This window comes from Delphinus delphis, chromosome 7 (assembly GCF_949987515.2).
Source record: "Delphinus delphis chromosome 7, mDelDel1.2, whole genome shotgun sequence".
Classification (NCBI taxonomy): Eukaryota; Metazoa; Chordata; class Mammalia; order Artiodactyla; family Delphinidae; genus Delphinus; species Delphinus delphis.
This window is the reverse complement of record NC_082689.1, coordinates 44693451-44765539: the sequence shown is the minus strand read 5'-3', so window position 1 is coordinate 44765539 and position 72089 is coordinate 44693451. Positions and strand designations below refer to the sequence as shown.

General features: G+C 39.0%; 1 protein-coding gene across 1 annotated transcript; it reads right to left on the bottom strand.

The window, feature by feature from the left end:
* Window positions 1-43047: 43047 nt before the first annotated feature.
* On the bottom strand, window positions 43048-68645 carry SLC40A1 (solute carrier family 40 member 1). Its single transcript, XM_060016450.1, has 8 exons — window positions 68240-68645; window positions 67682-67749; window positions 61876-62035; window positions 59527-59642; window positions 53979-54105; window positions 47474-47716; window positions 46010-46663; window positions 43048-44865 (listed from the first exon to the last, which is right to left on the bottom strand). The coding sequence occupies exons 1-8, from the start codon at window positions 68280-68282 to the stop codon at window positions 44552-44554; spliced, it is 1725 nt and encodes a 574-aa protein (XP_059872433.1). The 5' UTR covers window positions 68283-68645; the 3' UTR covers window positions 43048-44551.
* Between the last annotated feature and the right edge of the window lie 3444 nt (window positions 68646-72089).

Sequence of the window (72089 nt, the reverse complement as noted above, 5' to 3'; positions counted from 1 at the left end):
ATTCATAGTCCATGCTCTTAACCACCCTACTGTTCACCCTTTATGTCTCTACCTACTTCCCCAAATAACAGTTTGTGGGTATTTTGTCTATCAGACACCATGAATGAACTCACCATAGAGTAAGCCCTCCATCTAGACTCAAAGGCAAAACAAAACCACAAGGGTGTCTTTTGGTCTAACAATCTGTGACCCAGGATCTGCTGAGAGGAGGCACCCCACTTGCAATTCCTGCCACAGTCTCTGTGGTTCAGGGCCTCGACCCTCCCTAATCCCACCAGCATTCACATTAGTTGTCATCAAGCATTCTCTCCATGTACAACATTGTTTGTTTTATAGAAACATAAAAACACGTTTCAACCACCCATCTGTTGCTTAAATCTCCTCTATGATACACTGGCCAAGTGGTCCGGAAATTTGAAACTTCCCATGGTAGCACATTCCATCCTGGTTGGCTTTCACTAAGAAACGATTTCCTCGCGTTGAGAAAAAAAAAATCTGGAGCTTCCTTTTATTTTTTTCCAATTATAACTATTAGATCTACTCTGTTTGTTTGTTTTTATTTTGAGAATTTAATAAACATTACAGGTCCTACCCCCAGAAAAAATGTAGTCTGTAGCCATGCACAAAAGCTGACAAGCAGACCTCCTAAGGCATATAATGGTCCGTGGGCCTTAAGTTTAGAAACCCTCTTCGATAATAACCCTTCAAATGCTGTACGGGGGAGAGCGCTCTTCCTCTCTGTACTGTGCACCGGGTCCAAGAAGAGACTTGTGTTCTTTTCCCCCCACTGAATTGCATCTGCTTATATTTTGGTCACTCATTTCAGCCCATGGAGACCTTTCTGAACCCTGGTCCTGTGATCTAATCAATTCACTATCCCTCCTTCATAGGCTTCCTATGACACACAAAGAAGTGTGCACATTTAACAAACAGAATATAATCATATGCAGTTAAGTTTGTCACCCCGGAGACCTGCTTCTGTTCCGATTTCTTCATCAGAACCAATTAATTCAGGAATTAGACGAACCAACTCAGAGGATACGAAAACACATGAGAGCCACATGATTGAAGGTCTAGGTACTGACTGCAAAACTTCCTTTTACAGTTTAGCATGTGACCTCAGGACACCCAAGTATTTTCCCAGGCCTAAAGCAGCCCTGCAACTGTAGTCTTCCTAAATAAAACAGAGTGGCTGCCCAGGGGCTAACTCTTTGGCGTGAAGGATTCTCATGGCCCGCAAGCTTACAAATGCCATGGTGGGTAGTAGGGGTTTTTTAATGATTTAATTTACTTGTTTTTAAATGAATTTTTTCATGCTTCAAGAGTAGCTTCTAGTGTTCTAGCATTTTGTGGACAACTTCACATTGATCCTGTCCAAGTACTTTGTAGATTTTATAAATTAACTCATAACACTTCTAGTGTTTGTCATTTCATAACTAAGAGTTTTAATATAGCCAGCATTGTGGAAGAAGATTGAAAAAAGATTTGAGTCAGAGGACCCCACTCTGTCATTAACTAACCAAGTGATCACAAGCAGTTCTTCTCTCCTTTCTGGGCCTCTTATTTCTCATGTGTAAAAGGAGGGAGCTGGGTTACTTCTTCTGTAACGTCTCCTCCAGTTTTCAATATCGTTTTATTCTAATTTTGTTAAATTAGATGGATGCCCTGAAGCATCAGAACTAATACAAATAGCAGTATCTGGATTCCTTTCTGTGCTTTAAACTTCAAGGCTGAAAATATGATTTTAATACACAAGGGCTATCACAAAACATCCTTTCACTATATTAGTGACGCATGGTAGGTCACAGGACACAATCTCTCTATTCCAATGATTCCTAAACTTTGGAAACACCTAGGGAATTTTAAAAATTGATAATGCCTAGATCCTACCCCCAAATGTTCCAATTTAATTGGGAAAGAGTGAGACCACCTGGACCAGAAGAATTATAAAACCTTCTCCAGTTTAGAACCACTGCTCCAGTCCATAGTTTTCAATTCTGAATGCTTGCAGGAATCACCTGATAACTTTTCAAAGCCTGCCAATGCCTAGATCCACTCCCAGATTCTGATTCAATTGGCCTGTGGGACCAGGGCATTGACATATTTTTACACTCTGCAGGTGACTGTAATATGTAGACAGGGTTGGGAGCTACTCCTCTAAACTCTTGCAGTGGGTAGCAGCACAAGTTCCTTCTAGTTGATCGTCCTCACATGCTACTCCACCTCACACTGGCTATTCATCGAATGAAAAAATTTTGGACCTGGTTACAAGGTACAGCACCACCTCCACTATATCAACCTGGTGTCATAGCTTCCTGCTTTTTCTCTAGGACCATAACATCTTATCTTGTCAGTTAACCAGTGCTCCCTGTTATGTGACTTGAATTGCCCAGCTATGAGCTCTCAAATGCTTCTTTCAGATTGTAGTACCACTTCTTTCTATCAATTTCTGTCTGCTTTATGCATCAGTTTTCCCTAGTACCTTGAATGCCTTTGCCCACTATTCCAAACTTCCTCTGCATCCTGGATTATCCTGATAAAATTTCTCCTATGATCCCAACCAACTACGATTAAATGGAGTCTAAAGGACATACCCAACTGAAAAAAAATCTGCCTATTTTCGCCAACAGCTAACCAATGCTAGGCACATATAGCAAAGGGATTGGACACACACACACACACACACACACACACACACACACACACTTTCTAAAACTGTAACACTTTCTTCCATTCAACACTGGCTTCAGTTCTGGACAGGTACCTTAAGAAACACAAGAATCAATCTTGGAAAAGTGCAAAGATGAGAACTGTACATTCTCAAGGGAATTAAGAAGTTACCAAAAGAAGGTGTAAGCAAAGATTAGACCCTCAGTCTAGAAAAATGAAAGCTGACAGTGAATCATTTTTAAATCGTGACTAAAATAATATTATTTTCTCAAATATGGAACATAGAAGCTGAAAGAACAACTTTCTAGGAAAAATAAAAGATAATACTGCATAGTAAGTATAAAACAAAATTATAAGGAGCTTATACAGGTTAAAGATAAATAGGTTCTTTGATGGCTTAGATAAACTTGATAAATGAGATAAAATGGGTTTTTCAGAAAGAAAAATTACTTAACATTTGGGGGGGAACTTTATCAGTTTTTAAAGTACTTTCATACACACACATGTTTTTATTCAAGTCTTAAAAAAATCAGAAGTTAGAGCTGTTCTGAGAACATTCTGAACATTTTGAGGCCAGTATTACAAAGGTATCCAACATCTTCCACAAAAGCTCCTTTGAGATGCTGTCTGATACTGGGCTGGCCAGATATTCGCTCTAGAGGCATTTCTATTCTTTATGACCAGAGGTGGATTTACCATGAATCTAATGAAGATTTAAGCTTTAATCACTTCTCTTGCAAGGGTTTTTTCCCAGTCTTAATTGGAGCCCTGACAGTAGGTTCCCATGGTTGTATGTTTTTGTCAAATAGCAAAAGTAAGTTGTTATCATCTGTTGTGACTTTTTTTCTTCATTCTGAATATTTATTTTCGAACATACTCTGTATTGGAAACTTTATATTCTTTTTCTTAAATATGGAATGTGGTGCCCCTCCTGCTTATGAGCTATTATTACTAAGTCATAACATCCTGCTACCCACTGCAAGGCCATCAATATCCTCCTCTTTGTCTTTTAACCTTCCTTCTCCAACAACACTCAGCCTTTGAGTTTCAGCTGTTCCTTGCTCTCTCCTCGGTCATATTTCTCCTTTCTGATGACCGTCTCCTCACAGGGAATGTCTTCCCAAGGAAGACTCAGAGTATCAGGTAAAGCTTTCCAGTTATTCCCTTTCTCTTCCCTGGACCAGCTCTCCTCCTTTTCCTCAATCTTGGAGAAGGTTCTCAGTCTGAGAGAACTCAGTTTCTACTTGGAACTCTGTCTGCTGTGTCCTCCCAGCTTTGCCCTTTCATTTCAGTCACTCGCCCTTCTCCTGTTCCTCAGAACCTTTCTTGCTGCCTTTGCCCACACTCAGCACCTTCAGCAGTTATGGTCTCCTTTAGTGGTTTCTCTCTTCTAAATTTCCATTCCTTCCCCAAAAGTAAAAAATACACTAAAGACTGAAAATGTCTTTTATCTTGAGTTGTTTTGGCACAAGTGTCCCAGAAGGAAGGGAGAGAGAAGATCTGTGGCAGTTACTCCTGGGCCAAACTTGGGAGCAGTGCTTTCCCCTGCTGTGCATAAGTTGCCAAAATAGACACTGGGAAATGAAAAAAAAAAAATTTTTTTTCCTTCCATGAAGTGTGGTTTCCCGCACCTGGAGCCTGAGCGAGGCAGAAAGTGTGGGGATGTGCGTCACCTGAGGTATCCATTTACACACGTGCACACAACCATAGAACATGGGTCAGAAGTGTTAGGACTGACTTCAGGAGCTCAGCTATGAAATAAAGATTCCACTGTGTCTACCCTAAACTACCAACCCAATATAGAAAAAGGGAAATTTTTATTTTACAAAGATTTTAATAATGCAGGCTTCAGCTCAAAGAACTGTAATACTTTGAAGTTTATCTGGAAGATATAATTAAAACATAGACTATCTCAGTCACTGAATATTTTAGTTATCATGGTTTTTTCTGGTTTAAGCAATACTAAATAGTGATTCTGAAAAATGTTTAAAATATGTTACAATGTTACAGTGTCTTAATTTTCCTCCCAGAAAACCGTCTAATGGGTTAAATCAGATTTAAGTAAAGATTTTAATAAAGAAGCATTTAAATGAGAGTCCAGGGCAGGATCAGCATTGTGGTTTAATGGAAACACACAGAGTCTGCCAAGACAAAAAGAGGAAGGGATTTGACCTTTGCCTTAGATTTCAGTCTAGGAATTTGCAGTACTTTAATGCTACATATTTTGTTCAACCAACAAAAAGCCACAATGTTTATGAAAGCTCAGGAAAGTCAACTTCTTCTCACTAGATATTCTCAGTACAATAAAATATTAATGCTGTGCTAAAATTATAAATTTTCATATATACAAGAGCAAACTGTGCTGATTTCCTAGGTGCAAAAGATTTAGTAATTAAAATAAGTGAACTTATGGGTAAACACATGCCCCTAGATATTTTTTCACATCTGTCATTTGCTAGCTTCCCAGTGTCAATTTGAGTGCCCCTGTACTGGGATATCTCTTTGGGGAGAAGAAAACTACAGCCTACACATAGTAACAAAATCCTGTGAATTCCTGACAGTTCTAACATTTTTGACATAAAGATTTTTAGTTAAATATGTATGCCTTGATTTTATCCTACCCATTATCACCACCTTGGTCATTCACTCACTTTCAGTAGCTCAACAGTATACATTCACTGAAAGTGCTGAATCACAATGCTATGAGGTATTCATGCAATCTCCTGCTTAGGATTACCCATAATGAAGAAAGCTCAATGATGATTGGCTAAATAATGACAAATATAGAATTTAGTCCACTATTTATATTGCCTATCTTTCACTCCATTCTTGGCTGAGTTCCATAAACCTACATTGCCTCAGGCATGAGGAAACAAAAATACAGGTCAGAGTCTGCAATATTAGACCAGGGCTTACACCATAAAAAAAAAAAAAAAAAAAAAAGAAATAGCTGAAGACAATGACAAACATGAAAACAGTTTCCCAAAAGGGTTGGACTAGCTTCTTTGAGTCATCACAATAAAAATGGACTAACATTCAGCAGAGTCATCAATGCCACTTACGTCACATGCAGACTAAAAAAAACATCATAGCCCAAACATCATGTAACACAAAGCAGAAAAAGTTGGGTACATCCACCCTCTTCATAGCAGTGGCCACAGCAATCATCTTTCAAATCTCAGAGAAATATCCCAGCAAACTGATACTCAAATGAGTAAATATTTATTCTACACATTAAAAAATAGTTTCATATAACCTTATGTGTCTTTTCTCCTCACTGTACCTTGCTGTCCTTTTACTCTATTACCTCTGTTTGGCATATAGTTGAATTTTACATATGAATAAACAAATGATGGAAAGAAAATTTAATATCTTGGGATATGATATCTAATTCTAAAAAATAAGAATTCTTAAGTATGCTTGAATTGGGAGAATTTCCTGGGGCAGTGGGGTGGGGGGCTAAAGGACGATGTATTTTTAGTGCACAAAAAAGTTTTCATTAGATATTTGATTTCTTCATTTATTCAGCAAATATTTTTTGTCTATCATCGGCACACCAGGAATTGTTCTAGGTTTCTGTGATTCAATGATCAACAGCACAGACTTGGACACTGATCTCATAGAATTTACATTCTAGGGTGGGGGGGAATAGTTAAAAAATAAAAATGAGCACAAAACTAATGATATAGCTATGATTGTGATTGGGGCCAAAATGGGACTTTTTGGAGAAATGGAAAGGTGAGAGCCAGATTGTACAGTGCCTTATATACCATGTTAAGGATTTTCTGTTTTATCCTAAGATAAATGGTAAATATTGTGAAATTTAAAGCAGGAATATACCATGATTAAATTTTCATTTTGAAAAGAATACCCTAGGAGTCTAAAAGTAGAAAGGATTAGAAGAGAGGAGAAAAACACGATTATGGCAAGAGTGGGTGAGAGTAAAGGTCCAGCTGGGAGGCTACTGCTGTAGTTTAGGCAAAAGATGATGGCAGTTAAGCCACAGGATTAGCAGTGGACACATGGAGATGTGACCAGATCCAAGATTCATCCGCAAGGTGCAAGATGCTTATCAAGTAGATAATAGTCAACAGTAACATCAGCGTTTCTGTCATGAGCAACTGGAAGGATGGGGGATGGGAAGACTGAGAATATTAAATAAAGATTAGGTTTGAGGGATAAGTAGGTTTGAGGGATAAAATCCATGAGAGGTAACCAAGAGGAGATAGCAAGTAAATGTTGTACATACAGTTTTGTAGCTCGGAAGGGAGATCTGTGACGGAGAAAGCAATCTCTGAGTCATGGTGAATACATAGTATTTTTTATAAGCTGTGGAAGTGAATGAGATTTCATGGGAAAAGAATGTGGGGTAAGAAAGAAACAGGGTCCAAGACTGATCTTTGAAGAACTCTAATTGCTAAGTAGAGGATGAGGCTCTACCAAAGGTGAATGAAAAGGGTTGGCCAGATGGGGTAGAAAGAACACTAGATTGTGTGTTACACTAAGTTGTGTGTTACAGAAGCCAAGAAAAGAGACAATTTCAAACAGATAAAGTGATCACGCAGGGAAGTCAAGTAAGAGGAGGATTTTGCAATGGGGCCACCATTGAGATCTTAGCCAGGACAGTTTGAGTGGCATGGTAGATTGGAGAGAACTGAGCTATGAAAGGGAAGTGAAGGCATTAGGAAAATGTGCATACAATAACCCTTTCCAGAAGCCTGATCATGGACAAAATTTTGAGGTTCTATTCTTGGTTATGTAGACTGCATTTCTCCATTTGTGAAATGAGGGTGTGAATATAATCATATTCAGAAAATAACTCAGAAATGCAAGGGAAAAGCCCTGTGATTGGCATCACTCAATTCAGTTGATTTCAAATAATATTTATTGAGCACATGATAGATCCTGGGACACAGAGATGAATAGGACAAGGTGCATTCTTGCCAAGAGCTTATGATTCAATGGAGGAGACAGAATAAAACCCATAAATTTTTTAAAATGCAGTAAGTTTGAAGATGAAAGTATGCGTGATGTGCCATGAGAGAAAAGAAGAGGGGCATATAGCCCAACCAGAAAATCTGAGAAACTTTCTGGAAGGGAAGACACGTGAACTAAGCTGTGGAGAAGCAAATAGGAATTAGCCGAGTGGTAAGTAAAGATACACCACGGAGGGAATGTATGAGCATAAGCAAAGGCCCAGAGAGGTGGAACACAATTTAAATTCTGTGTACACCCTGTCCATGATTTGCTCAGAGCATCTGCAAACACGTCAGCTACTAGAATGTAAAGAGGAGTGTGAGAGTTAAGTCTGGAGAGGTAGACAGGCCAAGCTCATGATGAATTTGTGTGCCATGTTAAGAAGAGTTGACTTTAGTAACTATCTGGATTCAAATTTAAGATCAACCATCTATTAGTCCTGTGACTTTGGACTATTTCCTTAGACTCCCAGAGCTTCAATTTCCTCAATGAGAGTTTTTATTTTTAATTTCCTTAAATGAGAGCTTAAATAGTACCTACAACCTAATATGAAAATTTCATGAACTCTCAATTAGGGTTAAAAATTATCTGAGCAGGAAGCAGCCTTAGACTCACCCAATCTACTTATTATATATATACGGAAACTGAGTCCCAAGGAGATGAATAACTTATCCAAGTTCATGCTTTGAAGAAGCAGCAGAGCCTACGGCAAATCTAAGTTCTATTATATGACACTACTGAACATTCCTTTCTTCCAGGAGTTAAAAAGAAGTTTGAAGCAACCAAAAAATCAAAGGGGTGGCAGAGGACAGGATTTCAAATGCCAAAGTGTCAGTAGAGATGACATTTTCTGATGATGAGCAACAAACTGAAGGTTGAGAATTAAGACAGGGACAAGGCTGGGATGTGCTAGTCACTTTCTTTCTTCCTGGTGCAAATCACCATGAACTCACAGCTTGCTACGTATATGGCAAGAGGCATGGGTTTTGACAGAAGCCAGGCTAGGTTCATATCCCTGTTCTGCAATTTATTAGCTGTGAGACTTGAGTCATCTCTTTTCTGTATCTGTAAAATCTGAAAATTATGCCTCACTGATTCTTTGAATAAGTTAGTATATATGGACATGCTTAATATATTGCCTCACACAAAGGAGGCACCTGAGTATTTGTTTTCTTTATTCCTTCTGACAAAAATACAGGGCAGACCACCACAGGTACAAGATGAGCCCATTTAATGACATATACCCAGACAATTTATTCTCAAGATCCCCCAGGGAATATGGAAGTGGATGATAGACTATCTTATAGACTATTCTCTATCTTCTAGGTTTCATACCAATCTATTAAGTCCTGGACAGCTGATGACAGATTAGTCAACAGCTCAGAGACCAAAGATCAGAGTCTGAATTGACTTGGTGGAGCTTTTAGCTAACAAGAAAGGGACATGTGATGGGTTAGTAGGACAGGTGTGGTGTCTACGATAGAAATAAATGCAACTGAAGGTAAGAAAATGAAAATGGGTGAAGTAGAGAAAGAAGTTGTCAACCAACACGTCATGGTCTCAAACATAAAAATGCTCTGTGTGGGCAGCCATAAAATATTCTCTCTGTAATTATTAACAGCTATGGCCTGAAAATTATTTTGAGTTCATTCCAATGTAAATAGTAAGACAGGAAGAGTAAGCACTTTTCTTTTACTGCATGACCTTTAAGGAAGAAAGCATAAAGATTTGCTTAAAGTAGCCATGGAACTAGTTCCATCAAATTCACATGACTGGGTACACTCCAGCCCTCTGATGAAGACAGCAGAGAACGAACCCTAGGCCGGGGGTACATGAGGATTTGAACCATGTTTCATTGCCGCTTCTTTTCTTCCCTGAAACTAGCTGACTTCTCTGTTTGGGGCATTTGGTAACATACACACTTCCTGTTGAAACAGCCAGGCAAAAACAAAGGCAGACTAACCTCTCCCCATGCTCTTAATCTTGAGCCTCACAAGTATTTTATTTGCCAAAGTCATACCACATATCAACTCTCTTCACATTTCCCAGTCTACAGTTTTCTAAACCTTTCTATCACAGGCTAGGGGAGGACAAAAATGAATCTCTCTATAACTCCCTCTCCCTTTTTCTGCTTAAGAAATTCTGATAAGAAAAAATTAGGAAATATAGATGAGTCTCATTCACTTTTCAGCTATTCACTGAGTACCTCCAATGGGTCAGGTGCTCTGCTAGGTACAGGAGACACAAAGATAATAAGACATGGATCTTGCCCTCGGGTACTCAGCCTAGTACAGAGACAGACAGGAAAACCAGTGTAACGAATGTAATGAAAGAGGTAAGCAAGGGATTAAAGGGGCTCATCAAGAAAACATTCAAGGCAGATCAAGAAAACATTCATGAAAGAGTATTTTGAGTTGAGTCAAGATGAAAGAACAGGACTTTGCCAGAGAAAAGGGCATAATGTCAGATGTAACAACACGATAAACACAGGGATGTATGAAAGGACCTGCCAAATTTGAGTATCTGCTAAAAGTTTGTTATTGATGGAATAAGGGTACAATAGAATGGAGTAGGATTGGGGAAATGAGGCCAGAAAAGGGGGCAGAGGCTAAATTATGAAGGGTTTTATATGCCATGATAGAAACATTTTAACTCTATCCAGAAGGTCATAGATACCCATTGAAAGGTATTAATCCAGGGAGTGAATAACTAGATTTAACCTCTAGAAAGGTCATCCTCAGCAGGGTGGAGGTGGAGACAGGATTGGATGGGGTGGAGAGTCGAGATAGGATTTCCAGGGAGAAAGTCACTGTGTTGGTTCATGTGAGTTATGATGGGAACCAGAACTAGAGGACTGGCAATGGGAATGGAGGAGAGGAGGCATATCTGAGAAGTATTTAAGATTAGCCAACTAATTAAATGTGTAGATGAGGGCAAGGGAGAAGTAATGGTAGATGAACACCAGACTGGGGGCTTTGGCTTCTGGGTAGGTGGTGGTAGAATTAGCTGAAGTAGAAACATGAAAGGACATTAAGGGGAAGATTTGTGTGAATTTATTTTTTAAATTTTTATTTATTTATATTTTTATTGTGTCAAGAACACTTAGAATGAGATCCATCTCTTAACAATTTTTTCAATGTAAAATACAGTATCGTTGACACTATATGTACGATGCTGTACAGCAGATCTCTGAAACTTAAATCATCTTGCCTAACTGAAACTTTATGCTTGTGGAATAGTAATTCCCCATCTTCTCCTCTCTCTAGCCCCTGGCAACCACCATTTCACTCTTTCAGTCTATGAATTTTACTATTTTAGATTTTTCATGAGTCGAATCATGCAGATTGTGAAATTAGAATCTCAAAGAGGTATTAGCACTCCCATGTTCACTGCAGCACTATTCACGATAGCCAAGATGTGGAAACACCCTAAATGTCTATCCACAGATGAATAGATTTTTAAAAATGTGGCATATACATACAATGGAATTTTATCCAGCCTTTAAAAAGAAAGAAATTCTGCTATATGTGGCAATGTGGATGAATATTGAGGACATTATGCTAAGGGAAATAAGCTACTGTGAACTTCTCACAGGATACTAAGTTGATGCTGTCCTATAAGTACTTAGATATACATCAGCTGAATCTTCAGCTGAAGTAGAGAAATTTCTGAAGAAAATCAAGACAAATCATAAAGTTAAGGAGGCAACCAAAAAATTGTACATGACATTCTCTGCCTCTAGAAGTCAGATTTGCTTAGGAAATCAAGTAGTAACTAAAGAACTTTAAGAAACATGTTTTCATTTTATTATCAAAACAGGAACAGAGGAAGACTGGAAACAAAATTGAGGAAAACACTGTATGTTATACATGAAAGTTAAGAGTGTAAATCCTGAGTTCTCATCACAAGGAGAAGTATCTTTTTCTTTTCCTTTTCTTTTGTAGTTATTTGAGATGATGAGTATTCACTAAGCTGACTGTGATAATCATTTCATGATGTATATAAGCCAAATCATTATGCTGTACACCTTAAAAATACAGTACTGTATGTCAGTTACATCTGACATACAGTACATCTTCCAAAACAATTTGAGGAAGATAGGCTGATTAACCTGGAGGATGAGAAAGATTTCCTAAGACGAAAGACTGAGATCCTAGTGGACACCTTGACAGATTTAAATGAAGGCTAATAGGCCAGGAGAGACTAATATGAGAAAGGGTGCTCCATGTCTAACTGCTCTTTCAGAGGGTTTTAGAAAGGGGGAAGATGGGTCAACTGCTATCAGATCAGAAATTGTGCCCTCCTGTAACAGCTCTGAGAGGGCAGAAAACGATTGAGAAGCATCTCCTTAAAGTCACAGAGACTGCAAATCAATTGGGGAACTTTAAATATTTAGAGAAGTGTACACAGTGTTTACAGAATATCTGGACGGGTATGATGGGGGACGATAAGGAAGATCAGCGTAAGATGCCCAGGGCATTACTGGGTAACGAAGCAGAAACAATGAATAAGCAGAAACTCTGGGCATGTATGAAGTAGAAAAAAAGTTAGGGTTAGAGGTAACATAGTTGATCGGTAGTGACAAGAGCAGTATAAGCAGTCAACAAGGAGCTGAGTCACCATTATCATGGGCTCAATATTTCACACTGAGGAAGCCACAAAATAACCCAGTCCCCAAGAGTGTTTCACCTCCATGTGGGCCACTTACAGGGCTATTCCTCTTTCCATGAAATTTCTATTACATTATTTCTACAAATATATTTATAATTAAACTTCCTCAGTACCTGGGGGTAGTCTGAGATCATACTGTTCTCTCTTTTTCTGGCAGCCAAAACTGCATAAGATACCGCTCCAACTTTTTTAAGCAGTTAACTACACACTTCTTTTAGTGTGACAGCCAGAAATGAGTGAAATAGGTCATAATGTCCAACAAGAAGTCAAGAGAAATGATCATCCTCTCCGCTCTGAACATCATCCCCTTTTGCTGGCAGCCTCATTGCACTGCTCGTAATGACCTTTCTGTCCATTAAAAGCCTCAATTCTTTTATTATTTATTTATTTATGAAACATACACTTATGGAACTTCTATCATCTACCAAGCACCCTATACGAAAGGAACTGGAGGATGTAAAAGAGAGTAAAAGCAAACACAGTCCCCTGCCTTCATGTAGTTTAGCATCCAATGGGGGAGACAGGCACTGAGCCAATAATCACACTCATGGAAGTATCATCTATCACACATGAGGGAGGAGGTGGCCCAGGACCACTCATGCTCCCCGTAAGACTGCCTTCCCTTGTCTTCAATCCCTCCAGTAGCACGAAAGAAGAGGGTGCTGCACAGCTCCCTAACAAGAGAGGTTTATAATCCCTCTACCACTATCTACACTTTATCCCAGTTTCCTGCAGTTAGCACAAAAGGTCCAGGTCTCTCAGGAGTTCCCACAAACCCAAACCCCCTAACTCCTTAAGCCTCTGACTTCAGCTCCACCCTAACTCCTACTCCTCAAGCTCTTCTGCTCTCCCCTGAAGAATGCCCAGTCCAATATCAATTCAAATCCCCCCAATAAATACATAAATACAAATAAAATCCCCAATGTCCTCAAAATTTCCATGCATGTTCCTATCACCTTTGTGTTCCACCCCAAATCTCCCGCTCCCCTGAGGAATCTGCTTTCCCTGCAGTCGTCTCTGGTGGTGGCTCTTCTATCTCCCTGGGCCTGGAGGGGTGAAATGTGTCTTCCTTGCTCCTCTTCTAAATCTTTTTCTCTCTCTCATTCCTAACCCCTCCCCCCTCCCCCCCTCTCCCAGGCTCCCGCTTTGAAATTCGTGTCATCAGATTATACAACCTATTACCTTCCTTACAGGACCCTTTGGCTCACCTGCCCCTCTTTCTTCTCACCTTTAAGCTTCTTCCAACACCGTCACCGCACCCCGCTCTCTTCCCTGGACCTAGTCCAATCAAAGTTTTGGCCCCCATCGCTCCATGGCAACTGCCCTTTTCAAGATCACCCATAACTGCGGCAGTGCTCAATCCAGTGGTCAGTCACAGTCCTCATCTGGTTTTGCTTGTCCTCAATATTTGGCACAGGCTGACCGCTACTTTCTTGCAACATTTCTATCACTTGACTTCCAGAACCTTATACATCCCTGGTTTTCCTTCTAATTCACTGGACCCTCCTTCTTACTGTCTCCTGCTCATCCTTTCTCAACTTCCTCACTCTAAATGCTCGGGTCACCTTGGACATTTCTTCTCTAGTTCACTTGCTCTCTGGATGATATCATCTAATATTTTTACTTTAAGTGATGTTTACATGCCAAAGACTCACACATTTATATCTATAGTCGAGACCTAGGGTAACCAACTCATCCCAGTTTTCCCAGGACTTTCTTGGTTTTAGCATCAAATGTCCCATGTCCCAGGACCTCCTCAGTCCCAGGCAAACCAGGATGGCTGGTCACCCCACCCAGACTTCTCCCCCAAACTGTAGATTCGTAAATCCAGCTACCTACTCTCTAACTCCACTTGGATATGTACTAGGCATCTTAAAGTTGACGTGTCCAGACTGACCCTTAACCTTTCCTCTCAAATCTGCTTCTCTCATAGACTTGCCCATCTCAGTAAACGGTGACTCCATTCTTCAGGTTACTTATGCCATTAACCTTAATGTAATCCTTGATTTTTTTCTTTCTTCTGTAACTCATCTTCAATCTGTCAACATATTCTGTTGGCTTTCCTTCAAATGTATCCAGAATCTGACCACCTTCCTCAATTCTACTGTTATTACCTTGACCAAACCACCATCATATCTTGTCTGGATGAGCACAGACAAGTTTAAAACTGACATCTCTGCTCTACTCCCCAACCCCCATCCACACAGAGTGTTTATTGCCCAAACAGTAGCCAGTGCAATCCTTTGGAAACGTATGTCAGATCACGTCCTTTGCTTAAATTGCGTAATTACTCTCCACCCACTCAGGCTGAAAGCCAAAGTTCTTACATTGACCTTTCAGGTCCTACTTCACCTGACCCCTCTCTGTCTTCATCTCCTGCTATCTGCATGTCCATTTACTCTCTTCCAAACATGCTGGCCTTATGGTTGCTCTTTAAACACGTCGAACATGCTTCTATCTCAGGGCTTTTGCCCTTACTCTTCCCTCTGCCTGGCGTAGTCTGCCTTCAGGTATATGCAAGCTTCACCCTCTAGTTCAAATGTTGCCTCATTAGTTCCTCCCTGACTATTTAAAATAGCGTGCACTTGTGCACACACATGCACTTCCTATCTTCTCTCTCTGATGTACTTTTCTCCATAACGCTTAACACCAATGGACATCCTTTACATTTCACTTGTTGATATCTCCTCCATCACTAGATGACGATCCTTAGGAAGGAACTGTTTTATTCACCACTATATCCTCAGCACTTAGAACAGAGCCTGGCACACAATAAATATTCAACAAATATGTGTTATGTAAACAAATGAATGAACTATAAATTGAGATAAGAGCTCCAGAGGGCAGGACTGTACAGACTATGTAATGTGTAACAAAGGAATCTCAGCCTAGAGAGTTAGGGAGGGCTTCCCTGTGGAAACACACCTTGAATGGAGACCTGAAGGATGAGTAGGTATTAACCAGATGAGGATGAGAAAACATTTCAGACAGAAGGAACAACCTATGCAAAGGCTTTGTAGCAGGAGACTTCAAAGTGTGTTCAAAGAACTGAAAGAAAACCCATATGCCTGGGGTACAGAGAACAAGGAGGATATTTCTAAGACTAAGCTGGGCAGGTATACAGGGGCATGGTTTTTATCTTAATGTCTTAATAAAAAGACATTAGAGGAACTTAATCTAGGGGTAGATGTGTATATGACCCAATCATATTTGTGTTATGAAAATATTTACTCAGGCTGTTGTGTTAAATGGGGTGAAGGGAGCCAGAGTAGAAACACTGAGACCAGATGGACCATAGCAATAGTATGGGTGAGAAATGATGGCCCTATAGACTAATAAGGTAGTAGTGGAGATGAATGAGTGACAAATTCTGAGATTCTAGGAGTTAAAATGAACAAAGTCTTGAGAGGAGTTAGAGATAGGGAGGAGGGAGAAAGAGGTATCAATGATGATGCCTAAATTGACTAACAGAAGAGAGAGTAGTAACATTTGCTGATTGGGGGGTACTGGAAGAGGAACTGGCTTGAAAGGGATGGTTTAAGAGTTCCATCTTGGACATGCTAAGTGTGAGGAGACTTTCAGACATCCAACTCCAAGAGAAATTTGTTGAGCTATTGGACACACAGCACTGGAGCTATGTAGAGATCTGGGCTGGAGAACAGTGTTTGGAGACTATCATTGTAAAGATGGCAATGAAGCCTTGAAATTGATGAGACAGCTGATTTTTTGCATGAGTTCCTACTAAGCCACATCTTTCCACCTCTGTACTCACACAGATAACTTTTCAGATAAAAGCACAATTATAATTTTACTCTTAATTTCGTTGTGTTAGATTCAGATTATTGCTGTCACCTGTCATAATTTTTTTAAGATTCTCATTCTTGGTTTCCCTCTCCTCTTTCAGCCTTGTATATCCTGCACTACTAATGATAATCAGTAGCAGCAGCAGCATGGCATGAATGTTTCTAATCCATTAATAACCACATGGAACCAAACAAAATGTAAATGTTGTTTTTGGTACCCCACTTGGGACCTCCCTCCAGAGAGGCACTAATAGAGGCAAATCCATGTCAGATCAGTCACAGCAACAGTTCAAAATTCATCCAGCTATTCAACAGCCCATGATGTCTCCCAAGGATAGCATGAGAGAACTTGTAAAATTATTTATGCGTCAGGCAACTTCAGAAACATTACAAGCATACTCTTAAATCTGGTGCTTAAATCCCAGTTCCTTTGTTTGTGACAAGTTTGAGCAAGTTGCTGAAACTCTCTGGGTTATAGTTTCCATTTATAATATACTGATCACAATATCTGTCCCACAGATCTACAGAGAAGATTAAGTGAGATGATGCATGCAAAACACCTGGCACCTAATATATGTACACAGACAGGAGCTTGTTTACTTTTGTGTTATTATTACTACTACCATTTCCCCCAAATCTATGTGCATCTAATTTACTACCAGGTTATATCTTTTTTTTTTTTTGATAACTTAGTGGGCTCAAGGGAGGATCATAGCCTTATTCCAGCAGATAATAGCAACATAAGAAATCATATTTGTGCAAAGTTGGTCATAAGATGGGTGAAAAGAGTTGTCCAGGAATAAACTACCACTGAGGAATATTTTCAGATACAGCATAGGGGATGGAAGGACATTACTGGTTGAGAGTGAAAATCAAACTTAACAAAGTTTCTTTTTGTTCAAATGTTGGAAAGCATAGACACATACCTTTATTATCAATTTAATGCTGAAATATTTACCACTAGCTAAATGTCTTAGGTACCTAGAAAAATAAGGTACTTACAGAAATTTACATTGTAGAAAATATTGAATTTTAGTGGAAAATAAAACTTCTAATGGAATTTTACTGAAATCTGGTCTTTTTCTAAGAAAGTATGCACAGGGAAAGCCAAAAGGAAGAGCACAGCTTTTGGAGTCAGACCTAGGCTGGAAATCTAGCTCCCTACTTACACACCGGGTTGCCATTAGCAAGCTTTGCTATGTGTCTAATCTTCAATTTCCTCATCTACCAATGTGAAAGCTAATGTCAGCGTCATAAGGTTTTTGAGTGCATGAAATGACTTACCATATGCAAAGTGCTTTATACAAAATAAGCATTTAATAAATGTTAGTTCCACCTTCCTAAACACTGCTAGCTATGCAAAGGTAAACAATAGGGAAATAAAAGCCTTATTTTGTTCAAATGAACTGCACTGCACCCAAGCTATTCTAATAATACACGCTACAAGCTTCTTACTATCTTTCATTTCCAGCACTTACCTTCACAAACCTATCTTGGGGATCCCACCATTCCTTACAGCCAAGAGAAGACAATGAAACAGTATCTATTTTTAAACACTTGCTAAAAGCTCCAGAAAGGAAAATCTATTTCTAACGATTTTGTGTTTAATCCCATGACACTTGGTAGATGAAAAACGAATCTCATTCTTTGATTGTAACTGTTCTTAGAAGTCACTGAATTTAAATATATATATATATTAATCAATATAATACATGCATGTGGTGACAAAGCAAAAAGGACTCATGATGAAAGCAAAAATAACATTCTCATCCTTCTCTTCTCACCTTCAGTACACACCCTACAGACAAACTCTTTCGGTTGTTTCTGTTTCTAGTTTTGGTGGTTGCCTCCCTAATTCTAGATATCATGATTTTATCTCTGTTTTGATTCATCCACTTTAGAGATAGTATCTAGTGAATCCCGTATATGAGAGCTTAAAATTCAGGTCACTTACTCATCTCTATTCCTCTCAATGTATGTTATCATTATTTATGGTTTTTCTGTTGGTTATCTTTACATCTTTAATAATATATTTCAACTCTAGTTTTTATTCCAACAGCTTTGGCAGTATCTGTGGCAGCTACATGTCCTAATAGCATAACGTAATGTAAGCTCCAGGAAGGTAAGGAGTTCTGTCTTATGTTTTTCCTTCTGTTTCCCAAGTGCCTAGAACAACACCTACACCCAGTAGGTTCTCAGTAAATATTAGTCAAGTGAATGAATAAATGACTATGCTAATGGTATCAGTGTATTAACATCCTTATCTTTCCTTCTACACATCCTTTCTCCCATCAGCTCACTTACTTTTTTACATTGTAAAATTATTAATATTTATATATTGTCCTGTAAACACAGTAAAGCCTTCTACATTTTGTCCATAAGTGACTTAGGGCTACTTGTCTTTGCTTTCCCCAAACGTTGTTCAGTTTATTTAGTGAGGAGGCCCCTACACACCAACTGCCTACGTATTGGTTTGGGGAAGGGCGAATGAAGTACCCACTGGTGGCTATGGTTTCATCACAGACCTCAAGTGAATCCCTTGGTTTCAACTCCAGTTCTCGCTTGCTTGTGGTTGATCCTGAGGCCAGAGACTCTGGGATTCTGAAGAGCAGATCAGCTCTTATCTCCTTATAGCTCCTTATCTATAAAACTAAGGCTCTTCCAGCCTGTTTCATTCACCAAGACATTCCTGTTCATTTTCAGTCTCCCAGAAATTTGTTAAAAGCATTTGCTTGGGAACTTCCCTGGTGGCACAGTGGTTAAGAATCCACCTGCCAATGCAAGGGACACTGGTTCGAGCCCGGGTCCGGGAAGATCCCACATGCCGCAAAGCAACTAAGCCCGTGCGCCACAACTACTGAGCCTGTGCTCTAGAGTCCGCGAGCCACAACTACTGAGCCCACGTGCCACAACTACTGAAGCCCACGTGCCTAGAGCCCACGCTCTGCAACAAGAGAAGCCACCGCAATGAGAAGCCCACGCATTGCAACGAAATATAGCCCCCGCTTGTTGCAACTAGAGAAAGCCCGTGCACAGCAACAAAGACCCAACACAGCCAAAAGTAAATTAAAAAATATATATATTTGCTTGTTGAATTGGTTCATCCGCACCTTGATTTTCTTTATTGCTAGTGGCTTATTTCTTTTTGTGCTTTTCTACTTCTATTTCAGTAGATGTTAATATGAAAATGTGTACCTCATTTGTCATCTTAAACCAGAAATGTTACAAGTAATTTCTTAATGTTTTATTTCATTTGTGTGTATGTGAAAGGGATTATAGAATACACATGATTTGCTGTAGGCAACTTCTTTTTGCCTTTCCTGCTCTAAGTGCGACTGCCCACGTGAACAATAACATAGTCAACATGTGATTGTTGAGTCTCTTAACTTTTCTTTCTTATTTTAAATTGAACTCTGAGATTTATGTTAATTTCATGATTCATCTTTTTAAGCCACGTTAAAATCTTTTTTTTTTACCAAAATGCATTTAAAAATAAGAAAACTCATTTAAAAAAGAATATCCCTTTCCTCCCACGCACACTATGGATGAGGACAAATCCTACCTCAGAGAGGAATAGACAAGAGGAGAAGGGAGGAGGGGTGAATGAGTCACTGTGTCCTAACTTCCTGCTTATGCGGCCATAGAGCCAACGTACTGACTCAGCCAATATTTTCCAAAAGGGGATGAGGCTGGAGAATTCCAGAAAAAGAGGTCCAAAGATCACCTACACTTATCACACTTCCACCTGAAGAAAAGCAGTTCTCTTACCAAATTCATTCTTTCATCTAACAAACATTAGTTTGGAAGAAAGGAGTCTCATATTTATGGATCATACCATGTTCTAACTCTTCTACCTGTATTCCTTTTTTTTCATGGTTACAAGAAACCATGAAAAGGAAATAGGTATTACAGCAGACTCTTGTCATTTGAAGATTTAACATCGGAGATTTTGGCTATTTGCCAGTAACTCCAAAAGTTTAGGACTTGGCATTTTTCTAAAGGATTTACTTGAAGCTGATGCCCCCGTGGAGGCTGAGGTTGCAGAGCAAATGATAAACCAGTGAGTGAGATGGGATTATTGGCGAGCATCTCTATTTCACTTGGAGTTTGCTTTTCTCACATCTCTTTCCTATCTGCGTAGCTCTCCAGAAGCGTTCCAGTAGTCTTCTTGCATTTAAGGCTTGCACGTCTCAAGATTATCCCTTGAGTATTTCAAGGGTCTATTATAATCAAGACATAAATTAATGTGACAATGTTTACCCAGGAAAAAATGGCAAACTGGGACTCGAGACCATTTTTCTAGACTCTAAAATTCATGCTCTTCCTTAGCTCACCCACTGAGCTTCCTCTAATGCTGGGGACAGAAATGCAGCAATAACTTTTGTCCCCACCAAGTCTGAGGCCCCATAAGGAAGGCTGCACCTCTCCCAGCAGCAAACTGGGCTTCAGGCAGTTTATGGGTCCTGTGAAGTTCAACCTGTCAACAAGGAGGCTTATCTTTTCTTTGTTTGCAGGAAGATACAAAGCTAACTCCCTCCTGAGGACCAACAGAATAAGATGAGCAAACACAAGTCATTCAGTTGAATCAGTCAAATGACCAATTTAATAACAGGTAAAGATGTGTGACCTGAAGAGAATATGTATTAATCGTGAAAAATTGACAAAGAAGCCAAAATCGAGCTCAAAAACAATGGTCTTAAGTTCTGCCAAATTCAGAGGGAGCCCATGACTTAGGCAGCCCATGGTTCACCAGCTGCATGACCAGCTGGCAGAGTTTTCTACAATTCCAATGTTCTCATCCATAATAAAGTGAAACTTAAAAGTCTTCCAGTTATTTTTAGCAATCACTAAACCAGTGTCTTTGGGCATGGGAAATATTTTGTCAATGACCAAATCTGCTTCTCTCTCCAAAATATCTCATCAACATGTTTCCTTCAAACCAATTAGCTCTGTTTCAGTAAGAAGAAGTTTGCCCAGAATCTCTTTAAAGAGATTAATGAGATCAATTCTTCCATAAAACTACCAGCGTATAATAGGGCCCTAAGTGCCCATCCTCTGACTGAGACGCCAACAGATACTTGTGAGTTTTTCCTACTTTGTGTGGCATACTCTACTTGATATGAATGTTTTGGTTTGTTTTGCTTTGGGGAATTTTTCTCCTCCAAGAAAAAAATTCAAAAATAATTTCTTAAAACCAGATAGCATCTGGGCCTCAGGCAGCTTAGTTAGCTGAGATGCCCCTAAATAAGTATTATAATCATTTAGAAAGTACCTAGGCCAGATAATCAGTGAGATTATTAGTGTTTTCTCCTAAAGAACACAGTACAAAGAAAAAATAAAATCTAATTCAATTTGCACAAATAACAACCCAGTACATTCATGAGACACTTCAGAATTACAGAGTAACTTCACATCCATTACTTCATTTAGTCCTTATGAGGTTCTTGTGAGATAAATATTATTCTCTTATTTAACAAGTCAAGTAACTTTCCTGAGGTGACACAGATGCTATATGACCAAACCCAACTCCATTTATTATATATATTATTCCTTTACTGAGGACAAACGTGGTGCCCATACTAAGTGAGGTGCTGGGGTTACAACAATGAGTGAGACAGTGTCTTTCTTCACACTGTGTTTGCAGTGTGTGTACACATATTCTCAGTAAAATGTCTAACGCTTGCTGGAATGAGCTAGAAAGCAGTCTTTTCGCCAGCAGACAAGAAAACTCCAGCCAGGCATGGTTCCAATTCAGCCCACCTGCCCTGCTTGGGCTTTGACCTTGATAGATCATAAATCATGTGAAAAGATGCTCAGGGCTCCCCTGGTGGCGCAGTGGTTGAGAGTCCGCCTGCCGATGCAGGGGACACGGGTTCGTGCCTCGGTCTGGGAAGATCCCACATGCCGCAGAGCGGCTGGGCCCATGAGCCATGGCCGCTGAGCCTGTGCGTCCGGAGCCTGTACTCCGCAGCGGGAGAGGCCATAACAATGAGAGCCCCGCGTACCGCAAAAAAAGAGATGCTCAGTCACGGTGCCAATTCTATCTCTGTTCAGATCCATACAGGTTACCAAGAAAGCTTTTCAGCAACCTGATTTATCAGATTGTTGTTATGAGAGCAGTTAGTGTCACATCCATTGTGCCAGGTTACATCAGTGTCCAAGCTCCGCCCTAGGAAAAAGTAAGGGCAACTCTTGCAGTTGCAGTCACTAAGAGGAAACCATGACCTGAAAGAGGTCACATACAACCACTTATACCAGTTAGATGTGAATAAACGCTTTTTTCTGCCAATATCTAAAATGGGATATAGTAACATGAACTAGTATTCACTCTGATGTCCCCTAAATTCCACTGAAATATTGTCAGAAAATCAATATGTAAAACTTTCAAACCATTGGCCAAAGGCACAGATAGCGGTCTGATTAGTGGAGAGTTATGCCAGCAGGACATGTAAAACCTTACAAATGACTGTGACCTGTGTCAGCTTCACCCCTTCACCTCTTCCACCTGTCTGCTTCTCTGCACTGAGACACCCTCCTCCGGTATATTCAGGAACAGGTTCTGTCCCCCTATATCTTTCCTGAACTATATACCCAGGAGTTGCTCCTCCCTACTCTTTCAAGTTCTGGCATCTGGCATGATTCATTTTGCAGCTGGGAATCCTCTAGAACTTGCAGTCAGAGTCCCCTTTGAGGGAGGCTGCCACTCCTTCCCATGGGACCAGCAGACAAGACAGGCCTATCTTGTTTCTGCTCAGCCCACATGTGTGTCACGGCCCCAGCCCCACAAAGCTGTATGATGTATCAGTCTTATCCAAACTGCCTACATAGCTAAAAACACTGGGCCAAGAGAGGAGTAACCTAGTTCAAGAGAAATAGTCCAGGAGAAAAGCACCCAGCAATTTTAAGCCCTTATAGCAATTCCTAGATGGACGCTCCCCAAATCCTCACCCTGTTGCCCAACCTGCCCCTATCTGGTGTAATCTCTGCACTTTACATAACCTCTACCATGCAAATCGCCACCTTTGGCAAACCCCACTCTTAACCACAGTGGTTACCCTTCCCTCACTGTTCATTACCCCCAAATCATTCCATCCAAAATAAATCCCCGAGGTGTTCCAGCTCGACAGTCCAGAGTGGCACGTGGAAGTCTCCATCACGCAAAGCAATCCAGGGTAGATGTGGACATATCACATCCAGGTCCACCCTGAGAATTTCCCATTAATGAGAGCTACAGACACTCCCCTTCCTTCAGATATCCAGGAAATAGCTGTTAGCTCAGATACACACATCTCTAAAGGACAAACTTTCACTCTCAGAGATGGTATAGCCAGAGTTTAACCAGAAATCACAGAATAGTGGCCACAGACATGTTTTATTTAAGCCCTTATGTTAAAAAAATTAATCAGTTTCTGGAGTGGACAGAACAACCCCCTGCCCCCAAGCTGTGCATGTCCTAATCCCCAGAACCTGCGAATATGTTACTTTCCAAAGCAAAAGGACCTTGCAGATGTGATTAAGTTAAGGATCTTGAGATAGGGAGGTTATCCTGGATTACTCAGATGGACCCAATATGATCACAGTGGTCTATACCAGGGAAAGAAGGAGGCAGAAGTGTCGGAGTCAGAAAAGGAGATGTGATGAAAGGAAGCAGAGGATCAGTCCGAGAGATATTAGAAGATGCTATGCTGCTGGCTTTGAAGGTGGAAGAAGAGGCCACAAGCAAAGGAAAGCAGGCAGCCTCTAGGAACTAGAAAAGGTGAGGAAATGGATTTTCATCTAGAAATTCTGGAGGGAGCACAGACTGCCAACACCCTGATTTCAACCCACAGAAACCAATCTCACACTTCCAATCTCCAGGACTGGGAAATCGTAAACTCATATTGTTTACACCACTTAGTTTGTGGTCATTTGTTTCAGCAGCAATAGAAAGCTAATACAGTTTCCAACATTTAAAAATCAGAAGTTTTGACATTTAAAAAAAATACTTCTTGCCTTTCTTAGAAATGAAGACATCTGTCTACGCTTGGCCTACTTTCCATGGCAGAAATCAGCTGAGGAGCAGCTGCCTCTTTTAGAAAGAGAATGGAGCGTAGAGTCTTCCATCATCCCTCCCTTCCCTGTGTTCCCAGATGCCGAGGCTAAGAGCCAGGTGTGGATTATCGTCATCAGGTTGCTTTCGTGAGTGATGGCTGGTCTGCTTCAATCAATGCTCAGGCATCGCTGTGGTCACACCGTTCTTCCTCTACCTTTTTACTGACTTGAACAGTCGCTTGAACGGACAGCCATTCCAAGTTTAAAAACCTGCCGACGGAAGGCTACTGCTTTTATCTTCACCTCTGAAAAACACTGTACAGAGAATTGGAGCAAACCAGGGAAAGGAGGTAAGTGTATCCGCAGGCAAGCCAGAGAGTGGAGCAGAATCATCCTGGTGACACCAGTGAGGCCCCATATCTTCTTGGGTTCAGACAGACTTATTTTGACAATTTTATTCATGGGCGATTCATAGTAATTGCACACACACATAAAGATTCTGCAGATTATGATCACTTGAAAGCCCTGGCTTTGTTTAGTTTGAGAGAAAAGGAGTCTAAATTCGATTTTAGAATTTTTGGCCAGTGACGGCTACCATGTTTTATAAAATCATATTTTAAATCCAGTGGATGTCAGCCAGAACCTAGCTTGTTTTCTCTGGGAAGAAAAGCTTTGGCCACAAACAACTCCTAAAGGTCTTGTAAATAGAAAGGCATAATTCTGAATGTACCTAAAAGGGTAACCAAACTATCTCTGCCTTGGAAGCACCCACTCAACAACTTGACTCCCCAAAAATGTTTCCACTGTATAGGGAGAATATTTTGCCAAGCCTGGTGCAACCATGATGAGCTGTAAATGTCTAAAGTTATTTTTTAAAAGGCTACTTTATAAAATAGTAGTGGAATTTTTTTGCAATAACACTGAATATCAAAAGTCAGCACAAACAGTACCTTTCCAGAAATCAAGATCACTTCCTCCGTTAAAAACCCCTATTCAGAGCCTTCCCTGTGAACGGGTAACTTCATCTGGCTTTGTTTTTATAACATTTTATAACACCTCTGACGTTTCAACTATGGAAAGGCCAATGATTGTGAACTGGCCAGTTCTATTATTAGGTTGGTTGAAAAGAGTCTGCAGTCCCGAATAGTGGGAACAGTGGAAGAGATTTATTCTCCAAAACTGGCTGTTCCCTCTTGATGTAAACTCTGGTCAAAGAACTGCTGTCTCTGGGAAATGAAGCAGATTTGAAATATGAAGCAGATTTGGAAAATGAAGCAGTTTTAAATTGCTTATGTGAATACATTTTTTTTTCCAGAGTGAACTAAGTGGTACATGAGATTTCAAAGTACAAGCCCTGAGGAAACACACTGTTGACCTATTTGCTTATGGACCTGGAAGAGCTGTAACAAAGTACCACAAACTAGGTGGCTTAAGCAACAGAAATTTATCGTCTCACAGTTCTATATCCTAGAAGTCTGAGATCAAGGCGTTGGCAGGGTTGGTTCCTTCTGAGGGCTGTGAAAGAGAATCCATCCCATGCTTCTTTCCTAACTTCTGGTGGTTTGCTGGCAATTTCCGTCATTCCTTGGGTTTGGCTGCATCACCCAGATCTCTGCCTTTATCTTTACAGGTATTCTTCCTGTGTGTATTTTTGTCCAAACCTCCCTATTTATAAGGACCCCAGGCATATTGGTTCAGGAGCCCACCCTACTCTAGTATGATCTCATCCTAACTAATTACATCTGCAGTAACCCTATTTCCAAATAAAGTCACATTCTGAGCTATTGCAGGTTAGGATTTTAACATGAATTTTGAGAGAGCACAATTCAACCTGTAACAGGACCAAATCCATATTTTATGTCAATTGGACCAATCGTTTAGAAAATCATACTAACAGAAAAAGAAGTTTTAAACTAAGGCTTTTCTCTCACTTTTCTCTTATATGCCATCCTCTCTGTTCTTGGCATTTGGAGGAAGGGTGTATATTTATGAATAATAGGCCTTTATCAGGGTAAAAGCTATAGAAAATTTTGTTCAATATTTAGATGTTGTAATTAGATTTTATCAGAGACTCATTTCCAAGAACTGGAAATTAGTATTATTAGGCTTTAAGAGCTAAAGTAAAAGAATGAGAACATTTTGGATAAGATAGTTAATGTTGTTTCTTAAAATGGAGATAACTTGGGCTTCCCTGGTGGCGCAGTGGTTGCAAGTCCGCCTGCCGATGCAGGGGACATGGGTTCGTGCCCCGGTCCGGGAAGATCCCACATGCTGCAGAGCGGCTGGGCCCGTGAGCCATGGCCGCTGAACCTGCACGTCTGGAGCCTGTGCTCTGCAACGGGAGAGGCCACAACAGTGAGAGGCCCGCGTACCGCAAAAAAAAAAATTTTTAAAAATGGAGATAACTTGGCTTGGGGGTGGATTTTTGGTACAAAAACCTGAGAGACTTTCGCCCCACGGTGTAACCTTTGCCATTGTTGCCCTTCCTCCTTGAACCTCCTTGGCTCCCCTGCCTAGCTCTCCAGTTTTGATTCTCTTCCTGCCTTATTCTCACTCTTTGCCATCTTCAGTGTATCACACTCGTCTTTCCAGCCACTAAGTGTAGAATTTTCTCCACATTATACTCCAATCCTGTCCCCTTTCCCTGCTCTATCTTGTGAGTGCATTTACTCTTTGGCTCAAGTGATCAATTTTAGGTGCCTGATTCCGAAGCTGGTATTTCTAACCTTGACTTCTCTACCTTGCTACAGACTCACATGTCCAGTTGTTTACACCTGAAACTCAATACCACTCCAACTGAAAGCATCATATCCTCCTCTGCCCTGAGCCATCTTCTCTCCGTCACATTGTTCCTGTTAATTTCTTATTCTTCTACTCAGCCAGGCTTGGAATCTTATGATCATCATATATGTCTGTTCCAATTCTCATATATCCACTCTTTCTAGAAATCCTGTTGTCTCTACCTCTGATTTGTAAATGATCTTCCTCTGACTTGTCCTAGTTCAAAGCCCTCATCCTTTTTCACCTGAGTGGTTTAAATTGCTTCCTGTTATCTCAGACTCTCTCTGCTCCTTTCTAAAGTATACCCTGCTTCCACTTGCAAAAGTTCAGCTGAAAAAAGTAATTGATTCCCCCATTCTCTATAAATCTTAAACTGAGGCCAAAGTTGTAAACTGGCATTTGTGACTGCTCTACTATGGGTATACTCTTCTGGTTTCCTTTATTTCCAGCCAATGTTGTACAGGTACCCCCTTCTTTGGCCAAACTAGACTACTTGCTTTTTATTAAAATGGATTTGACAAAAGTGGATTTTTCCAAACAGTGCATTCTTTAAGGCCAAAGACTTATTTATTCCATATTTCCATGAAGTCATTTTCTGATAATCCAACAAGGTCTCTGAGGCTTAGCAATTTATTTGGAACCTCTATTGTTCCACTTAACACAGCCCTGACAGAGGGATGGACTCATGGTATATGACAAACGTTTTAACTGACTTTCTTTCCCAGTAGGCCTTGCCTTAGAGTTATGGGCATGTTTGTGTTATCCTGTCTACTAGATTACAAGGCTAAGAAAAGTGAGGATTTTGTTTTATCCATCTCTCTTTGCCCCATATGCCCTTCCAATGTCTTGTTCTGGGCTTTAATTAGACAACTAATTAAAGACTATTAATTTAAACTATAAATGATACTGGAAAATCAACTTGACATACCAAGAAATTGTGTTATAAACTTCCCAACCAATAGATGAGCAGAAGTTTGAAATTATCATTTGACCTAAATATCTGTTTTGTTAAGTTTACATTGATTACTATATTATATAACCTTATCTTTGAAATACAGATTTGTGCAACACTCTTATGAAGCTTCCATGGGCTTCTAATGACTGAGGACTTAGAAGAGAGGGATGAAGAACAGCAGAAGGAAACTTCATGCACCCCTGAGCCCTGTTGAAAGTGAAGGAGAAGAAATGATTCTAAATCATAATCTCAAGAATGTCCCCATGGGGCTTCCCTGGTGGCGCAGTGGTTGAGAGTCTGCTTGCCGATGCAGGGGATGAGGGTTCGTGCCCCGGTCCAGGAAGATCCCACATGCCACGGAGCGGCTGGGCCCATGAGCCATGGCCACTGAGCCTGCACGTCCGGAGCCTGTGCTCCGCAACGGGAGAGGCCACAACAGTGAGAGGCCCACATGCTGCAAAAAAAAAAAAAAGAATATCCCCATGACAAAATTTTCACTTGTACCTGTTTCTGCTACTCTTTCTCTTTTTGTTTGTTTGTTTCTGCTACTCTTTAGTACAAGATTTCCTGCAAGAGAACAAGGCTTGGTTTTTGTCTCCTAATTACTTAAGTTGAACATTCAATAATAATAAAAGTTGTTCTCTCTTGTATTTCCTCACAGGCTCACAGTAAATCATCCAAGTCTATTTTTTACTTATCCTGGTGGCTGAGTTCATCTACAGAGGAATGGGAGGCTTTGCTTTCTCCTCCAACATGATATCCTTGGTTTCCCCTGAGCTGGTGTGATATTCAGTGATAATGATGTTGGAATTTCTAAAAATGGAGAGAAATTTGACACGATGGCAGTTTTCAGATACCTTGCTTGAAAGAAATGCAGTCTAAAAATACAAGTTTACAGATATGGACAATATTCACCATTTTAATTTATTTGTATAAGAGGCATAGGCATAGCTTTCCACAGTAAGCTGCTATAGCCCTGGATACTTTAAAATGTAATTCAAGTTGCAAAACCTGACACTTTTTTTCAGAAATGTCTATTAAGTAAAGATTACTGAGAAGCTATTGTATGTAAACAACTGTTTTATAGATCCTATTGCATAAGATTACAAGCCACAACTAGAACCGGTTGGGCAAAAGAACTTGTCTAAGTCTTCCGGAGATTGATACCAGCATTTAGGATAACTGCAGTTTAGAGCAAAGGACAGTCAAAACCAGATCAGTCCTGGGTGCTTGGATTAGCTCAGTGTTTCAGAGGCTGAGCTCTAGAGACAGACGACTAGGCTTCAATCCCAACTCCATTCCCTACTAACAGCATAGCTTTAGCCAAGATATTTAACCTCTTTAAGCATCAAATTCCCACGTGTGAAATAAGGATAATAAGTGTTTCCTTCCTCATAAGTTTACTGTGAGCATTAAGTGAGACTGTATAGAAAGTGCCCTCTCCAAAGAAGCCACTCAAGCTGCTTTAACTATTATTATTCATAGCAGTAACTGTCAAATTAAACCGATAATTATGGTTGGGTTTTTTTGTTTTTGCTTTTAGGCTATAAATTATCTGGATTTCTTTGGCTTTTTAAAAGCAGCTATATTGAGATATAATTCACATACGTTTCACCCATTTAAAGTGTACAATTCAGTGGTTTTTAGTATATTCACAGACTTGTGCAACCATTACCACAATCTGATTTTAGAACATTTTTTGTTTTTTGCCTAATAAGTTACCACGTCTCTTTCTTTTTAATTTTTATACTCTGCCTTTTTAGAATTCTTCCTACAGTCCCTGTAAGGCTATGGTTGAAGAGTAGAAGGAACCATTTTATTAATGGAACTGCTAGGATTTTTTTTTTTTTTTTTTTTCTGCTAGGATTTTTGAAGTTGGAGAGGTGTAAAAATTTAATCAACATGAGGACAATGCTGGATGATGTCTGTGTCCCTGGCTGTCTCACAGGAGGTCTAAGATCAGTTAGGCTGGTAGGACAGAGAAAAGCAATGGCCTAATTGTTATTTTTTTCAACAGTTAGGTTGTAGGTTGGCATGTAGGTTGGACTCATGCCCTGAGAATGAAATGAGTTCCCTTATGCAAATGTACACGATATTGTTGAGGGCTTAGAGAAAGGGAGTATATAATTTTATACCCCTCAGTGGTGTAGAGGGGAGAAATAAAGTGTCACAGGATGGGGCATCATAAATCTCTTTAAAATTCTGAGCTCTGAAGAACAGCTCTGGATTAAAATGTGCTTTCAGGTACATGCTTTAGGAGAGGAGCACATTGTTGTTTATTTCATCACTTGGCTAAATGCAGATTAAATAAGACCAACTACTCATGACTAGGTATTTGAGGGAGAAGGCTCTGCTTAGTGTTAGCTTGAACAGGGCACAGAATGTAAATACCTGAGTAGAAAATTAAACCCTAGTGATGGTACTCCAAGGCCATGCTTCTGAAGTTGAGGTGAGATGGGCTGAACATGAGATTAAATGGCAAATGAAGGAAAACTGGAACCACTTCACAAAACTGCCTAGTTCCTGCTCTGTTCAAAATACCCACAAACACATATCAATCCATATTCAAACTCCTTGGTTCATACACACAGATTGAAAGCATATTAGACTTTGGATTTTTTTAAGAGTGAATAGGTTCAGAAGAAGCTGAACATGTATGTTGTTGCCAGACGGCAGAAGTTTCTTGGATTAGCTCAGGCAACAGCTGCATAAATATTTATGTTGGCTGCCTGCCCCATTCCACTTCTTTGCAGGAAAGAGCACATTTTTTTTCCAGTTTGGTTTATTGCTTGTATCTTATGTGGGTTGACTGAAGAACATTATTTCTAAAACTAGAAGTGTTCCAAGCATAACTATGGCTTCTGGCAGCAAAAGAGTACCAACCAATTTTTCTCCGTTTCTGTCTGGCTATTCCTATTCATCTTTCAAGACTTAGCTCAGAATATTCAGTATCAAAAAATGAAAAGGACCTGTGTGAATAAAACTATAAGTCCTTATTAAATAACACAAAGAAACACTTGAATAAATAGAATGATATACCTATTTAATGGAAAGGAAAATTCAAAATTATGAAGAACTCGATTTTTCCTAATTGGATCTATTCTCTATAATGACAGTCAAAATCTCAGTAAGCTTGTTAGGAATTCTCAATATGACTCAAGTTCATCTAGAAAAAAAAGAAACGCTAGAAGAATCAGGAATATTCTGAAAAAGAATGAGAGAACCTGTCTACACATAAGGTAAAGCTAGAATTGGTACTGCCCCATGAATTTCTAGACTCTAGTGGGTGTAACAGAATAGTCTAGAAATAATCCCACATAACATGTGAATTTGGTATCCAATAATAGCTACTATTTAGTGAGCTATTATTATGTGCTATGTATTCTTCTAAACCCTTTAATATACTAATATGCAGTTCTGACAGCTCCAGGAGGTAAGTACTATTATTATACTCATTTTACATATGAGAAGTCAGGTTCACCCAGTAAGTAAACGGTGAAGCCAGAATTTGGACCCAGGCAGCCTAACTCCAAGACCTATTCTGTTAATCTCTATACTATGCAGTATTTTAAATCAACAAGGGAAAAAGATCATTCAACATAGGCAACTAACAGAAACCCTACTCTACTTTTGATATTACAGCTAATTCTAACTGTATTTGTTTGTTTGTTTGTTTTTGGCCATGCCACAAGGCTTGTGGGATCTCAGAGTTCCCCAACCAGGGATTGAACCCAGGCCACAGCAGTGAAAGCCCAGACTCCTAACCACTAGGCCACCAGAAAACTCTCTTTATAGCTGATTCTAGATGGCTTAAATATTTAAAAATAAAAATATAAAAGTAACAGAGGAAAATTTGGGCTTTTATAAGTCTCAGTGTGGAGAGGTCTTTTTACAGCCCCCACAAAAGTCAAAATCAAAATAGAAAAGATCGATAGACCTGACTCAAATATTTTTAAAACCATAATTAAAGTCAAACAAAGAAGTGAATTAAGGGGGTCAAAGGTAAAAAAAATAATAATAATGCCAGCCACAAAGGGTGAGAAAAAAAGAATGTGAATTGAATAAATGTATATATGACTTTGGAACCTACATGCTTAACACTCTAATATACTGGGAAAAAATTAAGGGGGGCAGGGAAAAGAGGAGCTTAAAGTTAAAAAAAAAAGAAGTGAAATAATAATCATAGTATGCATGACAGGCAAACATTAACATTCCTAGCATACAAAGATCTTTTACAAATCAACTAAATGGTGATAAACGTGCCAATGAAAAACATACACAAGTAATTCACAAAATAAGAAAAATAGGTAAAAACATGTAAAAAGATGTTTAAACTTATTAATGATTGAATAGGTGCACATTAAAAAGAATTTTTAATTTATCAGATTGGCAGAGACATAAGAGATAAAATTCAATGTTGACAAAAGCATAGGAAAACATGGAATTTGAATTGGTACAACTTTTCTGGAGAGTTCAGCATTTGTGAATCAAAATTTCAAATGCATATAACCTATGATCTAGCAATTCTTCCAGAGACCTATCTGTGGAGATCATTGCCCAAGTACCAAAGCTATATATACAATGGTGCTATGCTCAGCATTATTTAAAACAGCAAGAAGTTGAAAACAACTGTACTTTGATAAGCAACTAGCTAAATAAAGAAATAAAATATATGGAATACTATATAGCCACAAAAATTTGTGATGTAATTTTAAACTCATTGATCTGGAGTAATATGCAGGGCATATTATTGAATGAAAAACAAATAAAAATACTGATTAACAATTGGAATATGGCCACATTTATATAAAATTATGTCTATAAACACACACACCCACACACCACATACACATCACACACAGACATATATGCCTAGAAGGATACCCACCAAAATGTCAATGGTGATTATCTTACAGTGAAGAGATCTGAAGTGAGTTTTACTCTCTAGTCTATATTTTCATGTATTATTTGGATTTTTTTTTTTTTTTGGAATTTTTAAACAAGCCAATAAATACCACTAATCAAAGAAACAGAAGAGACACAAATAAAGCACTACCTTTCCCAGGAAAACTCCAACCCAGGTTGGTCTCAGTGTTGCCCTCTGACCTCTCATAACACCCAATGCACATCTCAACCACAGAAAATCCACTTGACAATACAAAGATATTTATTGGTCTGTGTTACCCCTTCCCACTAAATCATCAGCTCTTGACTATCCCTGATATACTATTTATGCTGTTCTTCCTGTATTAAGCTCAGAGGTTGGCAAGGGCAGGCACCCAGTTGCTCAACTATTTGGGAACTCAAAGAAACATTTTGTAAAGTAATATATTGTTCAGGACAGTACTATGAATTTTATGAGATTAAGATATGGCTTTTTCCTTTGGTTTTTATGAGATAAATAGATTGTGGAGAAATGCAAAGTAATGCCCTTTTTTAATGGATCTCTACCTTTGAGCAAGATACAGGGTCTCAATGAATTAACCAACATCCTTCAGAACCCTTCTTGTGAGTACTGCTGTTTAAGTTGTGACAATGCCCGACACTGATTTGCTACTGGGAACTTGTCTACTTTTCTGGAACTCTCACGTTCTGCATCTGCAAACTGGAAATGAGGATAATTCACCCAGCAACAGACATCTACCTCCAACGACTGTGGCGATGAGGAATTGCTAACAGCGTCTGCTCGAGGACCCTGCCTTAGGCATGCTTTATTTCAGCTCCAAATTTTCCAGTGAACTCTGTTGCTATTTTGACATTGAAAAACAATGTTTTGGCACTGAGCAACACTCAAAACAGTTTCACAATAAGCTCCTCTTATCAGCTTGTTGACTTCGTCATGTGAGGCTTTCCTCTAGCCAGATTACAAATACATTCTGGGGTTAGTGCTTTTGAACTATAGTAACAAATATGAATTGCAGGTAGACATAGTCTCTAATAACTATTATCAGATATTAACATGACATTTTAAATACATGAAAAGGGGAGTAGATAACATATCAGATACCCCAAAGGAGCCCTCTAACTGAAATTAGTTAAAAACAGAGATTCAAAAAGTCCACATCTGGGCTTCCCTGGTGGCGCAGTGGTTGAGAGTCCGCCTGCCGATGCAGGGGACACGGGTTCGTGCCCCGGTCGGGGAAGATCCCACATGCCACGGAGCGGCTGGGCCCGTGAGCCGTGGCCGCTGAGCCTGCGCGTCCGGAGCCTATGCTCCACAACGGCAGAGGCCACAACAGTGAGAGGCCCGCGTACAGCAAAAAAAAAAAAAAAAGTCCATATCAAAAGTGTTACTGTATTCATGAACATATTCTAGAGGACAGTGTTAGTTTTGGTGCTGATGGTGCTACTGTTGCTTTAAAAAGCAGCAGACAGGACAGAATGGAAGTAAGTAAAAAGTTACAGCTTTAGCCCTCAATACACCAACTAGAGACAATCACTTCACATTATTCTCAGGTGTTCAGATAGTTACCTCATCATTGGGCTTGTTTTCCTGTGTTTAAGGTGGGTGTGATTTTCACACGCTCCTCCAGCCAATGAAAGTACCAGTTTTAATGATCACATGAAAACTATGACTCTTATTTTATAAATTGTGACACTGAGGGGTGAGTCAAGGTCTTTCTTAGTGTTTGTTTACTTAATCTTTTGGAAATTAAGCTTGGAATTTCAACAACGTGTTATGCACGTGTCGTCATTTTAATCTTAACATATTACAGAAAAGTTTATGACTTATGCACTGCTAAGCCTTTATTTACTTAAAATCAATGGTCCAAAAGTTTTAAGAAATGTAAAACATTGGGGACTATGAATGATACACTTCCAGGAAAAAGAAAGAGAGAGGAAAAGTTAAAGAAAGGATGTTTAGAACTAAGAAGAGTGAAAAAGGAATTCACTTTGCTGTACAGGAGAAACTAACACAATATTGTAAAGCAACTATACTCCAAAATTGAAAATGAATGTAAAAAAAAAAAGCGTGAAAAAGGAGTACCAGATACAAGTAACCTACAAGCCGTAGTCAACACAATTGTATATGATAATTTATAGCACATTATGGCACATATTTATAGTATAAATACAATTAACTTAGATAACTTAGTTCTAAGGTCACACAGTCTTTTCCTTCCACTTTACACAAATATACTTTTCACTTTCCAAAGAAGGCACTCTGTTACATATTCAGTCAAGTCAATGAGCGTTAGCACATCACAACAATAAACTTTTGAAAAAGTCTGCTCATGCCTTCCTAAACTTGTATGCTCAAATCAACAAATTAGTCTCTCGAAAATTCAAACAACGGGCTCATTGGGAATTGTATTTGAGAAGAATGCGCTTAGTAATAAATGTGTAGATAAAAGACTTAGGTAACTACTAGAATCTGCTAGAGAGGTCGACGGTAAGCCAGCTACACCTAATTCTCAATAGTGATATATCTCGATTTCTCGATTTCGCAACCTAAGACGCTAACTCTCAAAGACCCACTATGATGGATAAGTAATTCACCTCCCATTACTCCCTGCTTTTTCCCTACCCCTTCTCCCAGCTTTTGTTGGTTACTCTGTACTTCTTAGCTCTTTTATTGGTTACATAATTCATATAATAGGAATTATTTTGTAATTTCATATAATTGCAAATAATATAATGCATATAATTTCAAATAATATGCTTAAATTCCCTTTATTTTTCCATTATTTTAGACAGTATCTTAATTCTCTTTTTGTATAATGGGGGACTAAGAACCCTACACTATCCTTTACCTCTTCTTTACCCCCATCTCCCAGCTTTGCCAACTACACCAGGGCTTTCGAATTATAGTATTTAGAGCATTTACGTTTACAGCCATCCTGTCCTTGTTTTATAACTTGTATTTAAGATTCTGAGCTTTGTTTAGAGGTTAACTCTAAACATTAACAACCAACAGCCAATAGAACATTATTATTATGTCAATATTATTCATTTCAGAATCAAGTACTGTGTTTGAACCTCAGAAGAAAGAAATGTAATCCTTTGTAAGGAAAACTTTGCCATTCAAAGAAAATGATTGAAGAATCAAAGTAAAATTAATTCATTGGAATCATGCAGAGTTTACTTTGTTTCGTATATGGAAATGACTTTATTGCACAAGTTTTTTTCTGAGGTTTCTAGTTGCCTTTTCTTTCTATTAGCTAAGAAACATATGAACCCTTCATCATATTATTAAAGTAATCCAGCTCCTTTTCCTTCTCCTCGCTTCTCCTCTCCCATTCATCTCTTCCATTTTTCTGCTACTTCTTACTTGATTTCTTGATAGAAAGGTATTTGACATCCTGGATTAATCTTTAAGGTCACCTGTTTTTCTCCCATTCTATATTTTTGTCTCATTGCTCTACTTTTAAATTCATCTTTTTATTGCATTTAGGGGGGCAATATTTTAAATTTCCAATCATTTTCTCCTGTTCTCTTTTTGCATACAACCTTGTACTTTCTTAATAGATATCCTTTTTTGAATCTCTCTGAGGATATTAACTAGAATTGAAAAAAATCATTTTCTTACCTGAATTATCACTCTTTCTTTTTTGGTCCATCACTTTCTTTATTCATCATTGTTCTATTTTTTGGTGCTGTTGCTTTCCCCCTTGTATCATCAGTGGTTATCTGTTCATACTTACAAAAGAAAGTCTAGGTTGACGAATTCAAAGAGCCTATGTCGATTCCCTTCACTGTTAGTAGGTTGTTTTTCCTCAAAAGATATCACTGACTGAAGATTTCAGGGCAAGTGGGCGTCATGTTGATGGGTAGGCTTCTTTAAGATACTTGGGCAAGAACAATCTGGGTAAGAGCAGGAGGTTTTTTCCTGGAGCCCACACCCCCACTAGGAGCTCTCTCCAGGGCTAATTAGCACTGCATACAAGCTCAGCATTGGTGGGAAGGAGCAGCTGTTTTATATACAATCCTCCTGGCCATTCCCCTCACTGGAAACCCAAGCTCTTCCAGGAAAGGTGGCTTGCACCTGTGCTGCAGCCTTTTGTGCTAGGGCTTATCTGTCAGTACGTTCTCATTTGCTTTCCTTATGTTAGAAATTTACCTTTGATCTGCTAATGATTCCAGCCTAGCCTGTTTTCAAAAGAACAAGCTGAAGTGTTTTGGTACTCTTTTCCTGTCATATCAGTGGTATTTGAAGAGGAAGAATGGATAAATATATGTACTATCCTGTTTACTATCTTTGACTAAAAACTTGTGCTGTGAATTCCTTCCCCACTCTCCCCCACACCCTTCATTCCTTCTCTCCATCCTTCTGTCCATCTTTTCCTCTATCCTTTTCTTTTACAGGTAAAAGAAACTTTCCTAGAAAGTTTCCTAGACTTTCCTAGAAGTCTAGGAAATGATATTAGAATTTAAAACAATGATAAGATATATACCCAGGAGTGGAATTGCTGGATCATTTGGTAGCTCTATTTTTAGTTTTTTGAGGAACCTCCATACTGTTCTCCATAATGGCTGCACCACTTTACACTCCCACCAACAGTGTGTGAGGGTTCCCTTTTCTCCACATCATCACCAACATTTGTTATTTGCTGTCTTTTTGACAATAACCATTCTGACATGTGTGAGGTGATATCTCATTGTGGTCTTGATTTGCATTTCCCTGATAATTAGCGATGTTATGCATCTTTTCATGTGCTTGTTTGGTCTTCTTTATGTCTTCTTTGGAAAAATGTCTATTCAGGTCTTCTGCTCATTTTTTAATCAGGTTGTTTGTTTTTTTGATGTTGAGTTGTATGAGCTGTTTATGCTCTTGGGTATATATCTGAAGGAAAAGAAAACACTAATTTGTAAAGATACATGCACCCCAGTGTTCACAGCAGCATTATTTACAATAGCCAAGATAGGGAAGCAACTTAAGGTCCATCAACAGACGAATGGATAAAGAAGATGTGGTACATCTATACAATGGAATATTAGTCATAAAAAAGAATGAAATTTTGCCATTTGCCACAATGCAGACAGACCTGGAGGGTACTATGCTTAGTGAAATAAGTCAGATAGAGAAAGGCAAACACTGTGTTTTCACTTACATGTGGAATCTAAAAAATAAAATAAATAGATGAATATAACAAAACAGAAACAGACTCACGGATATAGAAAACAAACTAGTGGTTACCAATGAGGACAGGGATGAGGGGAGGGGCAAGATGGGGTAGAGAATTAAGAGGTAGAAACCATTATGAATAAAATAAATAAGATATAAGGATGTATTGTACAACACAGAGAATATATCCGATACATCATAACAACTTTAAATGGAGTTTATGCTATAAAAAAAATTGAATCACTATATTATATACCTGAAACTAATATTATATTGTAAATCAACTATACTTTAATAAAAATAAAAAGCAGTGGTGGGAATTTTCCTCTTTTTTTTCATAGAGGTTCTTTATAATGTCCACAATAGAAACTTCAGCTATTTTCCAAAGAACTGAAACTAAACTTAATTCAGTGTTTTTTTTTTTCTCTCCTAAACAGGTCTCTCTGTACACTCCTACTATCAAAGAGAATATGTCACATTTGAAGAAAAAAATTAACAGGTAAAATTAATTGGTATATTTAACTAAATAGTTCATCCAACATGACACATTTGTATAAGAATAATTCATGTAACAATAAATTATGTCAAAACAGAAAATATCCTTAATTATTCCTCATATGAATTTAAGAAACACTTTGTTTGGGACTATATATTAGGTACTGGGCTAAGAGTGCTAATCCCCTATAAGATAGGTATTAATATTCCCATTATGCAAATGAAGAACAGAAGTTCAGGGAAGTTTAAAAATTTGCCCAGAGCACAGAAGCTAGTAATTAGCAAGGCGAAAATTTGAACCCAGGTCTCATTGCAATTCCTACCCATCACCCTGTTTCACCTCATATAGGTATTAGGAAAGCCCCAAAGTATCGTAAGCACTGCCAAAGGACCAACCAAGACATTTAAAACAGGTGTGGCAGCTGTGAATATTGGAAAAACTTTAGCTGTCTGTAAACACAATCAGAAATTTTCATGTTTAGTCAGTCAATTAACAGAGTTATACCCACTTCACTATGTAAGTTAAAATCTGTTTGCCATAAACAAATAGACCCCCTTAAGGATATTAAGGATTTTCTGACCTTCCCCATTAGGGAAAAAAAAAAAAAAAAAAAGCTTGTGCTAGGGTTGTGTGGTATGGAGGAAAGAAGACAGCCTTTGGAGACAGACAGAAATGGTTCTAGATTCTATTCTGACACTTACTAGCTATGTAGGTGCATGACACATCCTAAGACTCAGTTTCCTCATCTATAAAACAGATAATAATATCTTCTTCACTGAGTTATGGTGAGGATTAAATGAATAAAATGCTACAAATAACAGATGTTTAAATATTATTTCTTTTCATCATAGTGTCTTTCACTTAAATACCTTAGAATTAATAAATAAGAAGATATGTATATATTTGGTCAATACATAGTACTAAATAAAAAGTAAATCTATCATAGGACAACCCTTCTTTCTAGAATACATATGTACATTAAGCTCAAATATTCCTTTATGTATGATTTACTATGTGACTATGTCCTGTTTATTAGGGATCGTTTATCATAAGGTCTATAGTTCTTCAAAACATATATTTCTCCTGAAGTGTTTTAGTCACTATGAAACATATTTATCCTCTTGCAACTTCAATCTGTTTAATTAGATTACTTTTGTATTATCATCACTACAACTGCGTACATATTAAGGATAACCACTCTCTAAGACAATTTTGAAAATAACTACTTCAGGAACTTTGCAGTGCACTTTTATCCCAGTAAAATGCAATAAGGAAAATGTTCAAATAGGAGAATGTGTAATAACTTACATAGAGCTCAGGGTGAAGAACCTGGAAAAAAGTACTTGAACTTTGATCTCTCATTTGCCCATTGTTTAGATAAAATACTTGCTCCCTTTTGGACTTGGAAAATGTAAACAAGTATCCATATAAGGGTTAAAAGTCGTTTAACTTTCAAAGTGTGCCTAAATGCAGCCAGTTCAGACTTGTTTTTGATAAAAGTATATGTGTTGTCACAAGGTTCTTCTAACGTTTCAACTCTATTCTTGAATTGCTATCTTGTAAAACAAAAATGTTCTGGTAGCAAAGATTACTCTGAATGGTGGATCAAGAGAAGAAAAAGGAGACATTATAAAAGGAGAAGCAATGTTTAAATGAACTAATAAAGAGTTTCAAGTAAGTGTCGTTTGGGGAGAAAAGGTAAAACTCCGTGGTCTTTTGTCTTGGCTGAAAGAAATATCAGATAAATTTACTTCTCAATCACAATAAAATTAGACTCTGTAATTTGTATACCTATGTCACTGTTTCTAAAGTTTTTAATTACTATGTCAACAGCCTTAATGCAAACATGACTTTAATATAACGCTCTGAACTTGGGGGAAAAATATACATTGATTGATCAATCAACAGATATAGACAGAAAATGATATAATCTTGGTGAACATACCAAATGATGATATAAGAAGTTATTTTTGAAAATTTCATTAAAAAATTATATGGAAGTATACACTAAACTGTTCACGGTGGGCACTGAGGATTTGGGGAGTGGGGTAGGAAGAGGGGAGTTAAACAATTTAAAATTCTGTGCTTTTTCTTTTTTTAAAATAGGAGCACATTATGTTTATACTTCAGACAAACTTTAAGAGTGGTTTTTAATTAAATTGTCATTATCCTTTAACCCAACTGTATAAACAACACATGGAATAAGGAACTATGGGGCAGAATTCTCACTGACATCAATATGGCAGGTAATAAATGCATAGGTTATTTGATCTTAAATGATCTCCAATAAAAGATGTCTAATCGCCTAATGTTTTTCACCATAAATGTTTGCTGAGTTCTCTCTTGTTCTCTGTACTCCGTCACTTTTGTATATACACCTCCTTTTATCTACACTTTTTCAAATACCATTTTCTTCCTCACAAACTATTCTCTTAGAGAAAAACTTTTAAAAATGGCAGCCCTTGGGGCTTCCCTGGTGGCGCAGTGGTTGAGAGTCCGCCTGCCAATGCAGGCGACACAGGTTCGTGCCCCGGTCCGGGAAGATCCCACATGCCGCGGAGCAGCTGGGCCCGCGAGCCATGGCCGCTGAGCCTGTGTGTCCGGAGCCTGTGCTCCGCAACAGGAGAGGCCCGCGTACCGCAGAAAAAAAAAAAAAAAAAAAAAAAAATGGCAGCCCATGGGTGGCTTATAGGTAGACCACAGATGTATTTGGTTTGGCTAGAAAAATGTTTTCAGCATTTTTAAATTAGTTGCCAGTTTTGTGTGACGCCAATTTTGTCACACAAAATTCCAGATTCCCAGCTTCTCTTGAAAGATAAAAGATATGACAAGATAGACCCACATTCCGAGTTGCTTAGCTGTTCCTTTGGCCTGGGTGTGTGCTCTTCAGCTCGCATACCCTGTGACCTCCCCAACAGCACGTCCAGGGATTTGGCTCACCTCTTGCATTGTTTTTATGTCTTATGGTGAACAGGAAAATTATTTCTTACTTATACCCTTCTTTTTCTTTTATTTTTTTAAGTTGGGGGGTGGGCAATGAAAGAAACATCAAGGAAGCCAGATGTTTCAAGGGAAAATAAAATGGGAGAAGGCATATTTCTTTATGGAAATGAATACAGCTTTAGGGCTTCCCTGGTGGCACAGTGGTTAAGAATCCACCTGCCAATGCAGGGGACACGGGTTCGATCCCTGGTCCGGGAAGATCCCACATGCCGTGGAGCAACTAAGCCCGTGAGCCACCACCACTGAGCCTGCACTCTAGAGCCCGCGAGCCACAACTGCTGAGCCTGCGTGCCACAATTACTGAAGCCCATGTGGCTAGAGCCCGTGCTCCGCAACAAGAGAAGCCACCTTAATGAGAGGCCTGTGCACCACAACGAAGAGTAGCCCCCGCTCACTGCAACTAAAAAGAAAGCTCACATGCAGCAACGAAGACCCAACACAGCCAAAAAATTAATTAATTAATTATTTTTTTAAAAAAAATGAATACAGCTTTTCCTGTGCAGACAAAGGATGTCTATGTGGAAAGAATCAACTTTAATAACCACAAGAAACCTGCACAGGAATAGAGAAGAACACGAAAAAATGTAATAATTTGTTTTTAAGTGGGAAAAAATAAGTGATACTTTTGTGAAATGCAATTACACATTAAATGAAAGACTGTTTTCCTACATCTATTCACTTCACTCATTTGTTTTACCTATTGACCCTGTAGGTATTTGAGTTTGTTTCCCCATTTAGAAACACGCCCAGACAGACGCACATCATCTACCTAGCCCTACGATGCCCTGGGGCAGTACACAGCAAAGGCTGTCCAGTCCAGCAGTGATTTTCCCCCCATCCCCCTCCTCCTCCTGCTCTGAACTGCACTTTGCAAAGATAAGGGAGCGCCTGTAAAAATTTCTATTAACTAACTCCATTTTCCTTCCTTCCACACAGGGCCTCTCTCAGTAGCCCCCCAGTTTGGCAAAACATCCACATTAAGAGCTGAGACCCTCCTTTGCTAAGATGGTTCTACTCATTTTACAAGGTCACAGGCCTTCAATTATAGCTGCAAACACTCAGGGCAGATCTCCAACCCTAGCTCGACCCCTGTGGGAGGAAGCGGATGACCTGTTCAGGACAGCAGCCAGACCTAACAGAGGCACCTACTGTCTGCTCAAAAGTCAGCAGCAGATAAGTAGCTACAGGGTGATGCCAGAAGTTCTCAAGCTCCCACATTTGGGGGGAAAGAAAAGGAGCCTCTGATCAACCGTGTTTGAGTCAAATCTGCATCCCCAAGACCAATCAGTTTGGGACACAGATCAAGTGTTCAGCAAACATTTGCTGAACACAGAATGTGGCTCTACTCTTTCTGGCCGATCATGAGGAACCTATCTTTAACTCCCTGTCATTAGTTAGATCCAACTTCTAGTAACACTACAACTTTGTCTTATAGCCCACAAAGTGCTTCTACAAGAATTATCTCACTTGACTCAATCAGGGAAGTTGGGAGGTAGGTAGGGTTGGTTTTATAATATCATCTCCAATTTACAGAAGAGAAAACAACTCAAGAGAGCTTAAAGTGACCTCTTCAAAGTCAAAGAATGAGTCCTGGGCCTCGTGTTTACTATACTTTTATCCAAGCCACCATAAACTAGACATATAAGCAGGGAGACAAATCTAAAACTGTGAATTATTATGAAACCGTAGGCCTTTAGAGAGAAACAGATGTTACCCAAAACAGATGCTCTGTAACAAAAGCCATATTAAACAAATGGGGAATGCAATTAAGGAAAAAGAAATCAAGATTTTTTAAAATGTTTTTATACAGAAATATTTTACAAAGATTTTACAACATAGCAAATCATTATGTCATACTATAGAAAGGAGAAAAAGATTAAACCTCAAGGATAAAGAAAGTGCTCAGAGCAACATATTGCAGTCTCCATGAAAGTGCATGAACAGTTAAGGCAAAGTACCCCACTGGTACTGGCATGTTGCAAAATGACTTGTAAAACAGTTTTTACTTGTAAAATATATATACAAAAGGGTTTTTTTTTCCTCCATTTTTCTCAAAGATGTTTGAAAGGGATACATTTATGAACAGTCTTGCTCTACAACTAGGTAAAAATAACTCCTGGGTACAAAAGAGTAAAAGTAAAAATGCTCTACCAAGCATGTTAAAACTAAATCAAATGATTTATAAAACAAAACCTTTCCAAGTTTGGGCTTGCTTTCTACATTTAACTTGCCAGGCTGAAGGCTAATACCCTCATATTCCACGACAGAGATCATTAAGGATAGCAACGTGAGTTAAATCCAGAACTTGCCCTTCGTGTGACTTTTAACTTCTAGTTTCTATGGCCGAACCACTGGCATGTTTGAAGTCCTCATGCATTCACTGTGTTATAAATCTACTCTAAAGCTTTGCTTCTATCTTCAGCTTACACAATAGCCATTTTATGAAGTGTTACATATGCTTAATACAATATTTTGCCCTAGCTGATAAGAAAAATACAAAGGTGGTCTCTAAAGTTAAACCATAAACCCTATTAGAGAATTCTAGTTAAGTATTTCATTTTTCCACATAGAGGTAAATCCCTTAACATCAATCGGATCAATAAGGATAATACTGGTTATCAAATTTTAATCTTCAAACTTGGAAGAGAATTTGTTTTTATAATATAACTGAGAATAAGATTTTTTTAAAAAGTAAATTAGCTAGACTTGAACAAGAGTGTTAGGGAAAACTGACATACCTGAATTCTAGTACAGATAATAAAAATCTGCCAAAGAATAACTTAATTCACATGACTAATCACTCTTTTATATAAAATTTTACTTACTCATGAGAAATAGGGAAAATCAGTGTTACTATTTTAGTCTCCATATTTAAACTGAGTTTTCCTTTCTCTATTTTTTTTCCACCCTTAAATATAAGGGAAATTAACCAGCTCATTTCTGCTGGCTCAAGTTTCCTAACTAGCTTTTAGCCCTCGAGGTATAGCTGTGGTAAAACCAGAGAGAGACACCGAGCCATTTATTGGAATTCTGAAGTACAAAATAGGCACATGTGCTCTACATAACCTAGTAACAGGGATAGCAACAGTTAAACTGTCTTACACATCCGATGTATTAGTTTGATTTGCATCTGTAACTTCTTTATCACTATGACCACAGACAAAAAGTTGGGAGCCCAGAGATTTCTGGGCAAATCGGAAATACATGATGTGGCCCATTGCCACAAAAGAGACTGAAATCAATACGAGCAAGCCAAAAGCTTCAGGATTTGGAGCCAGGATGACCATGATGAAATGCAGAAGATCAAGAAGATAGTTCATGGAGTTCTGTACACCATTTATAATGCCTCTCTCAGATTCGACTACATTTTCTTGCAGCAACTGTGTCACAGTTAAATCAAAGGACCAAAGACCTATAATAAAAGATAGTTTTTAGAGACTTAATTTTAACTTATAGCTGTACATTTCAGATTTACAGATTAAAAATCTGTTGACATGTTTAAAATACATACTTAACCCTATTACCTTCAAGTCACCATATGTATATTTATCATAGCCTAGCCTTAGAGAATTATTTTTCATTAATAAACACTGAGTTAAATTGTTTCAAGAAATTGTTTTTACAGCCACAAGACAAAAATACGTCTAAAATACAAACTTCTTAATTCTGTTTTTCTGTGATTATTCATACTGTGAAAGCAAAACTCTGAAATCAGAGACATAATAAATCCTATTAAAATTACTAGTATTTTTAAAGTTTAAAATGAGTAGACCTAATATATTGTTATCGTTGAAGTGTAAGGAAACTTTAAACCATTAATACATTTACTGTTTGGGTTCTAAAGCCCCTACAATAAAGCTGTCTTGCTTAAATATTAATGTCTTTGATAAATTAATGAACTGCTTTGTATCACAGGATAAATATGGTTTCATTTCAAGAACGATTTCAGGCAGAGATAATTCATCAGTACTCTATTAATGATTCCTTAAATTTTACTTTGTAAGAGGTCTTTACATTATGTTTCCTTCCAGAGCTGTAAAATCCATTTGTTTGGCAAAGTACACAATAAACAAATGTCAGCTAGAGAAGACCTTTGAAGGATTTCTTTTTCCCTAACTACTGTCTTATTTTTTTTTTAATTTAAACCCCAACCCCTTTTTTTTTACCTTGTCCCATTGACATATTTGTTAAATTACAGTCCTTTTGGTAAAGTTATAGCAACATAAAGACTCTAAATTACTAAAAGTATAATTATTATTGATAATATCTTTTGAAAAATTAAGTAAACTACATTAAAAGAGTAAGATATCCATTTAGTAAAAATTTTCAAGGCCTAACCATGTTTTAAGAAGGTATACACACACACAAATATAGATTTTTTTAACTATAAAATAAAAATTTCATAATAAGTGACTGGATTATACATAAGGATAAATAGTGGATCTTGCTTAAATTAACATTCAGGGAATATTTTAGACCACTTACTGTTGAATTATCTGAAACCACACTGCAAAAAGACACTTTAGTTCATTAATATACAAAAAGAGATTTCTTACCGATTCTAGCAGCAATGACGCCTGCGAACAGCAGACTGACAGAGATTATAGGCACAGATTTAGGACTCATCTCTGGGACAATGTTAGCAGGATCAGATCCGTTTGACATGTGCATATCAGTTGTAGAGATGATTTCAGATATTTTTGTAGGTGTAATTGAAAGTGGTTCTGTTTGAATGAACCTAGAACGGATATCTTCAAAAGGAGAAACAGACAAGTCCAAGGGGCTTCCAGGCATGAACACGGAGATCACACACAAGATCAAACAGGAAAGCTGTGCAAATCCTGAGATCAGACCAGTCCGAACCAGGCCATATCTGTGACGTAGCCATGTAAAAGCCACAGTTCCCATTATTCCAGTTACGGCTGACGCTCCCATCAAAATACTGAGGATGGACCCGCTCAGCCCCTGAGTGTAGGCGTACCCTGTAGTGATGCAATCAAAGCCCAGGACAGTCATATAGAGGAAAGCAAGACCCATGCCTGCCAGGAACACCGGCTGGTTGTAATAGGAGACCCATCCATCTCGGAAGGTGCGGAAGGGCTCAGCCATCTGGGAGGCACAACTTAGCTCTTGCTCATGTTCAAGTTCATGGATGTCAGGGTCTTTCTCACCCATTAGATGAGTTCCCTCCAGGGATTTTGGCTCAGTTTCTGTTAATAAAAGACATTATTCTTTGAGGGAGGGGACATGGGGGAAAAAGCCAACTATCTTAGTATTTTTTCTTCTCCCCTCTCCCTCACCCGTGGAGGGTATCACCCTTGGATACCCTTGGCTACTACAATATAAAATGTATTTTCTTTTACTCATCTAAGAATTCCAGCCAAGGAACAATCTCCAAGTATTTATGTTAAAGAAACAAAATACTATTGATACTTCTCCCCTCCTCTCTTCCCCTCTCTCTCAGAAATTATAATCCCACCAAAGTAAACAGCAGGAAAACAGATCAGATAACATATAATAATTGTCTGGGGAAACACAGAATCTTATCTTCTGGGACCATTTTAAGATTACATTTGTTCAGAAGACCAACTTCCTCTTCTCTTCTTGAAAAATGCCCACCTCATATCCTCACTCCCTTCCACTGTCTTACAAATGGCGTGTTAACTCCCTTCTTTATAGACTCCTAGGAATTCTCTTGTTCTCTTTCTCCCACTGTTCTTCCCATTCCTATGGCTCAATTTTGCCCAGCCCTCCCTCAATGAATTGCCCCTCTGTGTCTGCTGTTCCTGTTAAGGAAAGGGGTCAGGGGTCCCATTCCAACTCCTTGAGGTTCAACCCAGAGTTGCTCCTGGGACCGTCAAGAGCCTGGGTTCTGACTTACTACCACATTGATATATTTAACCTCATGCAGGCCTTCAGTGGCAACTAAACGTGATATAAATTCAAAATGATTTCGGCCTTAACCAATGTTTAAGGTCTGAAAATAAGAATAAAGGGATTAAACATTTTGTTGAGTTTACCTTTGTATACATTCAGCTGTTTCAACTCAGTTTCCTCTTTAGGAGCAGCTTTCACAGCTAGAGCAGGGGTTTTCTGATAAACTTTCCAGAGCAGAAAGTACTCCACACACATGGATACCAAATTCCATCCCGAAATGAAACCACAGCCAATGACTGGGGAGCCAAATGTCATAATCTGGCCTACAGCCATGGGGGCCAAGATGTTGGTTAACTGGTCAATCCTTCGTATTGTAGCATTCATATCTACAAAGGCAGGCAAAAGAGGCAGATAAGTGTGCAAATCTATCAAAGAGAGACTGCCCACTTACATAATACAACTCATAAACTAAGAGTATAGACTCCTAAGATGTAAACTTCTAAAAGCATTCTGCAAGCAAACCATTTTGTTAGAAAATCATTTGTTGTTTGGATCAAATCATATTAAATTTGCCTCAAAAATGGTGATTCCCTTGGGATTATATAAATGAGCCTGACATCAGCTTTTAAGAAATGAATTCGATAGTAACTCTACATTCATTTATTTCAACAAGCATTTATTAAATGCCTATTATGAGCTAGGCACCATTCCGGCACCATAGCAAAAAATGAAGAATATCCTTCCCTGTCTTCATGAAGTTTACACTCCCAAGGGAAAACAAAAATAATAAATCAACAAGCATGTAAATATAGAGCATGTCAGATGTTCATGAAATATTGTAGTGAAAAATAAAGCAGAAAAAAAGGGCATAGAGAGTGCTCAGGGGAAGGGAGAAATTTCAGTTTTATATATGGCAAGGTCAGGGAAGAACTCACTGAAAAAAAGAGAGTATCACAGCAGAGGCGTGAAGCAGCAGGAGGCAAAAGAGTGAGTCATCCGGATATCAGGGAAAAGACGATTCCAGACCAAGGGAAGTGCAAAAGTCCTGGGGCAGGAGGAGTTTGCCCAGAGGAACAGCGAGCAGGCCAGTAGGGCTGGAGCAGAGTGAGGAAGGGAGAGGATAGGAAGAGATGCGGTCAGAGAGGAGAGAAGATTGGCCCAATCATGTAAGGTCTTAGTCTGTTACTCAAACTTCAGTTTTTACACTGAATGACTCAGGAAGCCTTTGGAAGTTAAGGTACAGAGAGGTGGTATCACGGGACATATTTTTAAAGGTTTATTTTGGCTGCTGTGATGAGAAAACAGTGTAAAGTAAGTGTGTGTGGAGGGGGTGTAGACAAGCACAGAGGCAGGGAGACAGGCAGGAGATGACGTGGCATGGAGCAGGACAGTAGCAATGGAAGTGGAGAAGTAGATACTGGATGTACTTTAAAGCAGAATCAAGAAGCTTGAAAACAGATTAGGTATGCTATGTGACAGAAAGAGAAGTATTAAAGTTTTTACCCTGAGCAACTATTGGAAGGACAGAGTTTCCACTTACTGAGAAAGACAAGACTTCAGAAGAATCAGGTTTTGGACAAAAGAATAAGCATCTGGTTCTAGAGATACTGATACATCTCTAGAGGCCCCGTCAAGCAGACAGTTAGTCATACAGGTCTGGGGTCTAGGGAAGAAGCATGTGCCAGATTTGGGAGTCATCGGCAGCTTGAGTTTTGAAGCAATGACACCGGATAAGATCACCAGGGGAGTGAGGGTAGATGAGAAGAGACAAGGTCTGAGGACTGAGTCCTGGGCATGCCAATGTTCAGAGGTCACGAAGATGAGGAGGAATCAGCAAAAGAGGAGAAAAAACAGGAGAGCAGGGTGTCCTAGAAGCCAAGAGGTAAGAGTGTTTCAAAGAGAGGGGAATAATCAACTGGTAAGTGACGCTGGTAAGTCAACGAAAAGGAGCACTGACAATCAGCTCTAGATAGGTCACATGGAAGGTACTGAGGACCTCAAAAAGAATAGTTCTGGTGGAGCAGTAAGGGCAAATGCCTGATTGAAGTTGGTTTAAGAGATTGGTGCCAACTCCAGGGGACACCATTTCTATTATATTTTAAGTGAGTGGCACCCCCTGGATTCACAATGTGAATGTTGCCCCCCTGGCATTATGGAAAGCAAGGCCCTGACCAAGGAAAGAAATTGGAAAGAGTGAGCAAAGATATTTCTTTTTGTTAAGTTTTGTTCAAAAGAAGGACAAAGAAATGGGGTGACAGAGGGGTAAAGACAGGGATTTTTAAGATGAGAAAAGTTATAGCATGTTTATATGCTGATGCAAATGATACAGTAGATGAGAAGGGATGGAATCTGAATCTACTGCACAAGTGGCAGAGCTGTTCTTAGGAACGCAAGCAATTCAACAGTGCAGGTCACGTAAACGGTCTCAGGTACAAGTAGGAAGAGTGATGTGAAGGTGGGAGCACACGAAAGTTCTCTCCTCATTTTTCCATTTTCTCAGTAGAATACAAAGCAACGTCATCAGTGAAAGTGAGGATGGGAGAGGAGGTACTAAGTGTATGAGGAGAAAGGAGAAAGTGAGAAATAGTGCTTTAGGAAAGTGGGAGAAGGAAGGGACCAAAGAAAATAGTATGATCATCTGGCAGCATGAGAGGGCCAACTTGAACCCAATGGTCATGAGCTTTAAGAGACAGCAAAGTTGTATGTTTTTTACCAGCCATGTGCTACTGTGGAGAGCTGGATTTAAGCAGGGTCTTACGAAGGGAAAGTGACAAAAGGAGAGGAGGCCAAGTGAGCTGAGGGTATACACTAGGAGGCATTCAAATGGGTGGAACAACTGACCTTGGAATTTAAGCTGGGTAAGGAGGAGAGACAAGAAAGGTCATGAGCAGTAAAAAGGTCGTGGAATTAATGGCTTGTAGGTGCCAACCAGGTTGGAGCATGGCTGGGGTACCAGGAGGAGTGAGCTGGAAAGACAGGAGGTTCAAGTCTTGGATGCTGGAGATTGAGATTATGAAAAGGGAGGGTTTAGTGGTGATACCAAGGTCTAGGGTATGACCATGGGAATGTAGCTGAGTCAGAGTAGAGGACAAGATGAATAAAGGAGAGGAAGTCAAGAAAATAACCTACTTTCTCATTCTCTATCTCACGGAGTAGAGTGAAAATTATTGAGACAAGTCCTCATCAATCATGTGGGGTGCTTTAAGGGAAAAGCAGTATGTGACTAATAAGTACATTAATAGAAAACTGCCATTATTCTTTCTCTAGTTCTTCCTGGTCCTCAACTGCCTTCCAATTAGTCCTATGTGTGCAGAATGCTTATATGATAACAGGAGAACTTTGACATATTTCACCTTTCGCTTGAGAGGCAAAGGCGGTTTTCATTGATCTTACACACAGCCATTTTTTGCCATGGCCTCATTAACTTCCATCTGCCCCTACTAATAAGTTCCTAACAGGGAAGTGTAGAATTGATCCAAATAACTCAATAATCTGAATCCAAAAATCAAGTACTAATGAAAATATACTCTTGGATCTGAAGGCCCCAGAACAAAAACAAAATTTAGTTAAAATGATTTGTTAATCTTTCACTACCTCCATTTTCAAGTGCTCATGAAGCTTCCTAATGCCACAAATTTCTATCTTTTATTTAGAATTTAGAAATTTCTATCTCAGGAAGCTAATAATGTTTAGATGTAATGTAGTGTCAGAAAACAGATTTTATTTTTCTGAAGCAGAATGAATGAAATAATAATTTTGAAAAAGACCCAATCATTTTACTGTTAACAGCCTAGAGAAGAAATGGTCCTCTGAATGTGTAAACATATTCTTTTTGCAGGTTTGTATTTATTCTTACGCAAACACACAAATCTGTGCTCATTTAATTCCAATTTAACTGTTTTCAGCTACAGCTGTGGCACAGAGCATGACATTCAGTAACTACTTACTATTATAAAAGGTATATTACATCTCATAGAATAATAATAAAAAACAGATTTGCTGAGCAAATAGTAGCTAGCAGGTTTGTCTACCTCAAATATGAAATCAATTTTCAGTCAATAGAGTTCAAACAAGAAAGTTATCTGTCGTACTTGATCAAGCCAACCAGTAGATGTTTCATTAGAATGGTGGACAAGAAAAACCTCAGAAGCTATTAATAAAAAGTGATTAACAAAGGAAATGAAGAAGAAAATAAAACAACAGATGGAATAAAAACTCAGGCAAAGGAAATGAGTTTCAGAAAGGTTTGACAGGTTAAGGGTCATGGCTCCAAAGAATGTTTTAATAAAACACTAAATCAAGTACCTAGACAAATTAGTTAACAGATTAATTAACAGTATTCATGTGGGAAACGAGCATCTTTCCTCGAGCTGTCTAAATTAGATGGTAACAGCTATATTTTGACCTGATGCCACTGGAGTTATAAAACTTTTCAACCTTCCAGGGAAAATTTCTCTTGTTCTTTACCCTCGGTGATACAACTTCCAATTTTAAAAACTACTCTGAAATCAAGAAACATTGGGATGAGGAAATGGGAGCAATTAGCATCCAGCTCACAACCTTCCCTCTTTATGGGCACACCCCTCCCCCATCACCCCCCCCGCCCCCCCCCCCCACACACACCTCACAACGCACACCCTGCCCCGTCTCCTGCTTGGTTTCTAACAGTCTTTGCTGGCAACCTCAACAATTTCTCTTCTACTTTTCCTTTACCCTCCTCCTTTTTTTCTGTTCTGTAACTCTGCATTCTAACAGGAATGGTACCAAAAACCCATGGTTAGAGCCTTGCTGACCCTCGGGATGGAAGAAGTTTCTGTTTCCTGTTTTGAAGCATGGTTTTTAATTAATTTTAAAACAAACATGGAGGTCAAAACCTGAGGAAAAACAACATGGAAGTTTTCCTTCATTAGGCTACTGACCCGTTCTAGGGGCTGGATTTGAAACAGCACCGCTTCCTAAGCTAATTCGTAGTGGACAAGAGTTCAACAGGCAGCTTACTTCCTTTCTTAAATTTGAGAAACTCCAGAAGGTTAGAAAATAGACTGGTTAGCCTGGATTTTTCCACTCTGCAATAATTCCTCAAATAAAGGACAGCTGAGAAATGGCCAGTCATATTTTTGTTATTTTTCTGGAATATCACTTTGTAGTCAGAAAGATCCCAGAAAGTTATGTGAGAAAGAAAATCATCTTAAAAGCCACTTTTTTCCCCAAATACATTTCAACAGATATATATATGATCTGTTTTCAAAATATACCTTTTTTGTGCCCTTTGAATTTTAAAACATGGACATGTATTACATCTGTAAAATTGCACACTAAAAGAGAAAGTAAATAACAGGGAAAAAACACCAAAAAAAAAAAAAAAGGACAAAGTCTTATCTTTTAATTCCACGTGACAAAAAAGAGAGATGGAATTATTTCCTATTAGTAAATGATCACAGGAAGAAAAATCAGTGAGAATCACTACTTTAGCTCCAGAGAGAATTTCCTGCAATCCAGACTCACATGTGTTAATAAATTCATCTTCCACACTCACCATCCTCTAAAATCACTGTGGTATTTCTATCTGGAGCAGTATTATTACTGCTACCACAAAGTGATGACTTTTAAGCAAATCCTTCATTTTCTTCATTTAGACCTTCCACAGATTTTGTACCCTTTCTCTCAACCTCCTTTCTACCATTTTTTTTTTTTTTTGAAACCACGTGTCTAGTCAAACAAAGTTGCTTGCTGACCCCCGTACTCAATCTTGCCTCTGTGTCCTGATAAGCCACTGAAGTCATCAGGAATGGTTTCCTTGTCAGTCAGGATGGTTGGGAAATGTGTTTGTGATACCCATTATCTCAATGACCAGCAGAGTTGACTCAGCTGACCTGATCGGTAGATAGGTGTAGCCTTCCTCCTTTACTCTGTGTAATTTCAATCCAAGTTGTGTCTGGGTGCTGTACTGGGGGGCAGGTGGGGAATATCGAGTGAGGTAGGTCATTCTGAGCCCAAGTAATCTTGAGGTAATTGACGTGTTGCTTTGTAAGCACTCTTCAGACTTTCTTTGCTCCTCTTGTATATGTTTCCAATGGACAACTAAGATGCAAGCTTTTTAAAAACCCATGTTCTATCCTGTATTTCTTTAGTATTCATAATAGCAGTTACATAACACCACACATAATGTAATAAAAGTTACCAATTATGGCTTTAAAGTTGAAGGAATTCACTTCTAGAGTCTCTCCTAGAATTAAGTTGTTTCCATTTGTTTGGATAAACACAATATCCATAGTATAACCAGTAAGTACGGGTAATAATATCCACAGTATGACTGTTAAAATCACAAGTCAGATTTTCACTGTTCTAAGTATTAAGAAAACATTTAGAAACAGTTAACAGAATTTCAAAGAAAGAGCTCAAAAGAAATGTTCTTCTATTTCAGGTTTGCATAGAATAAAAGAGAAGGTCACTATCCTATAAATTAGCTTCATAACAGTGAGGTAAATCTTTGCACTGAGACAGATAATGTTGTAAGAAAAAGACTATGACTTCAATTTATTATTCTTAAAAAGTACTCGGAGAAAAAGGCTTAAGCTTCATTTACTACCACTGATTTAAAGTGAATCCTGATAAAACCCATTTGGTAGAAAGAGAAAAGCAAATTACCTGCTAGTTTGCTTCTGTCGTTTCCTGCAACAACAACAATCCAATCCCTTTGGATTGTGATTGCAGTAGCAGTACTGGCCAGGTTTGCAATATTTGCAATAGTGATGATCAGGATATAGCATGAAGTCTAAGGAATTACAGGAAAAAATTATTAAAATGTCAGTTTTACCATACTGTACCTACCTCACTGTACAATATAGTTTAAAATGGTCTTTGGTAACATAATAATAAAATTTTTATTTTAATTTCATTTCATAAAATCATAAGAAATCATTCTACTTTGTACACATGAAACAATAAACACCAGTTGTCAAGTTAAAGGGCATAATGTCTTTCTAATCTGTATCATGTGTGGTACGCATAATACAAAAAATTTTAATAGTCATATGCACATTTATGTCACATAGTTATCATAAAGTGTTAACATAGGGGTGGTTTTTAATTTTCCCCACAAATATGTCCTTTGGAAAAAACAGTGACGGGGAAGTGAGAAGACTTGAATTTAAATCAGAGTGCTGACACTTTCCAGTTGCATGACAATGGGCAATCAGCTATCATCACTTTGTCTTACTTTTTTCATCAACAAAATGAAGGCAATAGACTAGAATATTTCTTGTCCTACCTCGCTTTGAAACTCTACAATATCAATCCAAATATACCTAAGCAGATTAAATAGGAACATCAAATTCACTGCTTTCCACTACACCCATCTCTCTCCTCTTTTCCATCAAGCTATCATGAAATCAGAATGTGGGAAGTTATCTAGTCCACGTCCTCAAACAGAAATACCACTTATTATTAGGAGAACACAATCATGACTGATTTATATACATATATATATACCATTTCTTAAATGGTGTGAAAAAATTACAGGTTAATACTACTGAGCTTAAAACTAGCAACTGATTTATGTAATAAACTCTTAGAACTGCCATTAAAAAACAAACAGAAAGGGGCTTCCCAATACTACTGAGCTTAAAACTAGCAACTGATTTATGTAATAAACTCTTAGAACTGCCATTAAAAAACAAACAGGAAGGGGCTTCCCTGGTGGTTCAGTGGTTAAGAAACTGCCTGCCAATGCAGGGGACATGGGTTCAAGCTCTAGTCCGGAAAGATCCCACATGCCGCAGAGCAACTAAGCCCATGCGCCACAACTACTGAGCCTGCGCTCTAGAGCCTGTACTCCACAACAAGAGAAGCCACCGCAATGAGAAGCCCACGCACCACAACAAAGAGTAGCCCCCGCTCTCCGCAACTAGAGAAAGCCCGCACACAGCAACGAAGACCCAATGCAGCCAAAAATAAATAAAAAAATAAAACAAAACAAACACGAAAACAACCAATAGAATGAAATTTAAATTCAAACAATACTTAATGAAAGCCTGTTAAGGGCCAAAAGACAAAACAAGACAAAAATGGTAGGGGATATTAAAATAGACACAGAGATAAAAATTAACAGGCCCTAATTCTTAGAAAGGTATAAACTTCCAAGACTGAACCAGGAAGAAATAGAAAATATGAACAGACCAATCACAAGTAATGAAATTGAAACTGTGAATAAAAATCTTCTAACAAACAAAATCCAGGACCAGATGGCTTCACAGGTGAATTCTATCAAACATTTAGAGACGAGCTAACACCTATCCTTCTCAAACTCTTCCAAAACATTGCCGAGGAAGGAACACTCCCAAACTCATTCTCTGAGGCCACCATCACCCTGATACCAAAACCAGACAAAGATACTACAAAAAAAGAAAATTACAGACCAATATCACTGATGAATATAGATGCAAAACTCCTCAACAAAATACTAACAAACAGAATCCAACAACACAATAAAAGGATCATACACCATGATCAAGTAGGATTTATCCCAGGGATGCAAGGATTCTTCAATATATGCAAATCAATCAATGTGATACACCATATTAACAAATTGAAGAAGAAAAACCATATGAACATCTCAATAGATGCAGAAAAAGCTTTTGACAAAATTCAACACCCATTTATGATAAAAACTCTCCAGAAAGTGGGCATAGAGGGAACCTACCTCAACATAACAAAGGCCATATACGACAAACCCACAGCAAACATGAATCTCAATGGTGAAAAACTGAAAGCATTTCCTCTAAGAACAGGAACAAGACAAGGATGTCCACCCTCACCACTATTATTCAACATAGTTTTGAAAGTCCTAGTCACGGCAATAAGAGAAGAAAAAGAAATAAAAGGAATACAAATTGGAAAAGAAGTAAAACTGTCACTGTTTGCAGATGACATGATACTATACATAGAGAATCCTAAAGATGCTAACAGAAAACTTCTAGAGCTAATCAATGAATTTGGTAAAGTTGCAGGATACAAAATTAATGTGCAGAAATCTCTTGCATTCCTATACACTAATGATGAAAAATCTGAGAGGAAAATTAAGGAAACACTCCCATTTACCATTGCAATAAAAAGAATAAAATACCTAGGAATAAACCTACCTAGGGACACAAAAGACCTGTATGCAGAAACCTATAAGACACTGATGAAAGAAATTAAAGATGATACCAACAGATGGAGAGATATTCCATGTTCTTGGATTGGAAGAATCAATACTGTGAAAATGACTACACTACCCAAAGCAATCTACAGATTCAATGCAATCCCTATCAAATTACCAGTGGCATTTTTTACAGAACTAGAACAAAAAAATCTTAAAATTTGTATGGAGACACAAAAGACCCCAAATAGCCAAAGTGGTCTTGAGGGAAAAAAATGGAGCTGGAGGAATCGGATTCCCTGACTTCAGACTATACTACAAAGCTACAGTAATCAAGACAATATGGTACTGGCACAAAAACAGAAATATAGATCAATGGAACAAGATAGAAAGCCCAGAGATAAACCCATGTACCTATGGTCAACTAATCTATGACTAGGAGGCAAGGATATACAATGAAGAAAAGACAGTCTCTTCAATAAGTGGTGCTGGGAAAACTGGACAGCTACATGTAAAAGAATGAAATTAGAACACTCCTTAACACCATACACAAAAATAAACTCAAAATGCATTAGAGACCTAAATGTAAGACCAGACACTATAAAACTCTTAGAGGAAAACTTAGGAAGAACACTCTTTTACATAAATCACAGCAACATCTTTTTTGATCCACCTCCCAGAGTAATGGAAATAAAAACAAAAATAAACAAATGGGACCTAATGAAACTTACAAGCTTTTGCAAAGCAAAGGAAACTGCAAACAACACAAAAAGACAACCCTCAGAGTGGGAGAAAATATTTGCAAATGGACAAAGGATTAATCTCCAAAATATATAAACAGCTCATGCAGCTTAATATTAAAGAAACAAACAACCCAATCCAAAAATGGGCAGAACACCTAAAAAGACATTTCTCCAAAGAAGACATACAGATGGCCAAGAAACACATGAAAAGCTGCTCAACATCACTAATTATTAGAGAAATGCAAATCAAAACTACAATGAGGGGCTTCCCCGGTGGCGCAGTGGTTGAGAGTCCGCCTGCCAATGCAGGGGACACGGGGTCGTGCCCCGGTCCAGGAAGATCCTACTGCCGCGGAGCAGCTGGGCCTGTGAGCCATGGTCACTGAGCCTGTGCGTCCGGAGCCTGTGCTCCGCAATGGGAGAGGCCACAACAGTGAGAGCCCCGCGTACAGAAAAAAAAATACAATGAGGTATCACCTCACACCAGTTAGAATGGGCATCATTAGAAAATCTACAAACAACAAATGCTGGAGAGGGTGTGGAGAAAAGGGAACCCTCTTGCACTGTTGGTGGGAATGTAAATTGATACAGCCACTTTGGAGAGCAGTATGGAGGTTCCTTAGAAAACTAAAAACAGAATTGCCATATGACCCAGCAATCCCGCTACTGGGCATATACCCAGAGAAAACCATAAATCAAATAGTGCATTGCAGCACTATTTACAATAGCCACGTCATGGAAGCAACTTAAATGCCCATCAACAAATAAATGGATAAAGAAGATGTGGTACATATATACAATGGAATATTAGCCATAAAAAGGAATGAAATTGGGTCATTTGTAGAGACATGGATGAATCTAGAGACTGTCATACAGAGTGAAGTAAGTCAGAAAGAGAAAAACAAATATCATATATTAATACAGATATGTGGAACCTAGAAAATGGTACAGATGAACCGGTTTGCAGGGCGGAAATTGAGACACAGATGTAGAGAACAAACGTGGACACCAAGGAGGGAAAGCGGTGGCGTCAGGGGTTGGTGGTTGTGGTGTGATGAATTGGGAGATTGGGATTGACATGTATACACTAATATGTATAAAATGGATAACTAATAAGAACCTGCTGTTAGAAAAAAAAAAAAAAGAACAAACCAAGCAAAAATCTAAACATCTTATAAATGTCTACTAGTTGCATTAAGTCAATTATGTAATCTGTTCCCTGCATTACCAAATTCTGTATATCAGTTTTCAATCAAATGCAGCACATTGTCTTTACACTGCATTCCATACTCTATTTTACACATGAACATGTTTCTGAGAAATTGCATTTAAAAAATGAAAAATGTAATACTATTTTTATAATTTCTTATATTACAAAAACAAACATACACTCTCATAGAAAAACTTGGTCTATAGCACAATATTATTTTCATAATGTATATAAAGTCCAAGTTCAGTCTGACAATAGAAACTCTCCTTCCTACACTTTTCAAACCTTCTCTGTGTGTTGCATACATCCATCACTCAGAGAAACTGTGCTTCCCCTATTTTCATGCCTTTATGAATGCCAGTCCATCATTCCAAAAATAAATTTTAAAAACGAAGAGGGATTGATGGGAAGATGGATGTGCCAATGGATAAATATATGATAAAGCAAGTATAATAAAATGGCAGAAGTAGAAACTAAGTGGTACGTATATGGGTGTTCAGTGGAGAATTCTTCTAACTTTGCTGAATGTTTGAAATATTTCATAATGAAATCTTGGGAGAATAACATCCTATTTTCAAGGCCCACCTAAATGGCCAACCCAGAACTCCATTTTTCTCGAAGGCACTTAATCATGCTACCATGTATCATAGTTATTATGTGTCACATCTAATCTCCCTACAGGATCCACACTTGAATCATTTTTCTATCATTCAAATGCATCTAATACAACTTACACACAATAATCATTCAACAAAGCGGAAGGAAATACTTTGACTACAGACTGAAAATATCACTGTTCTTTAGTAATACTACTAATAAAATTATCTTCAAATATTACAAAAAAAAAGTATCCTACTGGTTTTGACACGCTATGTTTAAATTTTAAAAATTATCTTTCCATTCTGAACATGTTCTAATTTCCATGCTGTTTTTTTCTCTGACTTCCATTTATTTCTGGTATCTTTAAATTTGTAAATATACAGTTACTAAAAAAAAAAATTAACAGGCCCTATTTGTGAGAAGACACTCCCTCAAAGAGTTTTCATCTTTTACCACTAACAGACATTCAATTTTCTACTATCAAGAATCTTGTTGAGAACTTACAAGAACCCATCCATGGTACATGGTCAGAAGGTCTTTTTTATGTAAGAAAACCATCATCAGGATGATTCCACACAGGATGACCGAAACATTCTGGATCACCAGTGAAGTCTGGGCCACTATACAGAGAGAGAAACAAAGTTCATACACCAAAACATCTCAAAGGAGATGTTTTTATCCATACATCACTGTTCTACTGTATTAATACATATGCAAATTACTATAAGAAATAAAAATATTCCTGAAGTAAATTCTGCCTCAACTATTTCCAGTAGGGCCCAGCATACCACATCAGACCAGTAAAACTTGCAGACAGAATAAAGAACTACCCCTCATTTTTCCTGTTAGTTGAAGCCATTCATAATGACCACATTTTCATTTTCACAGTTTATTCACTTTAAAGTTTACTGTCATAAACAGAACTATATTAACTACATAAACAAGATCCACCTTTCAGGGCTTTGTAGCTTAGGCAAAAATAAGAACATGTAGGAGGTTATGGAGGAGGTTAAGTAAGAGGTCATGGAATCCATAACCTCCTAGAAGGCAGGCTGAACTTGGTAAGATCGTATGGATAAATAGGAAGGACATATAAAAAAATTGCCAAGAATAAAGCAGCAGTGTGTTCCTTTTACTAAAGTTATTTGCATTGTTATGAAATTCTAAACTACACCTTTTCTCACAGAAAATGCCAACTTCCTGAGACTGAGGAACCCATGTAGATAAAGGGCTGGCGTAAGGATAGGTTAGGATACCAGGTAAGGACACCTTGTAGTCTTTTCTCTGCCACTCACGAGGGAAGATGATCTAGGGAAGAATACTTAATATCTCTTATGCCTGTGTCTATAAGGCGAGGATATAATACATACCTGCCTTCCTTACTTTACGGGGTCATTTTGATGCTCAAATAAAATACTTTGAAAGCACTTTGAAAAATACAGAGGGTTGTATATGTAAGGTATAATTACAGCTCTTGCCTTTAAGGACAGTAAAGCTCATTCTGGCTTGGAACATTATATCAAAGCCTTGAGACAAAACAAACTGCTTTCTGAAATTAATTTGAAATAAAATCCCAACATATAACTCATTCATTCATTGCACAAGGCTATTAAATATCAACTGAGTGAGGTTCTTGGCTTTCAGGACCCCACAGACCAGAGGAAAGGTAGACATGTGAAAGGATAATTATAAGAGCATAAGTGCAATAGCAGAGGTATTAACAAAGCTTCATGGGAGTGCAGGAAAAAAAAGTGTCTGTGGTTAACTCAGCCTAGAGACATCAAAGAAGATTTTCATGGAGGTTGTCAGATGAGTTGATTACATAGGATAAGTGCAAGATTGCTATCCCACCACACTCTTCTTCATCCAACTCAACGTTCTATCCTAAACTACAATTTCAGTGCTCAACAGTCATAAGGTTAAAAGTCTCTATGTATAACATTCCCACGTTCCTATGTATAATGATGTAAAGAAGTAGAAATTGTTTTTCCAGGATACAAAACCTTTTTCTATATGTGTTTTGGTCTATCGATTCTCAAAATAGAAAAATGTCCATCTTGGCCATTTTACTAATAGCATCAAGTCCTGGAATTTGATAATCCAGTTGCTCTCTATCCGGGGGCAGTTATCCTGCACTGAAAGAAACAGACACCTCAGTCTTTCCCCAGTGTCTAGGATAGACATGGCCAGGTCTTAGCATTATCAACTGAGGAACTAAGGAAAATTTTGCCCTGAATTATTATCCAAATTGCCCTTATATTCTGAATAATTAAACTGTTCATTCACTTTCTCTCTTTCCTATACAATACTTAATGATTTCAGTATTAATGCTCTAGAATAAATGTTAATATATTATCACTTCTTCTTTTTTCTTCAAAAATGTATACTTCAGCTCTCTGTGATCCAGACTCAGGTATTCTTTTCTGAATCCATTGTTTTCACTTCCCCTACATACCTGCCTATATAAAACACAGTAACCCAGAGGATAGATGTTAAAGCTGTCCCAGGAACGTCACATTAAACGAACTCCAGTGCAAGTCATGGTTAAAGGATGCCAGAGTTAGGTAAACTCTTAATGTTTAACATGGTTCGCAGAAAAGTGCCACAGTGTTAATCATTAACATTTGTAATTTACGAACAGCCAAAAAAGATACCCCACAAAATCTATAAACTCAGTATCCTGGCATCCCAACTTTGGGCAGGAGCCCCAGGACCCTCCATGCAGAGGCGCTGCCACTGAGCACCCCATCACTCAGGTGGCGGCTGCAGACGCAAAGTGGGTTAGTCACAGAGGTTTCTCTCTAGCTCAGGCACTAGTCCCACAAACACAAAGGCTTTTATAACACCACTCACCTTTAAGTCTGGCATTCTTATCCACCCAATCACCAATGATGGCTCCTAGGACCAGAACAGACCCTGCCACCACCAGCCCGTAGACTGCAGTCAAGAGAAGGCTGTTTCCATAGAGCTCTACCAGAAACACAGACACTGCAAAGTGCCACATCCGATCCCCCTTGAATAAGAGAAGATAAAAGGTTCTGATAAAACGTTGTACATTGCTAGTCAATTATACTCAAGAAGTTGCTTCCTTAACAAAAGGGCACTTTCCGGCTACATTATGAGATTCTCAAAGTCAACAATTCCTCTATGGATTGAACGTAGTCAGGTGTTAAAACTGTTTGTCCTGGCACAATGGAAAATATTCTTGCCCAGATACTAAGTAAACTCGAAAAAAGCATGATGTTAATGAAACAAACGTACTCCCTATCATTCTAGAAAAAAATACAGTTTCCAAGCCCAAGGAGGTTTTTTTGAGATAAAACCTGTTCCTTTTTGTATCAGGTTTCTAGCCAGGCCTGGGATTTACCTATCCTGATTTGAAAGGCATAAAGGAGTTTGCTATTGAACCAGAATGAAACAAGTATAGTTTACAAATATCAGTTATGCCTTGAATGTCAAGAAAGAGCCAGTTTCCCAATTTGTAAAATGGTAAGAATGGACTATATGACCTCTCAAGTTTCTTTTATCTCTAACATTCTAAAATCTATGTTCTATTTTCATAAATAAATTTCAAAGTCATAAAACAGCAGAACAATCAGAAAGATGAAGTTAATATGCGCAAATTCTGGCACCATATGAATGAAGATGTTAGAAATCAATACATAAGTAGTTATTTAGTTATTTTCGACGCAGTAGTTATTTTCAACACAGACGAGTTTTGAAAGGGGAAAAAAACTATTTCTTCACTCCAGAGTATACAGGGAATTTTGGAATTCATTGCTGCAAAATGTGGAATAACAGAAGCTTTTAAATGAGTCAGGCAAATTAATGTGTAAGAAATCTATAATGGACCTTGTTATGAGCTTTTAGGCTCCATTCCTGACTTGTTAGGTTAACCTAAAACAGGACAACAATGTTCTATCATAACCTATCCCTAAGAAATCACTACAGGAAACTGAATTCCCAGGCTAGGCTCCTTATGGATTGGAAGAAGTACTACACTCCTAGTTCCTTCCAACGTCTCTTAACATCCTCCTGACAAATTTAATGCGTAAGGAGCAAAGTATTATCCTAGTATGGCAAATGCTTTTAAGCATTTAATAAAGGCAAGACAACAATCTTATGCATCCAAAGTTAAACTGATGTGCATATTCTGTAGCAATCATTTACAATAAACTTCATGTACACCAGTATTTCTCAAGTGGGGGGTGATTTTACCCTCTAGGGATCACTAAGCAATGTCTGGCGCTATTTTGGGTTGTCCCATCTGCGAGGATAGATTTGCTACTGGTATCTACAGTCCCCCACAACAAAAAAATTATCCAACCCAAGATGTCAATAGTGCCAAGGTACAGAAACTTTGGTGTAGAGGATTATGAACATTGTTTAGAACCACAATTTAAAATTAACATAAGATTAGGGCCTTGAGGGAGAGGGTGAACATGGCCAAGTAAACGTTAAAACAGACACTGGAAGCCAGTGGAAATACCATACTTGAAAGACTGATTCTCACTCGATGGTCTGGAATGTGAGCTCTAGAACCTTCTGCACTCTCAACCCTCAGCACGGTGCACAGCCCAGAGTAGAAACACAACAAATAACTGTGGAATCAACAAAAGAGTGGATATGCAGTGGATCCCGGCTGTAAATGAGTACAGAATGAGACTTATTTATGAACTATATTGTTCTGCTACATTAGATTTGCTCCATGAATGTTCAAGAAGTCTGACGCTTAATCAGTACCATACTTCATATTTCTGGGACAGCTTTTTAAAGTTTGCTTTGAAAATAGAAATCTTTTCCATTTACATTGGAATTCCATTTCAAATACCCTTGTACTAAATGACTAAAAATATATATACACATACAATTTGTAACCAATAAAAAGACAAGTTTACACATTAAGATAAAAATGTCAATAAGAATTGGGGCTTCCCTGGTGGCACAGTGGTTGACAGTCCGCCTGCCGATGCAGGGGACAAGGGTTCGCGCCCCGGTCCGGGAAGATGCCACATGCCGCGGAGCGGCTGGGCCCGTGAGCCATGGCCGCTGAGCCTGCGCGTCCAGAGCCTGTGCTCCGCAACGGAAGAGGCCACAACAGTGAGAGGCCCGCGTACCGCAAAAAAAAAAAAAAAAAGTCAGTAAGAATAACAAATTAAGCTATTTTCTTAATCTTTAACATGAGAAACAAATTTAGATTTGATTAGAATAAAATGGCATGAGGTGAGGGGAGGTACTTTATCCTAATCTCTATTCCTCTGAAAAGACAAAAACATATGAATGCCTCAAATGATAGGTTGCCTCCATGAGCGAATTTCCTCTTTCTTAACATAAAGAATAAGAAATATTATCCCACTACTATTGCTTCTTCCTTTTTGAAAAAAATTTATTTTTATTGAAGTATAGTTGATTTACAATGTTGTGTTAGTTTCTGGTTTACAGCAAAGTGATTCAGTTATGTGCTCTTTTCCATATTCTTTTCCATTATGGTTTATCACAGGATATTGAATATAGTTCCCTGTGCTATACAGTAGGTGCTTCTTTCTTTCTTTGTTGTTTTATTTTTTCGCTTTAAAGCAGGACTTGAAATAAGTGCTACGAAATGAAAGTTTTCTCTCTTGCTTATGCCTGTATGGCATGCCTCCTCCTTGATGGACAGGAATAAAACTGCTCCACTTGGGACTTCCCTGGTGGCTCAGTGGTTAAGAATCCAACTGCCAATGCAGGGGACAGAGGTTTGAGCCCTGGTCCGGGAAGATCCCACATGCCACAGAGCAACTAAGCCTGTGTTCCCACAAGCCACTACTACTGAGTCCACGTGCCACAACTACTGAAGCCTGCGCACCTAGAGCCTGTGTTCTGCAACAAGAGAAGCCACTGCAATGAGAAGCCTGAGCATCGCTACAAAGAGTAGCCCCCCCTCGCCGCAACTAGAGAAAGCCCGTGCACAGCAACAAAGACCCAGTGCAGCCAAAAATAAAATAAATTAATTAAAAAACAAACAAACAAAAACTGCTCCACTTGCCCCAATTTCCAAAGGGTTTAGGCTTTAGGAAGTAACAGACTCTACACTCACAAAGCCCAAGAATCAGGTAAACTCTCTGTAAAGGTTGACTAAGTGCAATCTCAGGCCCACCCAGCCGTTCCTTCCTAACATCCATTTCCTGCCCACCCACAAGCTCTCATCATACTTTGAAGATTTGTTTACATGTTCATCTACCTCCAGTGCACTGAGAGCCAAAGGCCAAATGAATGTCTGGGAATGAATGATCACAGTCATTAATGCACTGAATACTTTTTGAGAGGCTACTATGTACTCAGCAATACTGCAGGCACTAGAGATTCAGCAGTGCGCAAAAATCAAGATTCATGCTTTCATGCTGCTTGCATCCCAGTGAACAGAGACCAAAAACGAATCTAGAATAGGTCAGGTGGTATAAATGCTATGAGGAAAAATGCAGTAGGGTGGGGCAGGAAGGTGGCATTTTGCATGAAGTAGTTAAAGACCTATGAGAGAAACCCAAGGAAGTAAGATCGGGCACCATGCAGACATACGGCATATAAATGGAGACAGTCCGTAGCATAATGCAGAAGATATCAGCACTGGCCACCCTTTTTCACTGCCTTACACTGTTAGTTATTCTTTTGTAATTAGATATATTTTTTTAAAGCCCAACCTGAATTATATGATAAGCTCCTTGATGACAGGATCCACTTCTTACCATACTTTGTATTCCAGTAGTATAGAGTAAAATATATTGATCCACTGGCAGAAAGAAATGAAGTCAGAAATAAAAAGTATTCAACCTCACACAAACCTAATGCAATATAACCTTCTACCCTAACACCTCTATACTCAAGTGTATAGGAAACCATGACTCGGCAGAGTCAGTAGGGTAATGCATAGAGAGGCATGCATATGAATGTATATACATATATAATAAATAAGCAGACATCTTTTGTTGTAATAAAATCAGGCAAAGTGTCAAACAGGAGACAAAACTCAAAAATTGAATTAGAGAGCATTCCTCTTTTACACTCCTCTACAATAAGTGAAAATCCACTACAACTTACACGACTACAATTGCTGTTTTGTTTTGTTTTGTTTTAATCCAAGTTTCCCACAAGAACTCCTTTTGCTCAATTTACTGTAAGACTGGAGTAAGCATCTGTCACTTTTCTTGTGTTTTCCATTCATGACAAAAAAGATCCTCCGGGAACAACCACAGTTCCACTCCTTTGGCAAATCTGACCTGCCAATCTAATAACGAAAGGTCGCGTAAACCTTAAACTTAATCAGTGTTTGGAAGTTAGGCACCTTCTTCCCCTAAGAGATAGGTCCAGACCACAAGGTGAGAATTTCAGATACTATCTCCATCACTTACTGGGGTTTTTAAAATACTTAATACTTACTGAATTAAATTGGAAGAACAATTTAATTGGATTTAAATTAATTAAGGGTAGTTTCACTCAATTTCTATTCAGAATCATCAGTTATTGGAAATGAAACTCACGCCACGTCCACCTTGTTTACATGTATTTTCAGAGTCATCCCTGTCTAAGCCTCTGGGGAGAAAGAAGCTGGCCTTTCTAAAAAAGCCATCTTTGAACTGCTATTTCTTAAAGAGCTGATAACTTAGCTTAATAATTTCCCAAGGGCATGGGTACAGACTTCCTCATACAATAGTTTGCATTCATGTCTTAAGAACGATCCAAAAGAAGTTTCCAGTTTAAAAAGAAAATAGCATTCACAAAATTTACTCTCAAAATTCTTTCCCCTTACTTACGGTTCTTTCAAATTAAATATCATACATGAGGCATGAATAGAATTTACACAGGTTTATTGCTTTTAAACAGTAAGACCAATTGTTTAATTTAAAAGATTCTAATCATCATTAATTAAATACACATCTAGCATCCCTTGGGGATTATTCTTTTGGGTTGAGGAGTGTTGATGGAGGAATTCAGGCCCACAGAAACACTGGGACTCTTCCAAGACCATGGAAGAAGTCAGAGGGAGACTTATGAGTCAGTTGCTGATTTTCGTTGGATGATGGTTTTTAAGATAGACTGAGATGCTCCACACATATCTAGCTACAGATAACATTTTAAAAGACCAGAATTTACACCACTCAGATATTTGTTCTTGGGGTCAATTATATTTAAATTAACCTTAGAATGCTATTTTTAGCCTAACTCAGTCACTCCACTATTCTACTGTATTTTCATAGTGCAGTAGGCTGGAGCTTATAATTTTAACAAAAGAAGAAAACAGAGAAATATCTTAAAATGTGAAAAAATAGAAGGTCCGTGAGACATCCATCCATTCTTAGTAGCAGATATTACCATTTATTAACCCTTGTAATGCAAAATACAATTTACAAACAATGCAAATAGTCCTATCCTTGTTAATCCTGTTTTTGGATAGCTGCCAGTCTACATAAAGTATGATAGCTCAATAATTAATAGCATTTACTAACACCTATGGGAAAATATCTTTGGTGAAAATAACTTTTTTGTTAGAGCATGTATGTTTGGTTGATTTATTTCTTTAGCTGCATGACAAAACTGCAAGATGGCTTAATACAACTGGCCCAAATGAGAGGCAACAAGAAATTGTGCAAGCATGTTGTAAGAATTACTGTAGATTTTCACTTACCCATGTAGATAGAGAATGACCAAGGTAGAGAAGGAATTTTGCAGAGGTCAGGTAGTTTGCTAAGGATCCTGCAAAGACACACAGTAGGCAGATAAAAAGCGTATTTAGTCACTTGAGTGAGCTGAGATTGGAATGCTTACTCATTTGTCCTTATTAAACATAATTATTAAAAACTACTTTGTGGGGCAAACCATATACATTTCATCAAGTCACCTAGAAATTGATGGGTCGATGAAAAATTCAGCACGACCTCTTGGTCAATAACTGCATAACTTCACATACAGTGAAAAAAGCTCTTGTTTCAACATTCTTTAACTCCATTTTATTTTTGACAAGATAATCCAAACTACCCAGTCTACTTCTCCATCCTTGCCTGTGTGCACGCCCCTTTCCCCATACCTTGAAATGCCTTTCTTCCTTAACCCCCAACAAAATATGAGTCGAACGAGCTACTAATCACACTGGTTAACAGCTGAGCCACATTCCTCCAAAACCTGCGTGTAGGTGCCGGTCTCCACTGCGCAACCTGTTTCTACCACATGCGTTCGGTCCACTCACCACAGCATCTTCCCAGGCGGTTTTGCTCTCTTGCCCTGGTCATGACACCAGGCGCCCCCCGCTTGCTCTTCTGCTGCTACGGCTGCCGCTCCTGCTGAGGTGCTTGTTAAGAGGAGTGCAAGGAACTGAAGAGAGCACCGTTGAAAACACAACAGCTCTGTGCAAAAAGCCTCCGACGACAACTATACCAAAAAAACACAAAAAAACAAAAGGAAAACGGCCCGGGGGTCTTCTTTGGGTCTTCCTTCCAAACTTAGCCAACACTGTAGCTGAAGTTGGAAAGGCAAAGCCTTATGGAAGCGGGTGGGAAGGCTCAACAGGCCGGCCGAGCTGCGTCGGGTGCCCTGTTTGTGCTGCCGCCGCCGCCGCCGCCGCCGCCGCGGGCCCGGCTCAGGCCGGCCCTTATACGAGGCCTGGGGCGGAGCTCCGGCCGCCGCCGCTCGGGCCGCCCCTCCCTCTCAGGGCCATCTGGGCGTCCTCGCAGCGCGAGGCCAGGGGCCCTGCCGCCCTCCACGCCCTTGCCAGGAGTCGCCGCCCGCCGGCGGCGCAAGGGTCCGACTGGCCGCGAGCAACCCGCGAGCCTGCGGGGACCGTCGCCGGACGAACTCTGCTCGCCGGGTTTTCCGCCCTCCGGGAGGCCGCGAAAAGAGATCGGGGAGGTCGGGCGGCCGGGAAGGGCAGGACCGCGCGCCCAGCCGGCGGGGCGGCGGGGAGAGGCGAGCGGCAAGGCCGGGGCCGAGCCGCGCTTCTTTGCACCAGCTGCCTGGCCAGTCGGGGAGAGGGCGGCCGCCAACGGTCGTCGTGCAAAGCACCAGCCCAGGCTTGGGGGTGGGGGAACATCCTTTTTTTTGTTTTGTTAACGAAAATCATTTTTAATATAGGTATCTAAATAAATATAATCCGTGTCACAGTGGCCGCTTTCCTGGCCTTCCCATTCCGGCCCGCCTGCGGCAGAGAATGTATTTTCTTCCCAGGACTGCATAGCGGGGCTTCCCTCAAAGAGCTAGAATCAAAGGGCAGGAAGGGGCGCAAAGATCAGAGTACAGCCCTCTTCAGAGGAGTAAACGGAGCCTTGGACAGGTTAAGTCCCGCAGCGACTCAGGCACCCAGCTCTAGCCCAGAGCTAGGGTCTCCAAATCCTTCCTGAAGATGCAACCAGGAGGAAGCAGCCCAAGCGTTTCCTTTACCAACCTTCCTTCTCTCTCAGCGCCCTGTGGCCCTCGCCCGCACCCACGCGTCCCTTCCCCACCTCTCCTCCAAGTGGCTTAGTATAGCACAGGCAGTTACCAGGAATACCGGTTATCCCAGTTGTGTCCCTGTCCAGATAAAGCCATTCGGTGGCCTCCTGGAGGGGCCAGTGAATGACTCTGAAGAACACCAGACTTGAACCTTCCTTGACTCTTCCACCTCCACCCCTACCACCTCTGTGCCAGAACCCCTGGAGTCCCTATAGCCCCCTGGTTACCTTACCCTTCTCAATCTCCTCAAAACCGGGGGACTGGATCCTACACATTGAAACTCCAACGAGATTCCACACCCTGAGCACAGGCCGGACTGACACCCAGTAGTGAAAGGAGACACACGGGAATATATGCCCTGTTATCTAGACTGGCAATTAGGAGCCGCAGAGTTCGAGGGGCGGGGTGCAGCTGGATTCAGTTGGGATGTGGTCTGGAGGTCAGAGATAGGGGATTTACAGTTTAGGTACTGCTGTTAACTGCCTTTGTCCTTTTCAAGCCTTCTTTTTTTTTTCCTTTCTTTCAAAACACTTTCAAGTCCTTTCTCTTCTCTCCTGGAGAAGTTTGGTTTGCTGTCTGAAGTTGGAGAACAGGGTCATGTAGCCACACGTCCTTGAGAAGTAAACCAAGGCACACTCACATAAGGCACCTGCAGAAGGAGGGAACAGAGGAATCAAACCCCTCCACATTATGGCAACCTCTTACTGGAGATGAATTTTGTGGACAGGTCCTCAAGCAAGGCACAAAAGATAATATTTGCCACAGAATATCTCAGCAACAAGGACCTCCAAGCACTTTACATTAATTTTTACTTGCCATAAGGGGAGCGCTGTGCTGCCCCCAACTTCCAGGTAGCTTAAAGGAGATTCAGTTCGTTAAAAAAAAAATTTCTTCCGGTCCACACTGTCTGAGAACTGTTTGTGGGAATAGTAGCTAAGTCATGTATATCTCGAAATGTACTGCGGAGACTCTGTTTTCCATTGTCACCAAGGAGTCCTCAGAAGCCAAAACTGAGAGAATGGCGGCAAAAAGAACAGGTGGGAGACTATAGTGAAGCTGTGGAAAAGAAAATTTGGAAAGAAAACAAGCAAGATCCATAACACCAAACCTAGTAATGTGTTTGCGCTTTGGCAGGGGAATCCTAAGTCCTTATTAATGGGAAAAGTCAAGATATATTAGTTGCGGCTTATAAAATGGAAAGGAATTGAAAATGAAAATGGAATAAAAAATCCTCAAAATACACGCAAAATGCAAAATGACAGTAATCTCCTGGCCTTGACAGTCTAGATTACAAAGCACCACTTAAATCACAAGACCCAACTGGCTATTCCTCCTTCTGAGGAATGACTTGGCTGGCTGAAAATTAAGATTACTTTCAAAAGTCATATGTATTTTTTCCAGAACTCAGACAACACAACCTTCCCTTCAATGTAATCATAACTAAGGAAGCCATGCAAGTTTTAAATCAGTTTACAAAAAAAAACAGATGCCCTAAAAACCATTTTCTAGTTCATTCTCCAAGTTTTTAAGTTAAATAGGTTAACTAATTTTTAAAAAATTACAGCCAGAATAAAATGTGCATTTTAATTTAAAATTAATAAGTATTTATGGTTGCAAAATAAAAGAGGTTTATTATTTCATTTTTAAGTTGCTTTTTCACTTACCCATCAGGCATCCTAAGTTTCCTCTGCTGTATCTGATGTGCTCACCAGGACAAATAAATGCGGATTAAGCAATGGACACCACTACACTGCTCTAAAGAAAAATAATAGGGTTATCATCAGCTATTACAGGAAGAGCTCAGATCCAGGACAGAGCTTCTGTTGGGTCTGAAACTTTTTAGCCTAACATAGGAGTGATAAAGCCACGTTGCCATTCAAAAGCCTTTCTCAATGCTGCAGGCATATCTCAAGAACTGTTTGATGATTCTCCAACCTGTAATTTACTGGATCCTTGAGAAATTTACCTTCAGACATCTAATTTAAGTTATGGACATCTAATTGAAAAATAAGTATCCTTCTACGTTTGCATTTTGTTTGAATATTTCAAATAGATTTGACCTTGCAAAGGTTCTCATGAATGCTGACCTCTCATCTCCCTCTCCGTCTCTCTCCCTTTCTCTCCATTTCCCTCTCTCTCTCTGTCTCTCTCATACACACACAGAGATACACTCAGTAGTCTGCAGCCTCTAGTTGTAAAATTAAATGCAGAGTTCAGAAGATTCCAAAAGAAATATATTCCTAAGGCAAATCCATAGAGACAGAAAGCATGAGTGGTTGTCAGGCGCTGGGGTTTGGAGAAGAGGAGAATGGGTAGCGACTGCTTAATGGGTGTGGGGTTTCCTTCTGGTGTGATGAAAATGTTCTGGAACTAGGTAGTGGTGATGGTTGTACAACATTGTGCATGTACTAAAAATTACTGAAATGTATACTTTCAAATGGTGAATTTTATGTTATGTGAAGTTTACCTCAATTTCTTAAAAAAATAAATGTATTCATATATGGAAAGTTCGCCATTTTTCAGTAGTAGTATTCATTGGGATAAATGTAGATAGAAAATTTTAAAAAAAGAAAGGATTTGGAAAGAGGAAAAGAGATATCTGGTCCATCACA

Bases quoted from the DNA above. Each gene is read 5' to 3' on its own strand.
- SLC40A1 (XM_060016450.1), bottom strand. From the start codon at position 68,282: ATGACCAGGGCAAGAGAGCAAAACCGCCTGGGAAGATGCTGTG. The intron at 62,036-67,681 runs GTAAGTGAAAAT...CTCTTATTCAAG, and splicing joins GTCATTCTCTATCTACATGG to GGGGATCGGATGTGGCACTT. The intron at 44,866-46,009 runs GTAAGAAATCTC...CTTTTATTATAG, and splicing joins CGTCATTGCTGCTAGAATCG to GTCTTTGGTCCTTTGATTTA.